This window comes from Corvus moneduloides, chromosome 2 (genome assembly GCF_009650955.1).
Source record: "Corvus moneduloides isolate bCorMon1 chromosome 2, bCorMon1.pri, whole genome shotgun sequence".
Taxonomy (NCBI): domain Eukaryota; kingdom Metazoa; phylum Chordata; class Aves; order Passeriformes; family Corvidae; genus Corvus; species Corvus moneduloides.
Genome location: NC_045477.1, coordinates 97,820,720 through 97,892,808, shown reverse-complemented (window position 1 = coordinate 97,892,808; position 72,089 = coordinate 97,820,720). Strand labels below are relative to the sequence as shown.

At 39.9% G+C, this 72,089-nt stretch overlaps 1 protein-coding gene across 3 annotated transcripts; it reads right to left on the bottom strand.

Annotated features, from left to right (window-relative positions):
- Positions 1-13,304: 13,304 nt before the first annotated feature.
- Positions 13,305-70,153, bottom strand: TUBGCP3 (tubulin gamma complex associated protein 3). 3 transcript variants are annotated; one of them, XM_032100541.1, is made up of 23 exons: positions 69,867-70,153; positions 59,222-59,329; positions 57,334-57,401; positions 54,551-54,628; positions 53,721-53,938; positions 48,803-48,975; positions 45,897-46,015; positions 42,588-42,713; positions 39,063-39,131; positions 35,279-35,411; positions 33,820-33,986; positions 32,367-32,477; positions 31,885-31,993; positions 27,865-28,054; positions 26,442-26,577; positions 25,565-25,633; positions 24,655-24,790; positions 23,662-23,750; positions 23,397-23,528; positions 22,866-23,006; positions 22,207-22,323; positions 20,692-20,729; positions 13,305-13,591 (listed from the first exon to the last, which is right to left on the bottom strand). In XM_032100541.1, the coding sequence occupies exons 1-23, from the start codon at positions 69,940-69,942 to the stop codon at positions 13,471-13,473; spliced, it is 2,724 nt and encodes a 907-aa protein (XP_031956432.1). In that variant the 5' UTR covers positions 69,943-70,153; the 3' UTR covers positions 13,305-13,470. The 3 variants fall into 3 exon arrangements, with proteins under 3 accessions (XP_031956432.1, XP_031956431.1, XP_031956433.1); XM_032100540.1 differs by lacking the exon at positions 13,305-13,591 and having other exon boundaries at positions 19,601-20,729; positions 69,867-70,152; XM_032100542.1 differs by lacking the exons at positions 13,305-13,591; positions 69,867-70,153 and adding an exon at positions 69,439-69,619 and having other exon boundaries at positions 19,601-20,729.
- Positions 70,154-72,089: the final 1,936 nt, after the last annotated feature.

The window sequence follows — 72,089 nt, the reverse complement described above, 5'->3', positions numbered from 1 at the left end:
ATTTAAGTGAGTAAACAAACTTCCCAACCCAATGGAAGAACACTGGAAAAGTTCAACGCAGTGCATTGTAGCATTTTTACTGCTGAATCTCTAAAAGGACAGGATAAACAAAAGTTCACAGGAACAGTTTGGGTGTGCTCCATTCTGTTTTAGTGCACCAGGTGAAGCTCCATCATCTGCTGCATTTGCCTGATTCCTTTAGAGCACAAAGCTCTGTGGTAAGTAAAGCCTGGGGCTGAGCCAGTATGACAGTCGTGCTTCAGAGGCTGTTCAAAGCCAGAAGGAAAATCAGCCCGGTCTTTTCAAAGCATGGCGTTTGAACAGAGGTGATACTCATTCAGAAAAGGTAGCCTAAATGGAGGTTTCTGTTAAGAAAAAAACCCAGGACAGTAGTCTACTTTTCAGATAATTACTTTCTCTTTTCTGCTTAATTTTGTATTCCAGCTGTTGAGGCATATAAAACCGTGGTTATGATTTTTTCCTCATCATAGAGGGAAGAGTGAATTTTAAGGTTTTTCCATGATCTTCTAAACCGTCAGGTACTGGCCATTCACTAAGACAGACCAAGGAAATTTTGGACCAGTCTTCACAACTGATACAGCTAATTCTATGTTTCCTACCAAGAAAGTTCAAATTGGTTAAAATTTTTCCTTTCTCTTTTTTGTTTCCTAGAAGGTTACAATTTGCCTGGTCTTTATTGTCAATCTACCCACTAATATGCCTGTGGGTTTCACAAGAAGGTATTTTTAAACTCCTCCTATAGCTGAGATATAATCAGAAACGATAGCGCTACTGTTTCTAGTGATCAGCTTTCCTAAACACCCTCTTGGGGTGGATTTTCCAATATTATTCTGAGACCACCCTACACCTCTCTTACCAAAGAGTTCTGAGTGTGATAAAAAGTGTTCTAGGAGTAAGTTCCCTTGGAGATAAAGCCAGAGCGGGGGGGGGAGGAAAGAAAAAAAAGAAAAGAGTAAATGTAAAAGTAGGCAGATACACAGGTGAATTTAGCAAATTTTGGTGGCAAGCAAAAAGGAATTGAACCTGGCTCTAGTCCATTTCTACCACCTCTACAGGAATAAGGATAACTATTAAAGGAGACAGATTAGCTAGTTTTCCCCCACTCTTATTTTGAATTCTTGTTTTCTTGTGCAGAACTATGGGTCTGTACAGATATGGTGTTAGAATTGAAAAGCAGGTAAAACAAATTGAAGACAAAAAGCCCCAAAGGAAAAAGTAGAAGGCCTGAACAGAGTTGCCTGGTGTAACCTCACACCCAGCACGCATCTCAAGAGCAACAACCATAGGTAACTGAAAGCTGACACTGCCAGAAAGCTCATCTGCCACAAACTTGTAGGTACTCCAGATCAATAGATTGGGTCTTTCATTGTTGTTATTATTAAAAGAGATGGATAAAGAAATGAGACATTTGTATCTAGCGGATCCAATGAAAACAGAAATTTTGTTCACCCTTTGCTACCTGCTCAGCTGAGAATTGTTTTAAGTTTTGCATTTCTCTCGAAGGTTCTGGATGAACTTCTCTCGATTGCAACCACCGTAGCATTTCTCAGGATAAGCACAGACCGGATACCAAGGCACGGACATCTGACTTAGTGCAGTAACTGAGGGCTGGGAAAAGGATGTTTATGGAATATCAGTGTCAGGCTGGAAGGTTCCTCAAAAAGTCTTTTAGTCCATTTCCCATGAACTGCTGTCAGATCAAGATTGGACTTTCAGGTGGAAATTGCTTAGGCATGGCCATAGCATATACCAATGATGTGACAGCAGGCAGGAATGTGAGGCCAAGTGACTTACGCCACTCTAGAGTTCAACTCAGCTGTCATCACTATCAGGCCACAGTTTGCCAGACTGGCCTCAGAAAATCAACTTGGCTAAATTATTTTAGGAATTTTGGCTTTGCAATTAGGCTACAAAGTTTTTATGGAAAATTAAGCTGCTTGACCATTTCCACAGGCCAGAACAGGATAATCATCTGTCCATCCATAGGTACTGCAAGACCACTGTCATAGCAGTCTTCCTTGCTTATCTCTTTCTTGAAGTCCAGTGTGCAAAGCCAGTCACAGGATTCCACAGCAAGCTTCACCAGCATCTTCCCATGTCTTACATTTGATGTTTCTGCTAAGATACTTCTGAAAGAGGATCATGTCACTGGTTCAGATTAGGCTACTAATCCTGGGAACATATGATGCTGACACTTGGAAATAAAAATTCCCCACATTTGTGCATCAATTTCTTCTTCTTACACACAGTGATACACACTGTGCATTCAATTTTTTTCTTTTTTTTAACATCAGGTCATCTCTTCAGTTTACCAAAATCATTCTGAGTTATGAGTCTATCCTCCAAAGTGCTTGACAGACTGCCCCAAATTTCATCTCATGAAAATTTTATATTTTCATATACTGTCTTTCAATATCAAGGCAGTTGAAGTAAAGGAGACTGAGGGGAGACCTCATCCCAGTCTACAGCTTCCTCACGAGGGGAAGCAGAAAGGCAGGCACTGATCTCTTCTCTTGGGTGACCAGTGACAGGACCCGAGGGAATGGCCTGAAGCTGTGTCAGGGGAGGTTTAGGTGGGATATCAGGAAAAGGTTCTGCATCCAGAGGGTGGTTGGGCATGGGAATGGGCTCCTCAGGGAAGTGGTCACAGCACCAAGCCTGACAGAGTTCAAGATGTGTCTGGACAATGCTCTCAGGCACATGGTGTGACCCTTGGGGTATCCTATGCAGGGTTAGGAGTTGGACTTCAGTGGTCCTTGTGGGTCCCTTACAATTCAGGATATTCTATGATACTATTATTCTACGATTGCATGAATATTGGCTGTGCATATAATAACTGGACAGTTCAAAAAAGCTGTGTATGATTTGAGCACAGGAAAGGCTACGATGTGTATCTGTCCGTTCAGCTTTATGTAGCCATATGAAGCACTTAGTTGTCCTGACCATTTTCAGCAAATCCTAGCGTCTTTTGATTTGCACTAGTTAGTAGTCAATGACATAGATAAGATGTGTGTGAACAACTTCCACAGGAAAAAAATCACCAGGAAGTTGTCAAATAATAGCAGTGGAAAGGTTAAACTGCTCGCTCAGGGCAAGTCTGTACCCTACAGGAAACCATTTCCTACACAGCTCTAGTAAAACACTGCTGTCTCAAGCACCGGTATTTAAGACCCGTTTGAAGCATATTGTTGTGGTTGTGGCTCCAGTGGTTCCTGATGTTACTGCTAAAGTTTTCTTCTACCTAAAAATTAAATTTAAGAAATACACCTTTAAGATGTACTCTTTTTTGTTCTTGCCTCTTTGCTGCACTCACTTGCACTTGTGCCAGCATAGATGGCAGCCTGGATAAGCTCCAAGGCAGATGACTGAAATGACCTGCATTGAAAATAAAAAATGAATGAAAAAACACACCACCCCAGTGATCTTTGTCAGGACTCTCTGGAGGGAATGGCAAGAACCCTTGCTTCACCACAAATATAGAAGAACCACAAATATAGAAGAACCACAAAACTACCAAAGTTTGCACTTGAAGCTGGAGCAAGCACTATCCGCACTTGGTTCTGGGGGAATAGAAATGCCAGTGAGAATAATGCTCCCAGCTGGACCCCTAATAATCTTTGAAAAACAATGACATTGAGGCATGGGATCAGAAGGACCAAATACTAACTGAATTGAAAAGTAGAAGTAATCATTCCTCTGGAAGGCATATTCTAGAGCCATACTTGGGACCCAGCCAGAACATATGCCTCTGCAGAAAAAAAAAAAGAGAAAGAGGAACGTTTTGCCTGAAACAGTTGCTCCATGGGAGTTACCCTGGGTATGTGTCAATGGGAAGACTCAGGAAGCAGATTCAGGTTGTGTCTGAGCTGAACCACTCACAGTCATTTCATTAAAACAGAAAGTCTCCTGGCATGTTGGTAACTTCAGTTTTATTCAACTCATTCTTTACCAATAAGCTTTGGTGCAATGATCTAAAAAAGGAAAGATATGTATATATACTTTACGTTTCATATACATATGTTACGCCTCCCCACTCTGGAGACAGATACCAAGGGAAGACAGCAGGGTAAGAGCAAAACCATAAGTAGTCCCTATTCAGCCACTGAGGGTTTGAGCACCACTTCAAACATCTAGAATCTCTTGAAATGAATGGGGGCGGTTGCACACTAGAAGATTGTCTTGCACAGAGAAAGGCTGTGGTCCAGCCTGCAAACTCTTCCGTGAGCCCTCCTCTCTGCAGCTGTTATACACGATGTCCTGGTGACAAAACAGTTGCACAAGCGTTCATGTCCTTTCTATTCACTTATCAATAATGTTTTTCTCTAGGCTTCATATTCTTGCCTTCTGCTTAACCTCCTGCGTCATGGTGGAGCGGCTGGCAGGGATGCATTTCAGGAGCCCTTTCTGCCGAGGCCCCTTGCCAGCCCCCCTTGCCGGCGGTCCGTGCCCAGGGATGCGCTGGGAGCAGCCAGCCGGGAGCACTTGGGTGCAGCACAGTCGATGTGGGGACGGGGTGGGTCAGGCCACACCACGCTGCTCGCTGACCCCGGGTGTCATAAAACACGGGTGTGTTACAGCAAGTGCTCGCTGCCCGCCTCACACAGCGCTTCTGCGGTAATTACGGAAAAGGCGTGGAGTGACAACAGTGTGTCTAACAAAGTGCTCGTGTGATGCAGCTGTATCCGCTCTTAATCCTTCATTAATGCCTCATCAAAAGAGTACTGTACTTTTCATTTGTTTCATTTGCCGAAGGTCAGCATACTTGGAAGCTATTGTCATACAGCATTGCAGACTTTTTACATATTTCTCTGGTATTGTTCCAAGCTATTGTATACGCAAATGAGTCAATTGGTATGCAGATTGTCTATCATTAAAACCGTTTCAAAATCAGCTTTGTTGTGAGTTTAGCGGAGAGCTTGCATAGCCTTCCTGAATGTAATGTGTGGTTCTGCACTGGTGCGGTGAGGTGGTCGTGCCAGCCTCACGTGGGACCAGCCCTGGTTTTCGTACTGGCAGAATGTGCAGTGAAATCGTGGGAAATTTTCCCTGGGAACAAGTTTGCAAGCTGAAGTCCTCTGCTTACCTCACCCTCACTTTGCAAACCACACAGGCTACGTGGTCGTATCTGTGCTTTTACCTCGCCTCCTTCTTTTGCTGGGTTGTATTTTGCCTCAGTGTGAGTCCCTAAAGTCTGCAGAATTTTTCCCTAGTCTCCTTGGGAGACGTGTCAGCCCCAGAGCTGGTCCTGCCTTTCCAGCAGGCAGCACATCTCTGCAGCTACAAGCACTGCCTGCATCAGCCTCTGCCTTGCTGCCATGGCACTGAGCCCTCCTCATCAGCCCAACATATCCGAACTTCACACACACCCAGGGCAGAGTCTTCTGCTTTGTTTTTACTACCGAATTTCAGCCTTGAGGGAGAAACAGTGCTTCAGAAAATAAAGGCCACTTGCCTCTTCTATCACCTTCACAGTTTTTTAGCGTTTCCTCTGTGGTTTTTTTAGCAGTTCTTATCCAGGTATCACAAGCTCTTGCTGCAGAACCTGGATTCACTTGTTCGCAAAAACCATTTTAATGGCTTCTATGTGAAAAAAAAAAAAGAAGTATTTTTATTTGCAGCTGTGTTGCGTCAAGTGGCATAAAAATCTTCTCTCTTTAATGAGGGAACTATAATCATAATCAGAAAAAAAAAGAAGGGTAAAATTAAAACCTACATTTTTATAAAATAATTCAGTGACAGGAAATGTTCATTTCAACAACGTGCAATACACCAGGAGGTTTAGAAGAACAGGGAATGTAGATATAAAATTCTTAACAGAAGTGGAGGAGAGTAGAGTTTGGGACCATCTGTACAAACCCAGTATTGCCAAGGCTATGGGACCTGATAAGATGCAGCTGAGGAGCTGAAAAAGTTCGTTAACCTCAATGCAAAACTGCTTTCTATCATCTTTGAAAGATCATGCAGGTCACAGTCCCAGACAAGTAGGAAAAGTCTAATTTATGATCATCTACCAAAGAAAGATCTGGGAAACTACTCACCAGTCAGGCTCACGTTTTTCCCAGGGAAAGCTGTGTGTTGAGCCCTCATGGAAGGTATTTCCAAGCAAATTAAGGTCAAGAAGGTGACTAAGACAAACCATATTGGATGATAGCCTTCTATGATGAAACAACTTACTCGATAGATGACGGGAGAACTGTGGAGAAAACACTACCTTAATTTTAGCAAGGCATTTGCCAGCATCTGCTAAAAAATCCTTGTTGACAAGCTGGAAAGTTTTAGTGAGCATGGAATTACAGCAATTCTTGACTACTGAAACTTGTTGCCAACAAGACATGTTTTTCCATCTCGGCTTCTAAAGACCAAAGTTAAAATAATAAGCACAAAGAAATTTTCCATTTGTTTCAACTATTTCTTTATTTCAAGATGTACTGATGCAAGTTGGCCATTCATATCAAGATTTGTCAGTGGTCTTTTTTTTGTCACATCTGAAGAAATCTGTTAAAATCAATTCCCAATCCAGACCTATAAAATATTGGCTCTTAGCTGCAGAGAGACCACCTCCCTCACTCGTCGGCATCTGGGGGACAGATGTCACTCTTTGACATCACTGTTTGTGGCACAAGTGGTGGCTAGAGTCCCCTTGGGGATAGTTTGTTAATGTCCATTTGAAGGCAAAGTTTAGTTCAGTCTTGAAGCATGATTTGTAACCTACTGCTACTGTATGGACTTGTGTTATTTATACCAATCTGTGCTGGATTTAAGAGCAAATTGTGTTTTCTGAGCAGTCTGAATACTATGCATTTGTTTAAAAGGGTACTTGCAGAAGCAACATCTTTCGCACAAGAGATTTTTGGTGTTTTGATTTGTGTTTTAAAGCATCATTGCATAAAGGAAAATGATGATTTACATTCTGAAAGCACTCTCTGCCCTGGTGTCAGGTAAATTTGTGCAGATAAAATATTTCCAAATTAATCTCCCCGGCCAAGAAAATGGCAGTACAATGTAAATGGGCATGTGATGGCTGATGGTGCACTGCTCTGATTTAAAAAGAAGGAGAAAAACTAGGGCAATCTACCCTTTCTGTTTCATTCCCCCCTGCCAGGCCTGAGACAGGAGATCTACCCACTGATTCTCCAGGCATTTTGAACTGGGAGAATTCCTTTCTGTTGCCCACCAGCAGTGTCTACCTATGGTTCAGGGGGAAGAAATGGGCTGCCAGGAGCTTCTACTAGCTCTGCCTAGTCCTAAATAAAGGCAATCACTTAGATCACTTAATGCAAGCAGCAGTGGCACCCAAACACATACAAAAATGTCAATTTATGATTGTCAGTTCCAGTACAGCAACCTAGCAACTCTGGAGCCCTGGCATAATTATAAGCACCTCCTTCCCATCGTCGCCTCTTGCCCACTGTGGTATCACAACTCATTTCAGGCTTTCAGAAGTCTTATCCGAGATAAGTGGTCACCAGAGCCACCATTCAGTACATGTGGAATATAGTCACCTCCAAGTGCAATTCACCCCAACTGAAATACTAAAGTTATTCATCTCACTTCTGTTTTCAAGTTCTTTCTGCTTGAAATATTCTCTGCATTTCACTGGGCAGAGTAAGTATTTCACAAGGTCAAGTCAAGACTACTTGCCTGCTAGCAAGGGGTATAATTTTGGCAATACCAAAATGGTCCTGTTATTTCTAAATTTAGTAAAATATAGCTATCCTTGTGCTGGTTTTGAACTCTTGCTTTGGGGATTAGGGTTGGGTCTTACTCACCTGAAAGACAGCAAACGTTTTTGTATTGCTGTATGACTTCAGCTGCAGAGGTACTGCTGACACTGTTGTGGTTATTGAGTCATTCAGAATACAAAGAAAAAACTCTGATAAGGCCAAACATGAGAATTCGGAGTGAGACACTGCACCAAACTGATGGTCTGTTTATTGCATTAATTTTGAAATCCAGTTGTGCAAATCTGGTTTGAGAATTCATCAAAAAACACCTTAAGAAAACACTTTAAAAATTAAAGCTCTCTAATATAAATATAAATATAAAAAATAAAGCAATATTTTTCTGCTGAAATGATTCTACAGAACAAAGAAAAATAAGTGCAGTAATGATATTATCATTGTTGTTGTTATTATTATGCCGCAGTAAAAGCAGAAGATACATAATTCCCTCATGCAGAACATCTTCAGTAGGAAGCCTACAATTTTAAGTTTGTAGGTAGAAGATTACAGAGAGATGGGCAGAAACATTATTTATTGGACAGAGGGATGAGGAGCCCAGTGGAATGCTGCTTATCCCAGAACTCTCCCTCTACTTCACTATCTTTTTTAATGCTCCATCTTTTTGTTCATAGAGATGCAGTTTGAGGTTGATTTTCAGATGCCAAAGGAGCATGTTGTGTTGAGTCTCAATGGAGGAGGCTGGCAGCAGTGGGGCTGCAGGAATGGCGTTTGTGAGGGGGCTGCCCCATGCCAGACACAGCCATTTCCATATGGCTCTAGTGGATACACCACTGGCCACAGCTGCGCCCGCCTGTGACGCTGGTGGGGCCTCGATGGTGATATTTGGAAGGAAGGAAAAAAAACACTGATTGGGCAGAAAGTAAAAAAAGATGGGAAATAGCAATGCAAACACCAGGGTCAGAGAAGGAGAGGAGGTGCTCCAGGCGCTGGAGCAGATGTACACACTGCAGCTGAAGGAGGGAGGACCCCACACCAGGCCAGCTGGATGTTGCTGAAGGAAGCTGCAGCCCCTGGCAGCCCACACTGGAGCAGAAGAAAGATGTGGAAGAAAAGGAGAGGCAGAGAGAAACCACTGCGTACTGATCACAAACACCCTCCTCGAGTCCGTCATTTTCTCACTGGAGGGACTGAATGTCTACAGTGGTAACAAGGGCAGGAGGAGAGGAGTCTGGAATGAAAGAGTGAACTTGAGCACGGGGGAAAGATAGCTGTTGGTTTAACAATTGTTTTGGTTTTTTTTTTTCCTCACTACCTGATTCAGTAAGTAAATATTTATTTTAATTGGCAATTGATTAATTTTAGTCAAGTTAAGTCTGTTTTGCTGCAGCAGTAATTGGTAAGTGATCTGGTTTATCTTATCCTGTGAGCTTTCTTCTTCCTGTTCTTCCTGTTTTCCCCACCCCCAGCCGAGTGAGGGTGTGTGTGAGTGAGCGACTGGGTGGGAGTTTCAATGTTCACTGTGGCTGTCCCACCATCTGCAGCTGTTTCTGTGGAATTAACCTAAGACACTCCCAAAATACTTTTTGTGAGACAGTGTTAGTGTTTCAACTTCCATATGCAGGGATTATTTCTGAGTATGCCTAATTCCTCAGGGAAGACCCTGCAGCAAAGTGAGTGCTTTAGGTCTGTGTTGTAGCAAACTCTTAAGGATAGTAAAACTCTAAAGGATAGTTGAGAAACACACCAACCCAAGAAAAGAAGTAGTATAAGGTCTCTCTCATTTCTTTCATTTTTAAAAGGTGTTGAAAAGGAGAGAGAAGGCAATATCAAAATAACAGAGCACATAGAAATGAACAAGGAAGCAAGAAAGCAGAGATGGAGAGAAGAATGAATTAACACAAAAGTGGAAAGGAGGGAACATGTTACTGTAGTCTCTGCAGCTGCAAAGCAAGAGCAGTGCTGTGTTGAAGGAATGGAAATTCTGCCAAACTAAGTAGAAGAAGAGAGAGACTTTCTTGTTTAAAACTGTCCAAAAATGCTTAAGGGCCAAATGCCAGCCAAGAATAACCATGGCATTGTGTGGTCCTGTGTAAAGACAAGGAGGGAAGAAAAGAAGCATATCCTTTAGGCTGATGTTGGCATTGGAACATACATGTGTAGATTGCCCATGGAAGAAGTTTTTTTAACAACTGTGATGTGTAACCATGAAAGCAATTCAATGGCAGATGGGTCTTTTAGTGAGATCAGTGGGAAGAGACAGCATTCATTGCTCTGAGGGTCAAGATCACAGAATCATAGAATATCTCAAGTTGGAAGGGACCCATAAGGATCATCAAGTCCAACTCTCTGCTCTTCACTGGACTAAAACTGTTTACTTAAAACTAAAACATATGTCTAAAGCATCCTCTGGATGCTCTTTGAATTATGAGTCAACTGAGGGAAGAAGATCCTTTAACACAACAGTATCAATAGAATGGATGCACCAACAATCTCTTTCAAGGTCTGTCCTCCAACAGCCTCCAAGTCCAGATGACAAGGTCTCCTTTGGGATCGCAGCTTTGAGCCCAGACCTGCACTCCAGAGCCCAGACTACATGTGCAGAGATTAAAAAAAACATTAAATACAACTGCAAATTTAAATCATTAGCAAAGCTTGGCGAGTATCCCTTGAATGCTGAAATTACAGCTCTCCAAATCAGTTCCTATTAAAGGCCCAGTTCCACGCTGTGTAGCAAGAAATCTCTGAGCATCTGACATGTGAAAGAGGTATGTAGGAAGACAGCAGTGATCTCCCTCTGGTTTGATCCTCTCTGTAACTGTGGGTAGGCTGTAAGGACAAGAGGGAATGCGGCTGCATCTCACTGAATCAGATAATTAAAACAATCAAAACTGCCACAGCCATAAAAGCAGTTCTAGAGAGAGTCTACAGAGATACTCCACAGCATATTAATTTGCAATGACTTGGAAGTTCCCTTTGTTGCTACTGAAATCAAAAAAATGTTGCTGTTTCAGGATTTTCACTCATTCAGAGACACTAACAAAGTGAAAAAGAAAACTTTTTGTCAATGTCAAGACAGATTACTCAAGATTACACAACAACATCAAACACTCCATAGGATTATCAGCAATGCAGGATCTTCCGCTCTAACATATGGATTGCATGATTCCCTCTGGATAGGAGGAACATGAAGGCTGCAGATATGTATGAAAACACCATATAACAGTCTCTGTGGCAGTCTCTGATTTCATATTGGTTGGGGCAGCATTGGCTTCAGTAGTTACTTCAGTGATGGAGAAAACCACTGATCCCCTCCCCTCACATATAGTTCTTTATTTGGTGGTTGATATTAGCAATTAAGTGTTTGCAGTCACAGGATTCACCACTGAACATTGGAGTACGTCATTAGCTGGTAACAATACTGAGATCTTTGAGGTAATTTTATTTTAATTGGCCTCTTAACTCATATCAGTGAGAATTGAAAAGGATGGAAAAGACCTCTCAGATCATTGGGTCCACCTGTTGTCCTTTTCTGAAACATTTTTACTATTATAGAGGAAGAATAATAACTAATACTGATAGTGCCCATATAAGAAAAGATTCAAAATCAGAAGAATACAGACAAAACTCAGGAATATAAGCAAAAAAGAGGATGCGATTGCCATACAAAATACAAATCTCAACAATAGCTGCAGTCAACTATCCATGACTTCTAGGAGAGAAGTCCTAGGGCAATCGTATGGATTCAGTGGCTTCAGAAGAGCAGCCTGATCATGAGACATCCTACACTAACTCAGCACCAAAAGCAAAGGATAAGAAGACCAGAATTTCTGTAATTCTACTGTATCCCAAAATCATAAGCAACTATCACAAATACCTGTTATCCACAGCTGCTGTTCAGAAATGAAAACTTAGAAGAACCACTGTGCCTGCCTCCCAACAGTGGAGTTGGTCATTTACTGGTCATGATACTAGTTTAGTACAGTCAAACATGCAGTACACTCAAACAAACTTTAGTACAGACCAGCAGTCTAAGTTGCAGGTTCTATAACCCAGATTCTTCTAGTGAAAAATACCGGGCACATTGTATTGGAGCTGGGAGGAGGCCAAAGATTGACTTTGCCTCAACTACAGAATTTGTGAAGTCTTGTCAGCAGATTTGTTTCAAGGGATTGGCAGCCTGCTAAGAAGTTAATCTACTCCTTTTGATTTCAATTTAAAAGGCTTCCTCTTGAGAGTGATATGTCTAATTGTCCAGAAAGAAAATGACATCACAGCTGAATCCCCACCTCCCTTGCCCTGTGTCCAACCCCTTCCTGGGGCTGTCTCACTGCCTGAACGTTACCTCTTCTCTACAGTTTCATTCCTCTTACACCGCGAAGTGCAATTGACTGGTCTGCGTCCATCCCCCCTGGGAAAGGCAGGTTACCCTGCAGGATAGCCCACTGGGAAGCACTGCTTTCACTGTCAGCACTGTCAGATGGCCAGAGGACAAACCTCTTAGCCTGGACCTGCAGGTCTGAAGCATCACCCTCATGAATCAGAGCAGCTTCACCTGCATGGCCTGGGAGGTGCCTCTGTGTCCCAGGGGTTCAAGCAAAGTAGGGGCAAAGGACAAAAAAAGTCACAGATGCGGTTCATTTGAGAGCAAATTTAATTAACGAATTCCACACAACTATAACCACAGTTAATACTAGCACCAAAGCCATGTAATGGGTTTGTTTGCTAGAGAGATTTGCAAACCACTTGCACTCAGAACTGGAGCCTTCTCCTCACTTACCCTGCTCAAAAATTAACGTCTTTCTATTGCAAAAGGCAAAACAATTGTTTGAAAGACAAGTGGTTTTTTCTAAATTTGTACTTGTAAAACGTGATACATGGATGCTTCAATCACCTGACATAATGCCTTTTTTGCAAACAAACTCAGAAACTTTCCCTCCTGCAATATCTGAATAGAAATATATAAACATATAGCAGGAAAATAAACAAGGAAAGAGAAATAAAGTAAATCTCGATTACTCGAGATATATTCTAACATCAGTTTTTGAAAAGAAACAATACTTTCCTTTGACACCATTGGGGTTTTAACTTTAGGTCTTAGGACACTTCATAAGCAGTAAGGCCACTCCTGATCTGCTTCTACAGCTCACTCCTGTACAGTAACCACAGAATTTCCCTACTAAATGACTACTATTTGTAATACTAACCTTGAAAACAAACAAAGAAAAAATTCAAAGTATATAAGTTTGTTATAAATATTATCACAGTATTGAAAGTTAGGATAATCAAATGCTTTATATAATTTCCTAACAAGAACATTCGGTCTGAATCCAAAACTCTTGGCTATAACCAAAGTGATTTAAATTAGAACAAGAATTTATTTAAAATGATTTATGTTTTCTTGTTAAAAAAGGAAATGGTGCTTTCTATAAACAAAAGAACATGTGATTCCTTTGACACAGATATAAGTTACAGTGGAAAAAGCTCAGAAAGCTTCAAATAAAATTGGCGTTTGTTTAAAAGGATGATTTAACAAGTTGATTGCATGAGGTTCAATCAGCCCATACAGTCTGGTAATTCTAGAAACATCAGTGTAAAAAACCCTGCTTTTTTTGCTTTCTGCTATCCAGTGTCACACAATCACATGACTGAAAACATGTTGCCTGCAGAACGGCAGACACCGATCCCAGCGTCTGCTTGCACTGTCCCCAGCGGCGGCCGTGTGTCCAGCGGGACGTCCCACACCTTCGGTGCCCCCTCGGCAGCTGTGTCACACGTGAGAGCTGCGCCTGCCTCGTGTGCCCAGCGACACACGCAGCCGTGGCTCCCTGGCCTTGTAGTGCTCGTTGAAGTCCAGTCTAAAGCTCAGGAACCGAAGGCTCTCATCAGAACTGGTTGTCAGCATTTGTAACTTTCAATGCCTGCCATGAACATCAGAGTCTCCAGTGGAAGCAGCTTGGTCTTTTAAAGCATGTTCTCCTTTGCCACTGCCTCGGGACAGCATTCAGGATCCAACGTGTGCCAACAGGAGGCCTCACCTTGAGCCCATGTTGCAGGTCCGACACCATCCAGGCCAGCATTAGAGCACCGCTTGCTTCACACAGACCCATCTAGTGTGGGTTGTACAGCAGCACATGGCACCCCAGAACAGCAGAGGCTCTGCCCATCTGCCCCAGCCAGCTTCTAGCCATTTCAAGTAAAACCTAACTCCAGTCTAATAATTGGTAGAAGCTGTCCTAAAATTCGACCCAAGATTTCCCAGGGACGGAGATGTGCAACATTTTGACCCAGCCAGCAAATTTCTTAGATTTAAAACCCCCATGCCAAAGGCTAGGATCACCAGAGCCTCCAGAAAGGGTCGCCATTATTTTTTATTGGGGGACACTGTTACCTTTTCCATTAGACCTCAACATGAAGCAGTGAGCTCCTTTTGACAATGCAGCTGTTCATTCAGTGAGGCCATGGCTTAGCCAGATGGAAAGTAGAATTCTTAATGATAGAAAAAACTACAATATAATTAAAAATACATGGCTGATACAAGTCACAACCTTGTCTTGAAAAAGCATAGCCTATGAACAGCACACATTATTACTTTGTCTCCACTTTGAATTGGAATTCATAATTCGTATAAAAACCGAAGTATCCCGGATTATGAGGCCACAGCTGAAAATGCATCATTTGCAATTCTCCGCTGTCCTCTAAAGGCTGCTTCAGGAATTTCAGTCTCTGAGTTTGAAAAGCAAGCTGCTTCTGCTCTGTATCCATGTACTAGAGCACAGGTCAGTGGGTCCAAGAAATGTGAGAGGTTTATGAAGAGCTTCAGCTGCAGCTCTGCAAGTCACTGCAAAAGATTGGTCTGACATAGGACGCAGAGTGATCACATCTGTGGCATGTGTGACACTGCACTGTCAGCATCACTGGCTCTGGCAAGGTATGGGATCGGCAGGATTTCTATTCTTCTGCATCCTGATACAGTTAATTCTGCTGGTGAGGTTTGGAAGTCCCTCAGCATGGCCAGGTGCCTGTTACAAGTAATAACGTGCATCCAAATCAGCTTGCCAAAACTGAACCAAAAAATCTGATCTTGTTTGGTACCTTGCTACCCCTTTAAAGTTGATTTTGAGGAGTTCTTTATAAATAAAGGAGAAAGGACAAGCCTAAAATAAGCCTGCAGTTATAAAATTGCCCATTAAGAAACTCTCTAGTTTAAGCCACAAGCAGATGTAAACTTCTTCTACACAGCTATTTCTTCTGAGTCACTTACAGTGACTCAAGGACATGGTAACATTTATTATTTTATTTTGCTTCCTGGCTAGCATCCAATTACTCATTTTATTGTAATTATTTCCTATTCTGTTATTAATGTCTGTTTTGATCTTTTCATTTGAAGGAGATTTCTTTAGATTTCCAGAACATTTTGCCTGTGAAATACTGGAACCTGTGCACATATGCTAACTCTGGGGTAAGTCTGGATCTGATTCTGGCTTTGTCTTAAACTTTAGTTGTGTTAATAAAGTTGCAATGAGTGGAAATTATTCTTTTCTCATTTATCAAATACCACTTTCACCCCACATTTATGTTCTCTTTATGCTTTCTGTTCACCACTAAATGGTGCAATTTCACTTCTCTCCATCTGATGATTCAATTGCTTGTTGTCTAGAGAATTTTAGTTTTTTCCTTTTTTACTCATCATAATATGCTCCAAATCTTATTTTTACACACTAGGTTGTTAAAGAAAAGTTCCCATTTGCCTTTTTAATTACTGTTGCAAGCCCGTCTGTAATTTCCCTGTTTCTTTATGCTCTTCAGCACAGTTCAACAAAAAAAAGAGGTAAAAGTCAGTACAAATATCCCTCTTTTAAGGAGTGAAGGTAGTGCCTTGTTAGAAAGAAAGGCAGAATACTGTGTTCTTTGCCTCCCTCTTGGTAATTTTTGGAAAAGCTTTAAAGGGTGATGAAGTGGTCTTGAGCAGCTTTGGGAATGTTCCCATTGTAGAAGTGAGAGGCATCCTAGATGCCTAACTACCTTGTTCTTCTGGCAGGTAACTCAAATGCAAATAATTAATTTTCATTTTCTGTGGCACTGGAAGAATTCATACACGGGGTAATCACCTTGTGACAGCTTTTTGCTATCATATCTTTTAATGTTCTGACTGATGGTAATAATCACTCCAATTGCATTTTCTGTACCCAAATGTTTAGCTAACTTAATTGCTGTTCTGATAACTTCTGAAGGAAAACATTTAACATAATTTGCTCCACAAAGAGCTAAAGTAAATTAACTGCGCAGTGATAGAAATTTCACCTCCTACACTCCTCAGCTTTTCTTGGTATGTTTTTCTTTCTCTACTATTTCCTGAGCATCTCTTTGGCCACCATTTGATGCCTTTCAGGATTCCTGCTCTCTTCTCTGCTTTTCTCTCCCTTTGTGAATGAATATCCATCACTGGATTCTTTAACTCTCCTGGCCTCTGTGTTCTCTCTGACCCCATACAACTCTGGTCAGCTTTGGCTTTTCACCTGCCCTTGAGTTTCTATTTCCACTCATGCAGCACTCAGGATTTAGTCCAATGATGTTATGAAAGAGTGTACAATATTGGGTAGTCAAAGTGTATTAGCAAATAAGCTAACTTTGGAACAAAAAGAAAGAAAATAAATACTGACTGAGGTACCTTTCCCGCTCTTCCGGTGAAAGAGAGTAAGCACCAAGTTAAGCCTTAGGAACCATACTCACGCCCTAAAGACCAAGCTAACAAAAATAGTTAAAATACTACATCAGGGAGCCTGTTACTTTAGGGAGTCCGAGTGGTTCATACCTTAAATTCATAGTATTCCTTGTCAACATAAAAATAACATGTTTTCATTTATTTTAAAATTGTGGTTCAGCAAGCCCTCAGAATGATATATGACTTGTTAAATCAATGGCAGTAGAAACTTTTATGTATTTTACTTGTAATTGTTTATTGTTACCCTTGGTATTGTAAATAATTTTGTTTTGTTAAATAGGGTAGAGCAGGCAATGGTTACAATGCCCTTGTAGAAACCAGACAGAATTAATTCCTCTGACTTCTGAAACAGCAGGTTCTTGTATCTGTCCCTGCTCTACTTGCCAGTATTTGCACATCTCATGCAGCTCTCCCAACTTTTTCCTCTCTCCAGTTAGCAGAATCTTATTAGAGGCTAGAGTGGCATTTTAGGTTTCAAGTAGTCAAAAGATGATTTTCAAAATTAATGAGGCACTTTGCAGAAGTCCCTGAGCACCCTTATGTGAGTGTGAAATATATTCTGTCATCTCTGAGGCTGCTCATTCAGGTGAAAGTTGAAATGAGTACAAATGTGCACACCCACAGCTTGTTTCTAAGGCCAGCTTTAGGAAACATTCATGCAAGATCACGGACAACTCCAATATTTAAGTCTAGAAGTTTTAAACAAAGCTTCAATTTTCTGTCCAAATGCCTCCCTTTTTTTAAATCACTTACTATCTTTCAACTCTTAGTGTGTTTAAAAAGTTACATATGTACTTAAAGAGTGTCCTGAATACTGAACAGAGTGGTTAGATTAGCATACTGGAAGTTATAGCTTCACGTTGACCAAAGGTAACTGGCCATTCTTGATAGAAATGCTATTTTAAAAGGTTGAAAAAATTCTTGTCCAAAACATTAACATCTTACATATGTGACAGGAGGAAGATAAAATCCTTCCACAACTAATTTTAACAAAATAAATATTGTAGCTTCAGACTTTTTAAAAAAAATAGTTTGCTCCCGTGTAAGGCTGAGAGACCTTGGCATTTATTCACTGCATCTGATATAAGAGGAGAAAACACACAGGGCCTTGAGCAAAAAGAATCACTTAAATAAAACTGGATTATGATTATATTCTGTCCTTGATCTCCTACCCTAAGCTTATAACTAATTCACTGGAAAATACATTATATCATGAGCTTCTGCATGTCCTAGGGGATGCTTCTAAAATACTAAGCTGCCTCATACTGTACCTTGGTGCAGTCGAGCTATTGTAACAGAGGGAGATCAAATTTTCAGGGGTTTTTAACTTTTTCTTCTTGAGAGTTCATACTGGTTAAGATATTATTTTCCTTCAGTTACCAGAACAATATCCCTTGTAGTTTAAAAGAATAAATATTTTCCAGCTCTTTTCCTTTTAAAGTATTTGTGATAGTGGTAGCACCCCATTGACAGCCCTTCACCCAGAAGAGTGTCCCATATTGTATGGCATCCTAAGTTGGGTGACAGTTTTATTCCCAGTTTCTGCATTTCTACTTTTACTACAGTTTCTCCAAAATTTCTTCAGGCCTTGGAAAACCTGAAAAGGAAGGGGCCGAGCGTGCAGGCTGAGTTAGCAAAGGCCCTGGGACAGGATACAGTGACAAGGAGCTGGGTTTTTTCCAGCCTGGAAACATGGCTGGAGACACAGACCCACAGCACTATTCGTATTTTCAGACACTGTAACTCTAAGAGAAAAACACTGAAATTACCAGCCAGAAGTGTGCATTAAAAGTAAAGAACAGCCTTGTATAGTTAATGTGTTGCTAAGAATTATTCTTTAACAGTGACTGTAGTATATAACTTCAGTATTGAAAAATAGAGGTGAAAATCTCATGTTTCTCCTCAGAAATATACCTTAATGGTGTTGCTGCCACCCACTACAAGGAAAGCCACTTGTGCAGTCACAGCAGCAGGAGCCTGTCACTATATCTGTTTATGTAGAATTCAATATTGGTCTTTGGGCACAAATGAAATATAAGATGATTTCTCTCCCACTTTTTTTCGGAATTGCTGGATCCATTAGTCCAACAGAGGTGAGGTTGTCACAAGAAAACCCACATAGATTGAAATAAACATAACAGCTACCAGGTTAGAGGATAAGAGACTGGTGTCTCCCCGCAAAAGAGCATGAGGACAATGGGGTCCCCACTGGTCCCCTCAGCCTGGCAGTCAGAGCAACTCCTGCAGCAGTGAAGACTTTTCCCAGATCAACAGCTTGCTGTAGAATCACCTCAAAATGATCATCCACAGCATGGCCACTACTGTAGGTTTCCTGGGTACTGCTGGATTCATTTGAGGAGCAAAGAGAATTTAACTTTCCTCTGGAACTTGTCCTCTAATTCCAACATTGGTGCTGCCTCTCTGGCCTCTGACTTGTCTAATGATGTGATCATGCAACACCCATCTCTCAACCCAACAGCCGAAAGAGTGCCCATGCAGCTAACTTTCTTCTGAGTTTTGGTCAAAACACAAATAATCTTTGCTGTTCTTCCAGACTTTCCAACAATATGTTCCCACCACACTGGCAAACATGGAGTTATTTCTGGCTGTCAAATGATCCATGACCTTATGATGCCAAGCTGAGCACCCTTCAACTTTCCCTTGGCTCACCAAGTAGCACCGGCTTCAGAGTCCATCCTTGCTCACGGCTGAAATGCTGCCTGCACACGACACCCCGTGACAGTACCTGCACCAGCAGGGCACAGGATTAAAAGCCTTACATGTTTTAACAAAAGCAAGGATTCCAAGGCCTGCACAACAGCAATCCTGGTGTCCAGAGAGCAAACCAGCTAGTCTAGGGCTGCAAGTCAGCACACGGTCCCCATCAGAGCTCACTGCCATGATCACTCACAGGAGCCTTACCTGAATGGCCTGACAGGTGCCTCTGTCTCCCAAGGGTTCAAGCAGAGCAAGGGCAAAAGGCAAAAAAGGCCTCGGACCTGGTTGATCTGAGGGCAATTGTTAATTAATGAACTGCACACAACTCTCAGTTAAGACTAGTACCACAATCCTGCAATGGGAAGCAATCTGTAAATCAATATGCTTCTGACTGGAAGATTCTCCTTTCCTAACCTGTGAAAAAACCATAAACTTTCAATTACAAAAAGCAACACACTTGTTTGAAAGATATTTGTGTTTTTATTTTTCTAAGCTCGCACTTGTGGAACATAATAAATGACCTGATATAATGACAACTTTGCAAAAGAAGAATCCCCCTCCTCTCCCCAACATCTGAACAGCAATATATAAATATTTACAATGAAAAAAATAGGAAAGAGAAGAGAATGAAGTCAACATTAGCCAAGTCAGTTTGTTTCTACATATCTGATTTTGAACACTAAGTATTCAAGCTTAACCAACACTTCCCTTCAGTACCGAGGCTCTAACCTCATTTTTAGATCTTATGTGCAACAGGTACACTCCTGACTCTGCTTCTATAGTTTGCTCCTGTACAGTAACCATAGAATTTCCCCACTAAATTTTTATTTCAGGTTTTTAACTTTGAAAACAACAAAAAAATTAAATATAAGTTTATGTCTCCTGATACAAAGTTTCTCACACAGTCAAACACATCACAACACTGAAAATCAGCATAACGAAATGCTGTATAGCTTCTTAACAAGGACAATAGGTCTGGGTCCTGGATCTGTTGGCTTTAACAAAAGCTCTCTTCAAATAGAACAAGTACATATAGAAAAAATAACCTTCTTATTTTCTTGTTAAAAAAGGAAATGGTGCTTTCTATAAACAAAAGAACATGTGATTCCTTTGACACAGATATAAGTTACAGTGGAAAAAGCTCAGAAAGCTTCAAATAAAATTGGCGTTTGTTTAAAAGGATGATTTAACAAGTTGATTGCATGAGGTTCAATCAGCCCATACAGTCTGGTAATTCTAGAAACATCAGTGTAAAAAACCCTGCTTTTTTTGCTTTCTGCTATCCAGTGTCACACAATCACATGACTGAAAACATGTTGCCTGCAGAACGGCAGACACCGATCCCAGCGTCTGCTTGCACTGTCCCCAGCGGCGGCCGTGTGTCCAGCGGGAGGTCCCACACCTTCGGTGCCCCCTCGGCAGCTGTGTCACACGTGAGAGCTGCGCCTGCCTCGTGTGCCCAGCGACACACGCAGCCGTGGCTCCCTGGCCTTGTAGTGCTCGTTGAAGTCCAGTCTAAAGCTCAGGAACCGAAGGCTCTCATCAGAACTGGTTGTCAGCAGGACCAAGAACTGCTGGACGATTCCCTGAGGGGGAAAGAAAAACCCAGAGACAGCTAAGAAAACAGCCCTGGTGCATTTTGCACAGGAACATCAGGTGGTGCACAGACCTGGTAAAGAGGCAGAGAGAATCTGGGGAAAGGCAAGCACAAGGGTCCATATCCAACAGTTAACAAATCAGATATGCTGGATTCATACTTTCTGCAAAAACCCAGACCTTCATTTTTATTTTTCAAGTATCTGCTGTGCATGCCAGAGTCTCCAGTGCAAACAGCTTAGTCTTTTAAAGCTTGCTCCCCAACCCCTGTGCCCTGCTGGCACACTCCAAATGTCAGAAGACTCCCAGGCTGCAGAGCAGCTGCCCCTGCGTGCCACTGCCTCGGGACAGCATTCAGGATCCAATCTGTGCCAACAGGAGACCTCACCTTGAGTCCATGTTGCGGGTCCAATGCCATCCAGGCCAGCCTTAGAGTACTGCTTGCTTCAAACATACCCATTTGATATGGGTAGTACAGCAGGACTTACACCCCAAAACAGCAAAGCATGTGCCCAGTAGGGCAGTCAGTGCTGCAGACCCAACTAGACTGTGCATTTGGAGTGATTTGATGGGGGATTTGCACTTGGCATGTGGGAGGCACACCTCTGCATCCCATCTTCCCATTCAGCCCTAGCCATGCCACTGCAAGAGTCCTGCAGGACACAGGAAAGCAGAGGACTTAGGGAGGATGAGAAGACTCACTTGAAGAGCTCATTCCTAATCTCCACTAAATATTAACATGAACACACCCACAACTAGAGCACTCCATTATCTCCAAAGATGACCAAGGCTGGCCAGGGGAAATCCTGTATGTAAAATCCATAGTAGGGCTCAGCATGAATACAGTCCAAGCAGGCAACACCTACATTGCCAACTTGTAGCAATCTTGTAGAGCACATAAACCACAATTTATTTACAACCTACACTTAAAGACTTAGGCTCATTTTTCTGGGGAATGGTAGCTTTCGCATCAGATATAACAAATTAAGACAAAGCCAGAATAAACTACTTATAGAAGATAGCCTGCACATGTTCTCCCAAACATCTTATCCACTGCCCACCTCAGTGAGCTTAAAATTAAGTGTTAGGCCCTTAATAAGAAACTTTCTGCAGTATTTACTAAAAATAACTTGCAAAGACAGTGAGGAAAACATGGAATGCAGAAGGAATTCTATCTTTTTCCCCCCCTCAGACTACACCAGAAGATAGCTATTACTTTCACTACTGGAGGAAGAAGACAACTTATATGAAATGACTCTTGTCCTTTGTCAGGGAACATAAATGATCATAAAACCTTTGACTACTAAGGAACAGTGAACACAGGCTTACAAGTAGAGAGGGAAAAAACAAAGATCTAGATCCACAAACTGCACACACGAGAATATAGAAGTTACACCTACTCAATATTTGAAATTCATTTCTACACAAAACTCAGCGTATTTTAGAAAAATATAATTTGAGAGGCACCTGGTAAAAGTGAGTGAGTATTCGCAGCTGTGAACACATTTTAGGTATTGAGTCTTGAAATTCTTTCATCCTCTTGTTCTCTTCTTCCTCTTCTGATGCAGTTACACCCCACTTGCCCTACATAGAAACCAAACAAGAGGTGAAACATCATATGATTCAAGTTGCTAACTGGGCCACCCTCTGCCCAGCTACATCAGGTTTCTAAAAACCAACCATTGCCACAGAAAGACAAACATAGAGCCTCCAATATGGAAACTATCAGACCCCCCCTTGGGGGTTGTACAGCACATGAAAGAAAGAAGAGGTCAGCAAAGCAGGCAAGTCTCACACCAACACTGCATGTCACAGTCATGCAGCAGGGAGGCAGACATGGAGCTATGGCAGTTTTTGCAAAAGGGTTCCATTTACTTCATCTAAAAGAGCCCTAAATTTCTCATCCTCCAAAGGCCACTAGAGAAATCAGCTTAGATTTTGGGCAAGACAGAAATCAAAAACACCACTCATCAATTTTGCTTGAAGTCACTAGCAACTGCTGCTGACTTTTACATCTGTCCCAACTACATTTTTCATTTTTGCTGTACCTCTACATGGTATCTACAATCCTCCACATATAAAAGGCCTCAATTCATTTTCACATTCTAGTAATATCCTTATTGCACCTCAAGCTCACGCTGCTTTTTTCTCTCTTCAAATTGCAACCTCAGCTGCAGCTCCTCCAGAGCAGCTCTGTACATTGCATCTTGGGCATTCTGGAGCTCAATGATCTGGTCAAAAACTGCTCGAAGCTGGTTGAGAAGTACCTGTGAGACAGTCAACAAAATAATTGATTTTAATTAAACAGCTGCACAGCACAAGAGTTTTAGGTTACCACCTTTCTCCACAATAGGAGTAAATAAAAAAACAATCTTTTTTACACAGCCAGAGAGGCTGTTTTGCAAAGCCCTAAGGCAGCTGTTGCATGATCACACAGCTTCTTAGGACGAAAAACAACTGGCCCACACTGCAGCAAGTTTTTTATCAACATGTGTCACTATGTCTGGACAGTAGGTACAGAACCTATCATTATAAAATCATGTATCAGAGGAATAAAAATGATCTTTCCCTTTGCTCCTACCATGTTAAAGAAGGTGGTTCCTAACACATATGCCAAGATCATAAAGTTACAATTTCATGCAAAGGAGAAGACTTACCCTGGAATCACTATCCAGCAAGCACCGAGCTATGATTGTGTCCAGAAAAACTTCATGAGCTGCAATGATGTGATCCAAGTCCTGTGCTTGTTGGACCTTGTTCCAGAGTTCATCCCATGAACATTCAAGCACCTGGAGCAATGATACAGGATTGGGCCGTTTTGATTTGCTAGATGACAAGCTCTTTGAAATTTAAGACACAACACATACAGAATATTAAAAGTGCTTCATTTTCCAAGTAACTAATCGCATGGGTAGAGTATACCTCAAATGTAATGTAATACTGCATTTGATGAATGAAATGGACCATTTCTGATGCCAGAACGTGACACTGATGCAGCACCCCAGAAAGCTCTGTAAAAAAATCCAGAGATGGCATGTTAAGGACTGCAAGGACAAGCACAGCCAACAAATCAGCTTGGTAAATTTTTTGTCACCAAATTGAATACTTCGTAACACAGCCACTAATAAATCTTATTGGTAGCAGGAGTGACCTTCTGAGGCCAGGTGTCCTCTCCCACCCACCAAAAGTTCTTAATTATAAAACAATAAACTTGAAAGTATTACTGTGACATAAAGAAGTGTAACTCTCAATAGGTATTTTTTACTGAAAGAAATGTAGATTGATTAAAAAAAATTCAAGAGTGAACCAGTACGGATGCTCACAAATATGACTATATTCTCTAACTGAGAAATAGGATCAAAAAGTCCCAGTCCATGAAATATACACCAGAGCCGCTACATTTCAGAGCTTTCTTATTTCTTCTAAAATATCTTTCTCTTCTCAGCCTCTTCTGTTCTTAGCTAAACAAAAGCAAAGGGAATAAGTGAAGGTAAAACTAGTCAATTCAGAACTGTGCATGTATGAGACTAAATAGTTAACAGACAGCACAAGAAAGAGGGAGACATGGGGTACAAATAGGAAGGCCTAAAGGAATATGACTACAAAGGGATGGAAGAGTTACAGTCTCACAACTGGGCCAGCATAAAGATACTTGTATTAGTGTGACTTTTCAAGAAAGGGACCAAGGATTAAGTAAAACAACAAATAGGAAACTTCCATTTACAATAATGCTGTTTAACCTTCATCATCACCATTACCTACATTAAACAGCCAGCCAAGAGGAGCAACAAAATACAAAATTAATCTGTACATCATTCATCAGACCTTTCCCCCCCGCCCCTTAACACACATAAAATAAAACGCAGTCATGTAAATCCATTTTACAAGCATGTCATCCATCTGGACACCTCTCACCTGGCATACTTTTCAGAAGTTTTGCATTGCACATATGTCCTTTCCATATATCAGTAAGAATATATTCCATTCTCTTCGCTCTCCAAAGGAAATTAAATACTCTTAAGTAGTGGCTCATGCACTCACGTGTAAATACCTACAGAATAAAGAAAATATCAGTACAAATTAATAGACATACCATATGTCCTGAAGTACCAAGAACCTCTTCACAGTCCATCTTACCTGATCCATGCAGTTTATTGGTAAATATAGCAAAAAAAAAAGTTTCCTGGAACTCCCAGAGCTTTTGGAAAGATCCTCCCTTGAAGGCTGTACTGTTACCTAGCATTTAAGTAGGCAGAGGGCACTGCTGGAAGCATAAGAAGGGGTGAACATAAAGCCTAAGCCTCCTTTAAAGTTGCACATGAAAATGCCTTCTGCTGGTCAGACTCACAGTTCGTCCTGCTTAAAAAAAAAGTTCTTTACAAGTTCTTTATCGAGGCTAAATACATTCTGATAAACAGTGCAACTATCGATCAAATGCCATTTAGACAGCATAAGTAAGTTCTCCACAAATACATTCTTCAGTTCCTTGCAAATTTTCCCAAATTAACATCTACAGACTAATAATTATCAAAGAATAGGAGCACTCAATTTATTAAGTACTTGCTAAAAACTGCTGGAACAAATGAATTACTGATTTTCAGTAATGACTGTTTTAAACGCAGCTTTTCAGCACTCACAGTTAACTGCTAAGAATTGAGATTTTTGTTTAACTGTTAATACAGTAGGTACATCCTAGATGCCAAAAATACCATCTCTGATCTCACACTGCAAAACAAAAAAAGGTTACCTCAATTAAAAAAAAAACCACTTAGCAATTTAATTCAGCACCCAAGACACATTCAGAACCAGCAGTGTATGACATTACCGTTGCTATTGGCCCATCGACATGATAGTCCAGGCTGAAGACATCCCATCCAGTGTCCCCAGGAGACACCTGGGTTAAAAAGATATGCTACTGTCAGTGTATAATCAGAGCATACTAATGCTGAAGACCAACTCTTGCTTACTCTTTCATGAGCAAACAAGCCTATGAAAGGCCTATGAGCAAACAAGCATCCACATCAACAAGAGATACAGGAGTTTTTTGCTGAAAGTAGCAGATTTAGCAAAAATTAATCAAACCCTGTGATACAAGGGTGAGACTCATCTCACACAAATATTGATGTTTCTAATGTCAGTGTTTCTCCACTGAACACAATAAAGGGAAATAAAGGTAAGGAAAAAATTCTTTGGCATCTGAAATACTTATTTCAGATGCTATAGCTCATCAGTAAAGTCTCACCTCTGGGAATGAAGCTTTCACATTAATTAAAGTTTCTTACCACAGGTCTCTTCCATGAAATGTGCTTTCAATGCTTTTCTTTTTTTAACTAAGGGCAAGAAGAAGACACACACCCCAACCTGCCCCTTCCTGCTCCAATTCTTGTAAGAGCAACAGCAGTAAGAGCTGTTTGGAGAACCTCAAATCAGGGCCATCAGCATAAATTTCTGTTAGGCCCCAAATAGTCAACCTTGTACTGTCAATGGCTGCAAACCCACATCTTGAAATACAAATAGACAACAGACAAGGAAAGGGAAAATAAGAAGACTTACTAAATGACCTTTATATTATTCAAAGTACACTTCAGTGGTAAGGAAGGGGAGAAATGTACTCATATACACACACAAAATAGATGTCTGCATGTATACACACACACACACAAAGGTATGTTTCAGGTCAGAGTCACCACGATGCAACAGACCTCCAGAAGTCGAACATCCAATCGCTTGAGAATCTCAGGATTATCGAACTGGGCATTTGTTGCCCTCACTGCTGTTTCCAGGATTCCAGTTAGATTATGCTGATATAAGGTGGTAGCTGGTCGTGCAAGCTCTGGCCTGGTGGTTATGAAACAGTCATAGCACATTACTGAAATACTCTGCAGCAGGAATTCAGTAGTTACTGCAGCACACAGCAAAACTCTTTTCTAAGAGACATTAAAAACTTCTCGTATTACTCTTTCAGTCTTAATCATGAAGAAGCAGTGAGCAAAATATTTGCACAGAGTATGAGCAGAGTATGTGTATTCATATGCAGCTATACTCCTGAACATTAGCATGAGGAGTAACTTAATCCTCATTTAATGCCAGTAATTTGAAGTTACCAGGATTGCTAGTTTAGCTAGTCTGTAATCTGAGTTGCATTCATATCTAAAATGAGGCAGATTACATCATTAGCACATCAAACCAATAATTTCACTTCAGTTTTCAGAAACCTTCTGATCGCCATCTTGTAGGCTCAGAAGTGCTGGCAGAAACACAGAAACCCACTCCCCCTCTACGTAACTCCAACTTTCCAAAGAGTTGCAACATGCAGGTCTTGTACTACCTCTCTCTTTCCCTCAGGATCAGTACTGGAAAGCCTCTCACTCCTTCTGCCTCAAATGTAATACTGACTCCACAAACCAACCTTATTCTGCTTCACATTAAAAAGCATAGTCATGTACAAACTGCCAGCAGACAATCTTGATTTTGATTTACAAACAAGTTAATGAAAGCTCTATTACAAAGCCTGACCTCTAGATCAAAGAAAAGCTTTGCAAACAACCCTTCTGACTGACTAAATTTCATCAGTAGCACCACCATGTAAAAGTGAGTTCTCAATACACTTTAAGAACTGGAATCGGTAGTTGTGGGTGCACCTGGGTGCTTAAAACAGAAGCCAGTGAGGAATCAATTAGATTTTTTAAATTGCATTGAGGGGTTTTGAAACAATGTTTTGGACCAAACACCCCCAAAATACAGAGAGGCCTAACAGTCCCAGCAGCGCTAACCAGCAGCATCAAGAGCAGCAGAACTTTTCTGCTTAAATTTGCTGACAGGAGCAAGAGAAGTGCCAACATCCTCGAGGCTGTCACAGGGCTGGCATAAAGATATCTACATTAGTGCAACTTTTCAAGACTTTGTGAAATGGTACTGTATGTATGCCTAATCAAAAAGGAAGAACAAATTTTAAGCCTCAGGGTCAAAGAAATTAAATCCAAAATAGAATTTAAAAGTTATTACTCAATGGTTTAATTGAACAAGGTACTTAGAGGGTCCTCTTCAAAAAGCGAAAAAGTTTCTGTGCTGATCATGCACAGAAGCATCAGAAATTCAACACAATTACCCTTCCTATTGTCTTACTTGAGCAAGTCCATTAAATGCCTGATAAAGTCTCCTTGACCAAGTAACAAGTAGCGCCTCATGGCCTGCATGTGTTCCAGCAAATTGTACTTCTTATTGAGAACATCCAGCAGGTATTTGCTGGTTTCAAAATAAGCTGCATCAATTTTCTCTTGAAATGCGTTTTCCAGATCTGTGAACAAATCAGCAGCTAAAAGAAAATAAAAATTAAAATTAAATTAGTAGTTTTCCAAAACTGAGGCAAACAAGCTTTGGAGTTGAAACACACAAACAGAAAAACTGCCATTTCTTCTGATCCACTCAGCTATACATTTGCCATAGCCAAAGCAAAAGCAAGTCTAAAGCAGCCTATACTTCAACAATATTACTTTTAATCTGTGCCCAGTTTGTACTTTCCAGTAGAAGCTCGTATTATGTCACTTTTACAGAAAAAGGTGGGGATTTTTAAGCTTGCTGAAATATCACAGTTTACAAATGAAATAATTTATGGAGATCTAAAAGCTCAGAGTTAGGAAAAACCTTTGTTGGGGAGAATCTAAATCAGAAGGCACTTCTAAGGGTCTGGGGAAAAATAAATCAAAGAATCAGGATGTTAAAAAACTCAGAAGAGAGTTTCTATATATAAAAGAACGAGAGATTCTCGTTTTACCTGGGGGACAGCCAGCAACCTGATATTTTCTCTCCATCTTTAATGCAAGGCAATTTGGGGACAGAAAGCAGGAAGCAGTAGAAAGTAGTAGGAAGCTTATTTCACTGTTTTCTATAACTATAAGCTTATCGAGAAAGGGACTCAGGTAAAGCTGTTACAAGATAGCAAGAACTGCAGCCTCTTCAGGCAACATGGAACAATACTCCAAATACTGGATTGCCAACGATCACAAAAATCAGACCTTCTTCAGCATTAAAGGATATACTCTCACTTTAACTACTCAATTAATAAAATGCTTACAAACTGAAGAAATAAGCAGTGGCTCTAATAAAGAAGTCACTCTTTAAAAAGGGAAAATTCAATGTCTGGTTCACTGACATTCCCAGAGGTTTCCAAACTATGATTCAGTAACCAGTGAAACTCTCCATAAGACACAAAAAGTGCAAGAGATGTCAACAAGATGACACTTTTATAATACATTGCTGTGTTTAAAATCCTTACACAAGAGAAATACTACTTAGTCAAGTAACACACATCAACCTTACAGATGTGAGAATTAATACAACCTGCAGTAAGTGCAAGTGTCCTTCCTCAAGATGCTGTGAGCCTTACAGGCAAAACAAGAGGGAACAAGCCAATCCAGAGAGAGTTACCAGCCAGTATCTTCAGCCACTGGACACAGAGGTTGGGCCTAGCACCAGCTCAAGGCACAGGCAAAGCCAGAAGGCAACTCCCTGGCTTGTCTGTAGCCAGCCCACCATGTCAGGCATGCTGGTCCTCACACAGGGGTGAGCGTGTCTAAGGCAGTACCTCTGAGACACACAGACCAGTCTCGACTTCTTACTGTCTCAAGCAGGAAAAGCAGCCTTTCCCCTCTCCTTAGTACTGATCCTCTTGCCTTGAAGGAAGTGACCTGGCCACAGTCCTTCAACTCAGACTGGAAAGTTCAGTTTTACCTATGTAGTTGTAATGCACCACCTCTGCATAGACACACACACCCCAGCACAGGCAAAACGCAGCATTCCCGTTTGCCATGCAAAACTGCTAAAAAGGTTGTTTACATCAACAAACAAGAGGCCTAGGCACAAGTTTTGAAAACTGTGCAAAATGATCTCAGAACACTGAAAAGCCAGAAATGGATAAAGAAAGGGTCAGACTAAAAGCACTGACAGGCAGGTCCATGAGCTGCTACTGAATGTAGTGTCATTCCTGGTCCAGAAGACCCCAAACTATGGACTACAACTACATGTTGGGGCTGAGGTCACTTTATCTGCCTTTCTTACTGTTCCTCTCTCCCAGAAGCTGTAAAATTCCCTGCCAGGCAAGATGACCAACTTGTATACAGTTATGTCAGACCTCTTGTTTTAATACATGTTCAGACAGTTTTCTACACCCTGCTTACTTCAGCATCAAAAGGAAGCTGGAGAAACATGATCATTAAGATCCCAAAGCAAATGAAAGCAATAACACAGCCAAACCCATGAAATATTGAGATTTAAAATGAGAAAAAGCATCCAGAACTCAGGCTGACATCCTAGCTTTCCATGATCTTAATAATAAGTAATTATCTAAAAGGACTTTCAGAATATTGTCAGATGGCACAAACAAGCATGAAAGGAAGCATTTCCAACGTCTCTGACAGAGGATGTTCTTTCAGGATTAAATGGGTAAAATGCCCTAAACGCAAATGCAGTTTCATGCAAAATTAAAGCAATGCAATACCACGAGGTATTTAGGCTGCCAACCACAAGGTCAGCATGCCTTCAGCACACTGCAGATAGAGTAACATATTTCTAAAACTATGCTTCTGTCTCAAACAGTTATTCTCAGCACTTAAGATAATGTAGGTGCTTTGAAGCACTCATCCCCTACATAATAGGAAACCTGCATTTGCACAGATCTTCCATTCAGTCAAGGAGAGAGAGAAACAAGTGCAAATTTAAAGTAATATTGGAAAAGCACGGCCATAAATGCTGTATAAAGTGGTGAAAATAGTGCAGCCAAAGAATGTTTTTTCCTTTTTTCCAGGAGTAGCTGGCATGATGATTGTTTAAATGCATTTATAGCCCTTATTCACTTAACCCTGACCCCTCTCTGCACTTTAGGCTTATCTTTGACTAAGCAAGCACTGAACATGGTACAAGAATCACATTATTAGATGACTTATTCTTCCAGATGTGGGTGGGATTTTATTACTAGAACATTTTTCATGGAGGTACTCATGCCAGAAATCCATACTGTGAAGAGTTACTATTAAAACTAATCCAAGGTTATTTGGGGGGAAAAAAAACCCCAAACCCAACAACCCCACATACACAAGCTTTAAAGTTATTATGTAAGTAATATTATGTTCTAAAGTGTAAAGAAGGATATTCTTTGAAAACAAGAATTTGACAGAAAAATATGTAGATGATTAGCATCAGAAAACTTACAGCTCACTGGGATATCTTAACAGTTAGACTATCTTTGGTATATTAAACAAGTTATCAAAAGAAGTTACAGAGGCAAAATACCACTTTCACCAGAAGGCAGCAATCATTCCTTTCTCTGAGATGTAGCGGTATCCTACACAATTTTTGCTTAGTATTCAGACATAAAGCCTCTTTGGTTTAGATGCTTACTATTTGCTATCTTTGGTCATAACGATGTTAATTTCATTGCAACAAACATGCCACCAAAAAATAACTCCAAATGATATACAAGTTCTCATTCATTAAAATCGAGATCTGTTTTAAATAAAATAAAATAAACTGAAGGAATTCTGATAGTTAAGTTTTGGTTCCATGTTCAACAGCCAGCAACCCCAATTTTAAGTAATCTTCAAAAAGAATTTTACTAACCTTCCACATACTTAATTTTTTTTGACATATTGGCATGGTGCATTAACAGAAAGGTTAAAAAGGCTTCTGTCCTGTTTTTATTGCTCATTCTCTTATTTACAACCAATTGAGTATTTTTATTTTTCAACCACAAAGTTAACTCAGTATTATTACAGAATTGTATGATGAAGTATATTTGATGAGAAGTCAAACATACTATATTCTTGTTGCAGCACTCAAGAATATCCCTGCTCCCACCCCAGCTGAGGCAGCTGAAGGCGAACTGTTTTTTAAAATGGTTTCATTCAGAAATTCAGTACATTAACAAACATCCAGCAAACCTATCAAATTAAGAAAATTATGCACATGCATCAACATACATCTTCTGTAAAAAAGAAGTATCCATTATATTATCTATATTTTAAGGCAGATGGGACTTTTGTGCTCCTTTCCACCCCACCATCCATAAAGTCAGTTTACAGTCTAAAACACGTATTGTACGGGAGGTCAGTTCAAAGGGGAGACACTGAATAAATAATATGAATACTGTACCATCTTTTGAAGACTCTGCAGATTTTGCAACAGCAATCATCTTTGTGGATGGAGTTTGATCATGACAAACTTGATGCAAGAAGTTTATGGATTTTCCTATTAGAAGAACCTGAACAAAACAGGATTTTTAAACAAGCGATTTGCACATAAAAAAACACCAAATGAAGAAGCCGCCCACAACCACCAGGACAACAAGATATGCTGTCATCTTTCTGTGCCCTTAGTTTCACAATCCCAACCTCAGCAATCCAGAACAGCAATGCTAACATGAAAAGGTTTTAAACACAAAAGTTCTTTTCCCCCAGTTTAAGAGTTAGAGAATGGAAAGGAAAAACAGTCCTACAGTCTCTTCCTCAGGAAACAATTCTAAAATTCCTGAGAGGATTATTCTTTGTTAAATTTGTCCTCTATTTTCTCAATAGAAATCTAAGCAGCAGCATAGGGCAAACAAATCACCAGAAGATGAACTTTTAGATTCATACCTTTTTTGATTGCTCCATTGTAATAAAAGAAGGGATCATTGATTTCCTCAAAGTATATTTGTCATGCCACAACCGATCAGTTTTAACTGTAGGATCTGAAGCTACAAAAAACTGAAGATTGAAATAAATATTAAAAGCAAAAGACTAATGTAAACTCTAACCTATAGTTTCACCTATTATTCCTACTATTTTAACAGATGGAGAGGAAAAAAAACCCACAAAAAATCCCACAATCCCCAAAAAATTTTGCAGTTGATACGGTGATCAAATGCTATAGTCTCTCAACTCCACACAAGAGAATCCTCTCATTTGTAAAAAACTAAAACGACTTTATTCGTTTTGTTGAAGTGAATTTTGGATGGATTCTGTCCTTATCCTGAGGACATACACCCATTTTCTGGACACAAACTTTTTTCACTGCCTCCAAACACCATTTTCTCCAAGAATGCTCAATTGTCTTAGTTCAAAACTGTCTATAATACCAAAATTGTAGCTTTCAGTACAACACATCCAACAATAATTTTTAAGATTAAGAACACTCTTACAGTGCACATGCAGAGGTTAGAGCTAACAAAGACAAAACCTCATATCTGGGGAGTAGCTGGGAAAAAAAGAATCTATTTTACACTTCTAAAAGAAGATTAATAGACATTTTACATAATGCTGACCTTAAAGATCAGCTGTTACTGTCACTCACCTAAATTTTAACCAAAATAAGGACATTCCAAAGAAACAGCATATTTCACTCTCAAGTAAAATTACTCAGATTTTCTCAGAAGTGCTCAAATAATTTTAAAAAATGATTCTTTGCCTTCTTGGAAAAAAAAAATTTTAAAAATCTAATCACTTTAAAAAGACTGTAGTGATTGGAGACAGGAATGTGTTGAGAGAATTTAAAAAAGCATAAAAATATTTCCAAGAAGAAAAAGGACAATTACTGGAACTTGATGTTACAGAACTCACAACAAATAACTCTGCAGAGTTTCTATTCTGGAATCATAAAGCTCTTCTACCTAGTTTGAACTTACTTATCAAGGATAATAGCATGCAGTCAGAGAAAGATGAGCTTCATTTCAAATACAAGGCTTACATTCTAAACTGTTACAAAGAACTCTGCATACATTACTGTTGTTACAGTAAGCAAGAAAAGATATAGAGAAATTATTTTGCCTTCAGAAACAAGAAGCTACTGTCAGTGCACCATTCTGACTCTACTAACCAGACCGAGGATATGATTTGTTGAAGACAACATACTGCAACCCTGCAACCTGCAGATACCAAATTCACGAAGAATTCATGAAGAGAGTGATATTTCAGTTTGTTATTGTATGTATTGCTTACTCATGTCATACATTTTCATCACACCCTACTTTTCAAACTCTCCTCTAAATTCCCACAGATTATTATACCCCAAGGCAAAGAGATGAAGTATTTACTGTAGCACATACATTACCTCATGGTATGTATCCTCCAGCTCTCCATCATAAATCCAGCGATAAAGGAAGTTCAGTACAGGATGGGATACTAGGCCAAGAATGTGCTGAACCAGAGATCTCATGTAGGGATCTCCTGTTTTAGTGTAGGCATGAACTGCTGAGGCTAGTTCACCACCTTTTCTCCCTGTAAGATCATAGGGGAGAGGAACAGAAACATTTGAAGGAAAACCATACACACCCCATTTCAATTTAGCAGCCATTGATTTTAGCTATCCTTGTGTCACAATGAGTTTGCTAAACAGCAATTCTAAAATGTAGCAAAAGTAGATTTTTTTTACTGCTAACAGGGAATTCCTAGGTTTTAAGGCATGAATTATTAATCTTACTAAAGCATTAAAAGCAGAGTTCTCTGTCTACTTTATGGTAGCTTAGAGGAATGCAAATTTCAAGATCATCACACATCAGATCACACGCAGAGGTTGATGTTATGCTTCCAGAGAAGCATTAAAGGAGCCTTAGAATGTTTTCTTTCTCTCCTGTTCTTGACACTTATATTCTGTGCGCACATATGCACACAAACACAGCTTTCCTGTTTCTTGATTATAGTTGCCCCCATAGCTCCATTAGGTAACATCTCCTGTCTTCTTGTAATTGAAAAGTAAGAGGCTGTCGAAAAAAAAAGTTAAAAACCAGATAGAATATTTGATTTTGCTGCTATACTCCACAGCTTACAGCTTCCTTGCAGCAGAGGCCATAAAACTCAAAATTTTCACTAATATCTTAAAAGTAAAGCCCACTTTTTAAAGAATTTGCTACCAATTCCAATAATCAAGGTAAAACAGGTTTTTTTGGCTAAGATGCTCTTTCTAAAGGGCTATAATCTCAAATCTGAAGCACCCTCAGGGAAAAGCATCAGTTACTGGTCAGTTTAGCCAGTTACTAGCCAAAGTTCTGGTAAACTCTAACATTACTCTCCCCACCATCTTCTTGTGGATTGCCAACAAAATCACATGATATTTGCAAATTTGCAAAGTTTTGTTGTTTAACATGAATCCACAGACAAATGGCAAATTATTCTTCTATGCCATCATATACAGAGAAATTGCATAATACTCACACAGTGAAGAAACTAAGCCAGTCACTTCATAATATATTACTAGGGTTTTTCAGTGTACCATTCTCTGCAAGATGATTGAGTAATTGAAAATAGCATGAAAAGTGCATACTTAAAATTGAATTTTTTGAGCACATTCTAGTTTTAAAAAAGTAGGAAGTCTGAATGTATCAACATGGCACTATAATTTGTCACGCTTTGTTTAAACCAGAAGAGGGAGAATCCTCTGAATTACCGACTTAATTTTTTCTAAAAAAAAAAGTCCAAACAAGCACTAATATTATTGATACCAATATCTAGCATGCACAACTACTCAAAGGTATGTAACTTCCCCAGAAATATTAAATTAATGTTAAACAGACCTTGACAGTGATCAACAAGAGCTGCAAGGGTCTTTAACCTTATTTTGGGATCGTATGTCCAGACTAGAAGACGGCGAAGTGTTAAACTGCTCTCAAGTCCCAAATTCACGCCCTGATCATCTTCCAGTTGCAACTGATCAAGTTAGAAACAGAAAGACATGTCAAAGAATACAACTGAGCAGGACTGAATCAGAACTCAGGTTTCATAGTTTGTTCTAAAGTCAGATTTTTACTAATACACTTGAAATACCCTGTGTTATGTATTCTCTCATTAAATCACTGGGCCAAAACCTGAGAGTCAATTTTTAGTGGAAACAGAGAATTAAGCACAGGTGAAAGAACAGAGACAAGCAGAAGTGCAATAAGGTAGACAAAGCACAAAGACCAAGAAAGTTTGAGACAGCAAGATAATAGTCATGAAAAGAGAAGAGCAAAGGAAAGGAGAAGAGATTCTGAAAGACAGCAAGAGATACTCAAAAAAGCGTAAAGAAAAACATCTAAAGTAAAGGCAGGCTATAGGAGGTAAATTTTTTATTACTGCACATGCAGCTTATTTTAGTTCTACATGGGACGAATCCCATTCAATGTCTTCCTCCAGATGCCATCAGAACTTAAATTTGCCTTACAGTGAGATTAAGGAATTGCTACATTGAAAGAAAAACACCAAACTTTAAAAGCTACAATAAGAAAACTCTATCATAATGTGACCACCATGAATCTTCCAACACCATGGAAAATAACAACCAAATATTTGCATCCAAGGTGCAAATGCAAATCTCTTACAAGTACAGATGGAATAACCAGGACAAGAACACAACTTAAGAATATAGAAGCAAGTTCCTAGAGCAGTACAAGCAGACAAACTCTTACGGAAGATGCTGTTTCTCGTACGTGACAACCAACCCACTCGGTGCTTTCCCATCTAGCACATTTTTTTAGCCAAGTGCAACACACTAGTTAAATTTAAGACTAGTGTCATCCACATTAAGTTCACAAGTTAACTTAAAGCCAGTTAAATTCATTTGCTTCCAAATGCTCCTGGGTCCATGTTTGGGATTTTTCTTTGGTGTTTTTGGAAATCAGCAATGGTAAAAGAGACATGAGCAAAAGCCACCCTTTGGCTTTAGGGAAGACATGGTACATCTTCATCATGGAACTGCATTTTTAAATGGGCTGCAAAGTGAAAACAACCTGCAAGAAAAAGACCAGAGACACTTATGGAATAGTACACACTATGTTTAGGATTACTGTTTCAAGGGCAGAAACATGCTCGGGGGAAGCTCTGAAGACATCATAAGTTATAAAGAGAGTATAGAACCCTTTACCAAGATTCTTGTTGTTCTATGCCTGTACTGCTCTCTGGAACTGCAGTTAACAACTCCTAAGCTGGCAGCCTGTACAATCTCCTGAATCTAAGAATGCTGCATACATTTAATTTCAAGTCAATTTTGTACATGTTTTCAGGAAGCTGAAAGGTACAGTTTTTCTCTCCATTCTGCAGTGAGACTTTCAATCCTTTCCACCCTGCAAGCCACAAAAGAATTTCTCCTTCACTGCTAGATCTCCTTCATTTCACACCTTTGGGAAGGAATGTTGCCAGGAGCTTCTGAAAATCCAAACATAACATGATTCAGGGACCCCCTTCAGTTAGGTGCTGAGGGACCTAGATTCCCCAGAAACTCCAGTCTGCTGCTGCTGCAAAGCATTACAGACACTGTATTGACTGTTCTCTATGAAAATGCAATTAATCAACATGCTCAATGCACGCATGAACTCTAACACTGAAGATGAACCTGGCAAGGAACATGAAGAGCAACAAGAACAGCAGTAAAAGTAAGACTGGGAAAAATGTGTATCTAACTACTGAATGATGCTAGGAAAGGGCTGACAGGAAAAATGGAAAATGCTAAGGTACTTAATGCCCTTTTTGCCTTGGTATTTTGCTAAAATTTGCTGTTGGGTAGACCAGATGTCAAGATAAGAAGAGGAGTCTGGAACATGGAAGACTGAGTAGAAAAGGATCAGGCTAGGGTCACCAAACAAACAGGATATGCTTAAGTCTGTGGGACCTAATGGAATGCACCAATAAGTGTCGAGGGAGGGAGCTGGCCAATGTCACTGCAAGGCCACTCTCCATTATTTTTGCAACACCACAATTAGAGGCAGTTTCTGACGACCCTGAGAAAGCAAATATCACTCCTCTCTTCAAGAAGGAGGAGCCATAGAGCTACACATCCATGAGACTCACTTCATTCCTTGGGATAGCAACTAATCCTGGAAAACCACTTCCAAGCTTATGGAGGACAAAGAGCTTTCTCAGGAAAAAAAAAAAGCTCAGGGAAAGGAGAAGCAAGTAGGAACATTTGTGGTGATGGAGTTTTTCTTCCCAAGCAAGTGTTAAGCATCCTGAGACCCTGCTTGCCAGAAGCAGCTGGACATCTGCCTGCTGATGGAAAGTAGTGAATGAACTCCCTACTTTGCTTTGCTTGCACGCACAGATTTTGCTTTCCCTTCTAAACCATCACTAACTTGATTGACTTGCCTTTTTGTCTTCCTTCTATTTTCTCCCCATTCCTCAAGAGACAGGGGGGAGTAAGAAGCTGGGTGGGTGCTTGACTGCTGCCCAGGGTCAACCCACCACAAAGGCAAATGCAGTTTGAAAATAAGTAACCCCAGAACTTTCTTTTCGTTTTCTCCTTACAGGCTTTCCCTCCCACCGTACTCATCTCTTCTTTTGAAAAGTTTGGTGGAGCAGGAAAGGTAGACAAAACTGCATTTCAAAGTAGTCAAATATTTTCATGGTCAAGAAGTTTTAGAAGTTAGAATAAATTAAAGCTTCAGCAAACCAAGAGCGAAAACATATTTTGGACAGAGCAAGAAGTAACTACAAAAGGAACAACTGGATAATAGCCAGGAAAAACAAGCAAAAAGTACATATAACAAGCATTCCAAAAGTCAAGAATATTCAAGAACTGCGAGTTAAAAAGAACAAATGCTTTGAAAACATTTACAAAAGCCTATGACAAACTATAAAGATCTTATTGAAGTTAGAATTTTTAAAAGGCAGTTTAATTTAGCTGTAAGTCAATTCTCAGAATAAATTTTTCACCATTACAAGTAATGAACCCCTTAAAAACCCTTTAAAAAAGGCAAGCAGAAGAAAAATGTTTATTTTACTTTAATTTTAGATACAGTATCTAGATGCACTTATCTACAAACATTTGTGGACAAACTGCAAGATTATCAGCACTGAGTTGGTCTATACGTTACAGAAAAATAGTAAAACACTGAAACATGTGCAGAACAGATGTCTTTACTCTCAGAAAACAAAGGGACAAAAAAAGATGAACAAACTGCCCCACATAGAAAAGAAAGCTGCAACTGTTATTACTAGCTGCTGAATCATGCACTGCTTGAAATAAAGATTGGTTTTTTCTCCCCTCAAGGATGTGTCACATTGTTTGGGATTTGAATGATAAAGATATTATGCAAGATGAAACTGACAGGATGCAAAACAGGGACAGAGACTTAGAAATACACATTGTATTCCTTGCTTATGTAACATATCAAATACCAGTGAATTCCTAAGAGAAAAAGATTCAAGGGCACATACATTCAAAGAGTAAGAAGTATGCAAGTTACAGAGAATTGTCTTCACTGTCAACAGAAACTGCTGTAGATCCTTCACATTCTAACAGAATAGGTAGGTAGGTATACCTTTATAGGAGGTATTTAGATAATGTAGAACAAAACAGTAAAGTTGAATACGTACCACTTAACTCACCTGAGAATGTAAAACAGACAGAAGTCGGTAGTATTCTTTAAGTTCCTGATGTAAGGCAGCACAAAAACTCTGTAAGAGAAGGGGAAAGAAAAAAAAAAAAGGAAAAGTAATGAGGAGAAATCTTTCCGATTTGATTCTATCACCACACTTCCAACATAGTCAGAAAATTCCTGAAGGCAATCATTCTACAAGTTTCAGCATAAAAGCCAGTTCTTAGAGAAATGGCCAAACATGTAAGTGCTTCCCTAAGAGCTGCATACACCTTTTCCAAGAATATATATACATTATCAAGTGACCTTGTTTCTCGCTGTCTTAACTATATCAACAGATTAAACTATGACAAGTGTAACTCTTCAAGTAGATGCATCATCTCAGCAATGGCATTAATAATTAGCACAGGGATGTACAAATTATAACATGACCCAGTTGAAGATTTTTTTTTAATAACCATGTAAGATACACTATGCAGTGAAGTAATAGAGTTTACCTTTCAGGAAGGCCTCTAACAACAGAACACAGAAGTTAGGCAATTATTTTTATATTTACAGTATAGACTATATGACATGAACAAAAAACCACAATGCTCAAAAAAAAAATACTCCCAGTAAGTGCTGCGGGATCAAGTACTCTAAATTTTTGCCCTTTTATCAAGTCAGAGTTATATATGATTCTTCACTTGACATGGAAGAAATGAACATTACGAAGTATATCTTAAGAAATCTGTAAAATGGGCAGAAGTTAATTCAGGCCTGAACTAAAGCAAAAACCCTTCTTTGTAAAACAATTCTAGGCACAGCTATTTTAGGTTGTTTAAAACTCAAGATAAATTTTAAAAACAATTCCTGAAATAATATTTGTTTAGTGATAAATATTTTCTACAGTTTAAGGTCGGGGGGGGGGGGGTCTTGCTTTGGTTTCGTAATGATCTTAACCTAACACACAGACTAAAAAATTGCCTGCAACACATTTTTCAAAACAGAACTAAAAACATGGCTCATTAATTTGGGACTAAGTTAAAAAGACTTTTAAACTCCCCAGAAAGTGCCTAAAGTTTTTTGTTTGGTTACTTGGAACAATACTCCCATGCACACACACAAATTCTTCAAAATTTTCTAACCAATTCTGAGCTAATGAATTTGATATCTATTTTAATGGATTTTTTTTTTTAATGGGAAATTTCCCAGCACTTTCCCCTCAAGATCTTTCAGAATTACAGTCAAAAGAATTTGGAAAAAATAAGGAAAACTTCACAGAAAGAACCCAAGAACTTGAAGTAAAATATTTATGCATTAGAATATGTAAAAGGCAGAAATCATTTCTAGAAGCACAAGGAGAAAATAAATCTTCTTTCCTGCTAAGCAGCTAAGAAGCCTAGGAAAAAAAAAGTCATTAATCTTGCCATTGTATCTTTTTTAGGGAAAGGAGGTTCCTTTCTTCAACTTGACATTATAAATAAATTTGACATTCATTTTATTCCAGAGGATACTGAAGGGCAAAAAGAAATCTCTTTATGTGTAACTCCACTTTTCATTTCTTCTCACTTGCTTCTTCAGTAGATTTTTGAACCTATTAAAGTGGCACTTGCCAAGACAGAGGGTAGAGCAGAGCCTCCAAGAAAACAATCAAAGGCACTGTTTTGCTCAAAAAGGAGAACAGCAATCATTGACTTTAATGATTTAGTAGCCAGGATCCAACTGGTCACCAATTTTTCAGAGAAGCTTTACAAATTAAAGTTTACATCCAGTACCAATTCCTGCATCACAAACCAGAGACTTTTGCTTCCCAAACTGATACAGAAAAACTGGACATTATCCTAGAATTCTGATTTGGTCTGCAGCAAAAGAGAATTGAGGAAGTAAACAGAAAAAAGTTAAAATGCCCACTGGCTCAACTGGATCTAAATGGGCAAAATGCCAAAGAACAAGGCCAATTATAATTAACTGCCGATTATTCTTTTTATTTTCTGAGGACAAATTAGAACTTAGATATTAATCAGCAAAGTCAGAAAAAATGTGTAATATATTGTTATATCTCTACTTCTAATGTTAATACCTGACATTTTGTGTGGTAAAAACAGTCACCAGAATCATAACAAAAGAGGTGACAGACATCTTATTCTACACCTGATTTAAACAGGGGTTTACACAATCAATCTTTTAGAACATTAGGCAAAAGATGCTTTATAACACAACATATATTCTTGTGCTAAATTCCTTAATGCACAGTGTGCAGCACCTGAAATTCTCAGCTATAAAAGCTATGAAGAGCATGAAGGCATACTCTGTGCCCAGATACTGACAGCAAGAGTGGAATATAAGTTTTTATTTGAACGTTTATGTCCTAGAAATATACACAAGTGCTTGCCTCAAGCAAGATTAGCAGCACTAGAGCTATGCAGATTCAGGTAACTTAACTGCACAGCCTTCTGCACAGGATCTGAAACCTGCATACAGAAACCAAGATACTGCACATTTAAATTCACTGAAGAATTAAAGTTCTCCCCTTATTGTAAACTTGAAGATTAAAGCCAGAGACAGTAAAAATAAGCACAAGCAGGAAGCTGCTAGATAAAGAACCAAATTTCACCCAGATATAAAGGGGAGAGTCCAAAGAAAATGCATACACAGTAGCACTACCATACAAAACATGGAAATCAGCATTGGATCAGTAGAAAAATAATTACTTATATGTAACTGGAAAGGTTACTTAGAATAAGAGACAGAATGGAACAGAATAAAACATTAGAAAAGTAGGAAGCACTACAGTGTCTCTACTGACCTCTTAAGAAAAATTAGATTGAAGGGAGAAGCACTTCAATTTCTTGGCAGATTAGGTAGGATGTTATGGCTAGAGGCAAGGATAACATTTCTGTCGACTCAGAAGGGATAATATCCAGTTTTACAGAGGGAGCAAGTGAGAGGAAACGGGAATGTCTTAGCAGTAAATGTGGTTTTGGGTATTACAGCAGCAGTGAAGTTATTGTAGACTATAAATCATGATGATGAAACCTATAAAAACAAAAATTAATATTCTTTTGATGCTGTATTCAAAAGAGGGCAGAAGATAATGGACTATTTGCATTTTATGTAAGCTAGTGCAGTACTAACACATGAACATCAACAATAGCTGACAAGAATGTCTCCTGCACACGTCACTAACAACTGAATTGGTCATTAATTACCTCAGGGATGGCACCATCCCATTTAAGAAATGTTTTTGTTTATGAACATGCATGAATAATTTTAAAATATTATTAAGAAAAAAAAAATTAGGAAAAGGAATTTATGAGAGTTTCCAGCTACTAACTACAGGGGCAAATCCTTAAGACCAGCAAGAGCCAATGCCTCTTCCTTGCCTTCTGACTATGACCCATATCAAATGCAGCATCCACAAAAGGAGTAAATCAGATGATGAATGATCCAAGCTCCAAAGTTTATGCACCACTCTAGCACTGCATTTACTAAGTAGTTTCTTAGCAAAACAAGACCAAATATTGTAGTTAGAACTTTTTTTTAGCTGACTCACCTGTCCGACAAGTCCAAATGCACGATCCAAACTCCTCTGGTCTGTATATTTTCTTATTTTATTATGTAGCCACCCCAACTCTGCAAGTCTACTTGTAGTATCTCGGAGAGATTTGGACAAGCTCACCTATAAAGTAAACAGAAACAACAGTTTGCAATTAAGTCAAATCTGTCATGCCAATACTGGTTTCTTCACAAAGGTCCCTCTGCCTCATAAAAAAAAAGCCAGATAAAGAAACAATCATTTTACATTCTACAGCACAGATAGTGCAAAAAAAGCAGACAACCATGTAATTAGCATTGAATTTGTACACACGTATTGAAAAGGCAGCAGCACCAAACTACTGGCAATTCTGAGACCTTCACTTTCAGAAATCTTATTGTAGTAGTATTCATACACTTTTTACATTAGGCAACTATGGCAGCAACAAAATGGTCTTCAGAAGAAAGGAAGAGATCTGCAGTTTCGTGTTGTAGAATCAGACTTTATCTTATCCTGACAACCAGCAAGACTGAAAATATGAGAGTTCTAGCAGAGGTGTTAATGAATGAAACTAATGAAAAAGCTTTGACAAAATAATCAGTTATTGTTACATGTGAAAGAAACCTTTAATAGAAAATAAATGACCCAATGCCTGACTAGGCATCAGGAACAAACTTGCAGAACCCAACTTCCAAGTTTAAGTCCAGCTTTTATAAGTTATTTAATCATATATCCTTCTGAACTCTTCTAGTGTGTTTCTGGTTTTCTTCTAGTATCTCACTCACCTTGCAAGCCCACCTTAGTCTCAATACTCTATTTAGCTACCACTATTTTCATCTGAATGAAATGCGCATCTCTTCCTCTAAATTACCAACAGGTAAGACACTGCTCCTACTTGAGATATTCTTCTACCACATTTCACCATATTACTCAAGAACACTATAATCAAGTATTCAAAATTTCATTGAATAAAAAACCCCAAACAATCTGACTGATAAAATAGACCAAGAGGCAGACACTAACTCTTACCCACAGCAACTGGACCTATCCCACCCCTACAGACAATTTTACCATTGACAGCCAGCTTGGAACAGTCGAAACTAAAGCAAGGAAGTATTGTAAGAAGTTAAGCTGCCAAAGAACTAGAAATCAATCTCATTCATTAAACCTTTTAGTTAACAGTACAGGCATTCTCCAAGATAACAATTAGTGTCAGAGTGTGTTAGCCACACCAGTGTGGGCTTGAACCAGGCTGCAGCATTTGCTTGTAAGACCAGAGTTCAGTCCCTAGCCCTCTTGTTTACCCACAGAGGTACAGCTTTAACTTCTTGATCAACTTCTGCAGGGTAAATTCCAGCCCAAACAAGCATAATTGGACACAGAAACCCTGCCCGCAGCTAAAACCCAAAGAGATGACATAAGAACTATTTAGAATTCTGCAAGTGCAGAGTACTTGGCAAACACTGAGCACAACACACATCCACTGGAATTAAATGAGGAACAAGCAAAATTGGCTTGGTGTTATTACATTTGTATGTCTTAGATCAAATCAGAGGCTGCTATCTTTTACAGCGCTGAATGTCACCACCAGACCTAATATTAACACTAAGATTAGGAAACATTTCAGCAAGAATAGCACCTTACAAAGTGTGTTTCTTTCTGGAAAAAAAACGCAACAGCCCAGACTGTGTATAATGAGATTTTCTTTGTAAGCTGAGGAAGAACTACATGCTTTGACTACTATTTTGCCTAATGTGCAGTCAATACAGCTAAAGGAGGTATGATCTTGGTCCTCCTTGTTTGTCAGAAGTGGTTCCAGCTGCAGCTCTGGTGAGTCAATCTCATCTTCACTGGGTCCGGTAGCTCAGTCCAAGTGCCAATAAGGAAGAATGGAAGACAACTGACGTCACTAAAATAACTGAAGACAAAGTTCTCAGGCAAAGATTATTCAGCTGGCTTGTGGTCAGTAATTAAACTCCTTGAATTACAAGTTCCAAGTAAAACAGCTTCTGACCTCAAACCAGCCTATTGGATATGAAAGCTACACAGAAAAACAATGAAATCCATTGCCAATTTTGTAATCGCTAACTAAGTTTTCTTCACATTCCTCTAGAAAAATATATTATGCTACCCTTCTTTTGCCAGATATAAATTTACATATGAAATATAATTAACTCAGTGAAGGTGTTGAGGAATTATAAACTTTGCATCATCTACAGGTAGATGCTTATTAAGAATCTGTTAATTAATAAGATTTAACTTATTTAACAAGAGTTGAGTTTTTCATTTTTCCCTCCATGAAGCAGCTGTAAATGTCATTATAAAGTAATGGTGAACAACTATACATCTCACTTTTTGCAACTATTATGAAGGAAAAAAGGAAATTAACTCAGGTACCAACATTAAGACCTGTCTACCATGCTCTTGGCACATGAAACGGACCAAAAGTAATTTCCCCACCATTTAAGGACTATGTAATACTGTCATAGAAAGTTTTTAATAGAAGTAAAAATTGAAAGCATCGTCTTTCCATCTGAGCAAGAATATGAAAACCAATTAGCAGAAACTGAACACTGAAGCTGTACTGTCTAAATACGGAATATGAAGATGCTAAAGCAACTAGAGCCACTTTTTTTTCTTCATTCAGCTGACCCAATCTCACTCTAGGGTTTTTTTGAATTGCAAATAGGTTTAACATCTCACCACCTTAAAGCAAAGTCTCTCAGGCATCTCTCCTATTCTTTTGTCCCCTATTTGATGTCTTCATTCAAATTCACATGAGGCCTTTCTTCAGTTCTACCACCAGTCTTTCCTTTCTCAGGTAATCTGCATCTGATCACTTATAATTGTAATCAGGCCCATAACATCAAGTGGCTAGCATTCATTCCACATCTCAAGCTATTAAACTTAATTCAATAATAACGTAGTCAAATGTCTGCATCTGCTTTATATTAATTCTTATACACTGGAGAGGGGAAATGTTGACAGAAGTCCTCAAAGCTGTAACTTATGAATCCTTCTACTGGATTAGGAGTTGGGAGGCTATTCATATCTTGTGAAATGCTACAGTTTCTTTCTGGCATCTAATTTACCCAATTGATTTTCAACTACTACTGTTGAAACTACTCTGTTGTATTAACAAAAGAGCTCACAAAAACAAAACAAATAAAACCAACCAACCAACACCAGCACAAAGGAAAAAAAAAGGCTGGTAGAGGGAATAAAGACGTGTAATAATATTTTAACTTTTTTACATGTTTCTCATGGCTATTTTTCCCCCTATATACTTCTCTGCACACATATGAAATACAAGTCACCATACAGTACCTTTCCTTCCACTTTGTAGCAATTTTCAGAATTGCACATTTTGATGGTTTTGCCATCTATTCCCTGGAAGACATATAAAACATCTCTTACAAGATTTGCTTCTGTTATTTCAACAGAACCTGGAAAAGAAAAAAATCAAAACCAAAACAAGTATTTAGATTTGTTGAGAAAATTAGTTTTGATTACAACTTTGAAGAACTATTTAGAATAGCCAAAAAAACCCCAAACTATAACAACTATAAAGCCTGTGCTTGTAACCCACAAAGAAGTGTTTTAGGTCCTCTTAATCTGACAGGAAAGCCCAAGATTGCCTTTACCTGCCTCTAATGCTACCTGTGGTTCTCTCAGAGCAATCAGCTTGTATGGCACAAGGCATGCCCTATTTTAACCAACACATCAGCCAGTTCTTAAACTTGTTATCTCTCCTGATCCAACACCAGTGCAAGTTCTGAGGCAAGCACCACAGCAACTTTATCTTTCTTTGAACAAAGAGATGAAGTTGTTAAATTAGGCTGTAGACTTACAGAATAACCTCTTCTACATTCACCTAGGAAAAGGACAGTTAATCCAGAAGGAAGAGCTGTTTGTTTCATAATGGCTTTCAATTACATATGCCACTGCTCAGTGAGAAGACTGATCAAATTAGACTGCATATTAGTCACGGAGCTGGAAAACATTTAAGCGTAAACACTGTCTGAAGATAAGTACATCTTTGATTTAGTAAAGCCTTTGCTATTGTAGAATACAGTTTGCTTCTGTTTTCTATCTCTAGTTAGAGGTTAGACTGTGTTAGAGATGTAAGATATTTATGGATTTAAAGGAAACATAAGATCAAAAAAGGCACTGTGCAGGCCATTGAAACTATCCCCACTTTTTCTGGGCAAACCATCACCATGCGCTTTTGTAACTTCATTTAAGATTTCAAGAGTTAAACAATTTTAACAACAACTATCCAGAAATTGAGATGCTACAGCATGCTTCTCCCAATTTAGACAGCACTCTTACTCTTGTCAGTTTGCCTCCCCAACAATCCACTTTTCCAGAAAAAAAAAAAACAAGAAAAATTAAATTCTACTCCTATTTCAGCAAAAGTAGTCTTCACAATACCATTTAAATCTCAGTCTGCCCTCATAACATTAAGATGTGCATGAGTAAGTTGTCCCTCTTAGGAACTTGTAGTGAAATGGTAAAAGATGTAAGTGCGTATTTCTTTAATTGATATAGTACAAAAGTATTAACATCAGCCATACAATGTGCCTTTTTGTACTCTGTGTGTAGATGTAACAGTAAGAAAACTTCAAATAAAAGCAAGTAACTTTAGGAGAAAAAAATTAGTTACAAGAATCCATTATTCATAGAAATGTATCTTCTTGATAATAGACTTCTATATTCTGAATGCAGTCCTACTTCTATTTCTACACCAGCAAGTGACTACATTTAAGACAACTGTCAGTCTTTATACCCATCCCACACAGGAACCAAAGTCACAGCTGCTGGCTGACTCAATGGAAGAAGAATTGTTTTTTATAGCAATCTGTATCATAAATTAAGAGGCAGTGATAGATTTTACATGTCTTTCTATTTCTTTTTCCTATGCTTTTTTCTACTCCTTTTTCTATTTTTTCTTTTCTCCTATTTTGGTATATATTAAATCTACCACATATATAAAACACGTATTTACATTATATACACACGCACACACATCTTGCACATCAATGGTTTTGTTAATTAGGTTCTAAATGCCAAATGTTGCCCTCAGATGCACCAGTACAACTCTGATCTATAAGCCACTGACTGCTTTGTACACTGCTACTCCAAAATGCAGAGGCTAGCAGACAGGCTACATTTTAGTTCCTTAATATCCACACTTATTTGTATAGAAGGTAAAAAAAGCCAAAACAAAAAACCACAGACAAAAGCCTGCATCTCTTATCTTTCTTTGCCAGAGAATAATGGGATGAGTACATCTGCCATCAGCTCACTTATTCAGAAAAGTCTGCCACTTTTACAGTAAAGGAGTTGTCACAGAGATCACCTGTTAAACAATTCCTCCTTAGTTACACTTGTGTAAATTCAGAATAGATCCTCTAGGCATCAGTTTCAAGTTTACCGCCACTTAATCATGGAAGTAAATTAGCAATATTGGGAATTTAGGAAGAAATTCTTTACTGTGAAGGCTGATGAGGCACTGGAACAGGGTGCCCAGAGAAGTCGTGGATGTCCCACCCCTGGAAGTGTTCAAGGATAGACTGGATGGCTCCCTGAGCAACCTGGTCTAGTGGAAGGTGTCCCTCTCCATGACAGGGGAGTTGAAACAAGATGATCTTTAAGGTACCTTCCAACTCAAACCATTCTATTATTCTACTAGTCTATATTCATATTTATTTTATTGACAACATTTTATATGTTATTTGCTCTAATTACAACCACTGTAAACAGTATGCTAATTTAAAGAAGAAATAGGTTTAAGAGCTCTATATTCCAGTTCACATTTCCAAGTTCTGAAAGACACAGAACCACAAACAGATGAGTATTTCAACAAGTTCTATTTACTGAGCTCTCTTTCTAACTCTAAAAACAGTAGCATCTTCTGATCATCAAAAGAATGATCATTGCTCACATGTCACAATCACTTAACTCTGACAAACACTGGAATGAAGTCAGTCTTTTAAGAGGACCAGATCACAATCAAACTAACCAGTGCAAAAGAGAAATTAACAACCAGCCAAAGACTGTGGCTAAATATACTAGTCTTGCATATTTGCTTCTATCCTTCTACTAAGCACATTCTAGAAAAACACTCTTCAAAAAATTAACATGCTATGATTCCAAAATAATTGAAAAGATAATGGAGGATATAGGTAACTGTGAAAAAAATTATCTTTAACAACTATATCTTTGCTCACCACTTGTATCCCCTTCTCGCCTAGACCTTGGCACACCACGAGAGACAGCATTTGAAAAGCCTTTTGAGGTAGTGCTTTGTAAAGAAGGCTGGCTCGCAGTTAAAGTCCATGCAAGACGTGATCCTAGCTGCTGACGGAGGCAATCTCCAACGCCCGGAGCTTGATAGGATTGTCTACAAGGATAAAAGGAATAAATGTCTTTAAAAACTCTGATTCTATACCCACTACATGGTGTGAAGTGATGCAGATTTTGAGAAATGCCCCAAGTTTTCTGTGGATGGTTCATTCGGGGTGGGGGGAAGGGGTGGTTTAACAAAGGAACGTTAAAAAAGGGTACAGAATATACAAGCAATTTATTTCTTCCTACAAGTCTACACTTTCAAAAAACCCCCCAACCTGTAGAAAAGTTTGACATACATGATTTCATATCAAAGATAAACTTTGATGAAACACAATTATGCTGAAATAGGTTAAAAGTAAAGGTACTATAACAATAATAAACACAGTCATAGTAGAAAAAACTAAACATTTAACTTTTGTTATTACCTGAAGCTGCAGTTACATGTCAAAGAACTAAAGGAAAATAGAGAAAGAGGAAAAAGTTCACTTTCCAGCCAGTCTACTCTTTCAGATAACTTGTATCAAGTGCCTGAAAATGTAATCAAGAAGGGAATATCCAGACAAGTTCCAATTTCCCTCCCAACTTGTCAGTTCTCCTCACAAAGGAAGTCTTAAATATGAAAAAATGTCACATTGGCCAAGTGCCAATCATCCAGAACCTCCCTGGTTGGCCAGGACTGATAAAATGACGGAGAGTGTCTTGGTGAGCTCTTCCACCAACTCCCTCATCACTCTAGGATAAATCCCATCAAGTCCCTCACACTTGTGAGCATCTAGGTTGGTCAGCAGGCCAGTAACTTCTGCCCCCCAGATTAGAGTGGGTCCATTCTGCTCCCTATCCACATCTACCATCTCAGGAAGCCACCCGTCCTGGGAATAACCAGTCTCAGTGTTGAAAACTGAGCTCTGTTGTGTTTAACATTAGTAACACCTCAGAGTACAACACTGAATTTTGGCTGTTCAGAAGAATGTACTCCAGAAAAAAAGAAAAATAGGTATAAAGAGAAGTTCCGGAGGAACAAAGCTCCCAAAGGTTTTATTTGGGTTGTTCAGCTCAGACTACAGGACTAAAGAGCACAGTGAAACTGCTATAAAATGGAACAGCATGAACAGGTCAGACCAAGAATATGCCAGTGTATTGGGTTGACCCTGAGTTGATGGACAGTCTTTAAGACCAATTACGCTTCTCACAATTTACATATTTAAACCACACAGAAAGGCGGGACTTCCCCCTTTTGTCAGAGCTCGCCTGTTGGAAGGTGGGGGGGCTCCGAGCCTCCCGGCCCCGCCGGGCCGGGCCGGGGCCACTGCCCCTTCCCCCCTTTCCCAACGCTGCGGCACGGACCCTGGATCACTGCGGGGGGACTGTCCCAGAGCCGCAGGCAGCTAAAACCAGCCATGGACTGCTCACAGCTAAACCCATCCAGCGCGGCGGCTTCTGGGGACAGGCGGGTCCCTTTCCTCTCCATGCGGAGCCGGCGGAGCCAGCGGGAGCCGGCAGAGCCTCCTGTCTGCAGCCAGCACACTCCGTGCTGAACTGAAGAAGACACCATGCAGCCAGCAGCACAGAGGGAGAGAGGCTTTCCCCACCATAAAGCCTGAACAAGAACACTCTTCAACATGGCGGCTTCAGAGTCAGAGAGAAAGGGAAGTGAGTCACGTGGGACGGAGCTGAGCATGGCGGCGGGAGAAAAGAGGGCGGTGCCGCGATTCTGGCGCGTAGCTTAAAAACCTTCTGGCATGCCGTGGTAAGAAACTGTAATACCACAAACTGTTTGTCTCTTTAATCCATTTGAAGAACATGGGGGGATGGAGTATCCTCGTGAGCCTATGAAGTTTGTGAAGAGTGCCTATGCCAGGCTATAGAGAAGTAGTAAGAGGCTGTTAGAGACTTGTGGCGAAGAAAAGCCTTTGTGTGCAGGCCAAAATAACTTATCCTTAAAAAGATGAATAACCCCATGTGATGGCCCATGTTTTGCAGTGTGAAGGAACTGTGAGATTTTTCATGGGAGAGATGTTCTACACACAGCAGATTGTTTGTTTCCGGGGGGATCTGCTGTTAGTGGCAGTTTGGGAACCACGTGCAACTGAAGGAAAACCCTTTTTTCCTTAAGCATAAGAGAGAGACTTTTCAAGAACTGGAACACTGACTAACATCCCATGTTCTGTTATCCCTTGTGTGAGCTGGGTAAAAGGAGAGAAGTGCTGGAGGGAGGGGGGGATTTGCTTTAATTTTGTTTTGTTATTTTCTCTTTACTTTTAACTCTATTAGTAATAAAACTCTTTCATTGTACTGCAACTGTTTAAGGTTTGTGCCTGCTTTGCTTTTCTCCTAATTCTTATCTCACAGAAGGAAAATAAGTAAGTAATGAATATTTTGAACCAAAACCACTACAGCCAGAAGGAGGGTATTCTGCTGATATTTTTAAACAAGCAGATATATGAAATAACCTTATTGACAGATCTTTCTATATTGTATCAGGATTATATAATGGTTGAGGCTAGAAGGGACCTCTGGAGATCACCTCCTACAACCCTTCTCATCAAAGCAGGATCAGCTAGGGAAGGTTACCTGGTGCATTGTTCAAGTCATGCTTTTAATATTTTCAAGCATAGAGACTACACAACCTCTCTGGGCAACCCATTTCAGTGTTTCACAGTATGTCCCCGCCCTCAAACATGCAGCCCATCTTAATGCAAGAAGGTTTTTTTCCTTTTGATTAACTGCGATTCACAAACTCACAAATTTTGCCAGTTACCTCCTTTTCTTTCTCTGACCCAAACCAGTCTGGTTCAGTCTTCTCTATGTCCCTCATCATACTATTACAGAGGTAAGATCCCAAGATTTTTCTTCTCCAGGATGAGCAACTCCAGGTCTCACTCAGCTTCCCCTCGTACATCAGATGCTCCAACCCCTTAAATGGTTTTGGGCTTCCTTCTCCAGACTCCTTCCAGCCCGCCTGTATCTTTTCTTTGTACTATAACTGGACCCAGCATTTCAGATATGTCCTCACCAGTACTGAGCAGTGAGAAGTTTTATTTGCCTCACCCGCCTGGTGATGTCCTTCATAAAACAACCCAGGAGGTTCTTAGCCTCCTTCACCACACATTGCACACTCATGTTCAACTTGGTGTCTACCAGGAATCCCAGGACATTTTCTGCAAAGCTGCTTTGCAATCAGTCAGCACCAGTACGTACTGGTGCATGGAGCTACTCCTCCCCAGGAACAGGACTTTGAACTTCAGCAGGCTCCTGTGAGCCTGTTTCTGGAGCCCACTGAGCTCCCTCTGAGAAACAAGTTAATGACCTCCTTTAACAACCACTCCTCCCAGCATTGTATCATCTGCAAAGCTGCCAAAGATTCACTCTGTGCCATCAGGTGGGAAGAAGGATACAGCTTCTGGTTACACCATTAGGGATTGGGCTCCAACTGGACTTTGTGCAACTGATCATAATCCTTTTGAGTCTAACAGGTTCAGTTCACCTCACTGTCAAGTTATCTAGTCCACATTTTACCAGGTCTGTCAATAAGGCTGTCACAGGTAGACAGCATCAAAAGTCTTAATAAGGTTGAAATAAACAACAATTATTGCTTTCCTCTTGTTCACCAAGTCAGTAATCTCATCACAGAGGGCCATAAGATTGGTCAAGAATGTCTTTTTTTTTGTTTTCTTAAGTCTGGGCTGACTACTCCTACTCCTCCTCCTTCTTGTCCATCACATGTCTGGACATGCTTTCCAGAGCAACAAAGACCTTCCCAAGGGTCTTTACCAGCACAAAGGCAAAGCAAGCACCAAGTACCTCAGCTTTTTCCACATCTGTCACCACATTCCATGCCCCTTGAACAGGGGCCCATGTTTTCTCTAGCTTTCCCTTACTGCTTATGTAGCTGCAGAACTATCTGCTGTTTCCCTTCATGTCCCTTGACAGATTAAGCTCTAGGTCAGTTTAGAATTTCATTGCAGTCACTCTGACCCTGGATGCTCCTTGGCACCTGGCCCTGCTTCCATCTTTTGTAAACCTTTCTATATCTGAGTTTTGTCAGAAAAAACTTGTTCATCCATGCAGGCCTCCTGCCACTCTTAATTCCTCCTTGCCCATTTCTTTCTTAAGCTTGCAGGAGGTGATCCTTGAATATCAACCAGCTCTCTACTCCAACAGTTGAACCAGATGATCATTGTAGGTCCCTTCAAACAGAACTATCCTATTCTGTTCTCTCCTTAATCCCTCTTTCCTCCAAGGCAGCTTCTCAGGGGATCTTTCCAAGAAGATCCCAGAAGAGCCCCAAGTCTCCTACCCTGAAGTCCAGGGATGGAATACTGCTTTTTACTGTGCTTCCACTTCCACAATCCTGAACTACATCATCTTATCACTGCTGTAGTATTTGTATTATAAAATCCAGTTCTGTCAGCACTAATTACTTCTATAATATGAATTTAGTAACTCATGCCAAATACATTTTCAGAAAGGACCAAAGCTTTTTTTTGAGTTGAAGATATACTTTTTTAGTAGAGTGTATCTTGTGATTTTGTGTTTGTTTCACAACTCTTGGGGGTGGGAAGGAAAATGAAAAGACAAGAAGATAGTGATTAAAAATGAACACATTTGGGCAGCCATTTATGGCTTCATATGGTCATATGCCAGCAGCTGATACTCTGAACTGTTCAGCTCAGGAACTCTGTTTCTCTGCACCTAAAGCAGAATTTCCAGTGGCATGCAAAAGCAGAGTGGAGGAGGAAAAAAAAAAAAAGAAAAAAGGCAAGTCTTCTCCAAACCTATCAGTAAGGTAAAGTTTACCCTGGAATGAGTGATTGTGGAGTTGGTGTTGGCCCATTTAGGGCATACAGGCTGATGCTGCTGATCCCACTGCTCCCCATGCTGCAGGAACTCTGGGCAGACTGAGCACTGCGGTCTTGGTAATTCAGTGGAAGGGTCTGAGGCCTGGCATAGTAATAAGGGGTTGAGTGAGCATCCCGTGGCAATGCTTGAGCAAAAAGCGTGGCATAACTTGACACCTGAAAAGATAAGGATTTGAAGAGAGGAATAATTTAAAAAAAAGATGTGGGAATTGCTTTAAGTCACATCTTCAGTTAACAGGCGTGTAATATCAAGAACACAAGAAATACCTGAACATCACGTATATGCAAAGAAAACTTTGCTGATGCAATTATGATGGAAAAAAGTGCCTTACAGTGAGCAACAGTACTTTTAGCAATACAACTTCTTTTTGCCTGCAAATTGTCATTAGCAATAGCTGCAAAAAGCACTTTGGTGCTAGCTGAGCTGCAACTGCATTGTGCTTTCCCTAACTCCATTTAAAACTCATTATCACATGAGCAGACATCACACCCTCAAGCAGAAGGCAAACATAAAAAACACCCATCTAATACAGTCACAACTTCAGCTACACGTGTTGGACAGCTCATATTTTTACATTTACGTAGTGTAAGAAAACTACACCAAATATTACAGATTCTTAAGTGTTTTCTTCCTTTCAGTCTCACACACAGATACCATGAAAACAACCTGAGATATTGGTTAAGTCTGGATAATGATTCTTGAAGACATCTAAAATAAGTGACACACATTTACTATCTCTCAGAAGCAACAAAAGTCTCCTCACCTACCTTGTTAGACTGTTTACGTGGATCTTCACTAAGGCTAAGCAGGAGGTAGAGTATTGACCATTTGTTTTTCAAAATGCCCTTCAAAAAAAGATGAAGACAAACATAAATAAGCTTAACTCTTGATAATAACAGAATTCTTTTTAATTATCCAACTTCCTAATATATATGCATATAAATAAACTTTCCAAATAAATGAGACTAACTCAGAACCACATTCTTGAATAAACTGGGAATGTGCAGTGCAGCCACTGTATTGTTAATTTTATGAATTTTTTCCACTGTGTTCAAATCATGAATTCTCACCTCCTCTGAGATCAGCAAGCAGGCTCAATTTAAAATTCATAGCTACTAAGAATGAGGTTTATACAGAGCTGAACTGTTACCAGCATTCCCACACACTCACCACTTAAAACATCTCATTTGCAGCCATTAATTTAACCCAAACATGAAGAAGGAAAACTCTTGGTGAAGTTTTTAGCAAGGAATTGTCTTTTCTCCTTTTTCCCCTCCACTCTCCTTTGCAGAGGCCTCAAAAGTGAGGGTTTAAATTTCTATTACTTTAAATGTCATTTAACAGAGCTACCAAAATTTTCACAGCGTAAGATAGAGACACTGTCAATATGAAACTTGAGAAATACACAATACAGTCTTTAGCAGACACATACAGACTGTTAGAATAAGACTGTCAGCAGTTTTAGATCTCAGCAGAAAGCTTCAGCTAAAGCCCAAGCTACAAACAGAATACTTTAAAGTGAAGGCAAGTACTAAAACTATTTATTTTAAATATGCGTGTTCCTAGATATGTTACTCCATAGTTCTGTGACACTAACACTTGTACCTGAATTTACCAGGGGCATAGAACCATATGATGGACATTAAGTTGAGTCAAAGAAACTCATACAAATTCTCTCACAATATTGATCAGGCTATGACCTGCAATACTAAGCAATGTTGAATATAAAGCAAACTTGAGTCATATCAAGATTCAACACAGACTCCATCCTGTATGAAGCAACATAATTCAATGCTATCAGTCTTGCAAAAAGCACTTTCAAGGTCACTTTGAAATTTTTTTTTAAACATTTTCATTTTCTCAATTTTCTGATTTTCCTACCTCCTGCAAATTAGGCATTTAGTGCCTATGTACTACATGGTCTAAGAATTTTGAACATGAAGCATTCCTTTCTTCATGACAGAGCCCACTAATCAAACCTACTTTGTTATAGAAGAGTAAAAGGGGACATTCTATATTATTATGTAGGCACAAGTTGATTATCTTCGGCTTTGATCTCAAAAACAAGCAAAAAGTAGTGGTATTGCATCTGTTGCAGGTAACTAATACAGCAACTAATTAACAAGCGGTAAAGAAGGAGCAGCAACATTACTGGTTCTTCTACTGGCCAGGATAGAATAAATCCAAGTGCTCCAAGAAGTGCAGTTTACTCAACTGGCAGGCTGCCATAAAAATAAGCACTGACCTCCTTTTCTGTTTGGAGTAATAGATGAAACAAAGTTAAAACAGATTCACACATGCTTTTTTTTCTCCTAACTGCTTTCAAGAGAATTGTTGGAAGCAGAAAATCTCGTTGATTCAGAAAACGTGTATCCCTTTATGCCCTTCCCTATGCTTGCAGGAAAAAAAGAATGATTGCACAGCTTTAGTAATAAACCTAACAGCAAATTGAACAATAATTGTAGTGTGAATTTTAAAGAAGTCATGATACCATTTCACATACACAAGACGCTAGCAGAGGGGGAAAAAAAGGGTTAAAGGAACCTTCAATGTTTGAGGAGGCAGTAAAATACCAGGAGATAGCCTGCATTACATTCAGAAGAATAACCAAACATGTAACACAGGCAAAGCATTTTGTTCCAAAGATTAGTCATCATGCTCTGCAGCACTTTGCTTGCCAAATGGCAGTGCAGTACATAAGCTACAGAAACATGTTACAGAAAGTCTGCATTAAGAATCATCTGCAAATCAGTGCTCTGCTGTACAAACCAGTGCAAATAATACACAAACACACAGGACACCGAAACCAGGAAGACTTACTCAGTAACTTGATCTCCAAACACTAACAAAGTAACGGGTAAGTCAAGTATGGAAGAGGGCAGCAGGAGAACCAATTTCTGAATAGCGATACTCTCCACAGAGTACCTTTTTTGTAATCTTAATCTTAGCATTATTGTGTTAAACTCAGGTTTTCTACATGCTAACATCTTTTTTCAGAATATTGGCATGCCGTATTCTTTGATTAACACTGGTGTTAGAGCCACCCAAGTCAGCAAACCCTTAACCTTCAACATTAAAGACTTGGAGCACTTAAAAATTCAGATGCATGAGAATACTAGACTAGTAAAATCAATATCCTGCAAGACATTTCTGTAAAATAAATGATGAGAAAATTCATCAGTTTTATATATTAAATGAACACTTGACTTTCACAGAATTCCTTTCTTCATATGAAGTACCCCTTCATATAACTGGAATCAAATACTAAAAATATAGGGTTGAAAGGCATCTCTAAACACTGTCTGGTCCAATCCCCATTTAAAGCATGGTCATCTACAGCAGGTTGCCCATGACTGTGTCCAGTCAGGTTTTGACTGTCTCCAAGGATGGAGACTCCACAACTTTCCTAGGCAAGCTGTTCCAGTACTTGACCATCTTCCCAGAAAAAATATTGTTTATGACCTAAGCACTCTCCAAAACAACTCTAACATCAGAAGGATGCTTATGACTGCTTTCAGTTTCTTTACTCTTTACACACTTATTAAACTACCTGTGAACCGAGTTTTCTGTAGAGTTCTGAAAACAAAGCAGCATCTGCTTCCCTTCTTTGTCGTACAACTATTAAAAAAACAAAGAAACGTAGATTAAAAGTTTGAAAGAAGAGTAACAGTCACATCTTAAAAGATACTTGTGGTAAATTATAAAAGGCAGCCAAGAAAGCATAATGATGCTGGACTGTTCCATTGTATTTACTTAAACACTTTGCCTGTTCTTATCTTATCTGCATTCCAGCCCTGAGAACTCTTGCAATGGAAGTGATTCAATGTAAGTACTGGCTTGTCTTAGCTCAATCAAAATATGCATTTTCTAATTAAGTGTCCTTTTAAATTCTAGGCTGCCATTCAGTAGGTTTAGGGACCTAAGGGACTGAAGACACAACTGAAATCAGATATGCATTAAAAAAAGTTAAAAAAACTACATGTAATTGCTCCAAAACTAGAGTGCAATTGTTTCTATTTTAGGCAATAAAATGAAGGAAAAAAAGTAGTAATGCCATTTGCTGCAAGTCAGGCAGAACTCCAGGGTCACACAACTTTTATGTATTACAAAAAATAATAGTCTCAAATCAATGCCAGTTACAGAAGTTTCTTCTCAGAGGAGACACCTCTTCCAAGTATGATTTCTTTAAAAAGCTGTATTACATCAGAAAGAGCCATGTTAAAAGAAAACCAAGGTGGTAAAAACATCTGAAGAAGCTTCAGTGATAAGAAAAATAGCTATTAAATGTTAGAAATGTTAATTAACATCAAATGTCACTGGTAAGTACACTTTGACAACTAAGTCACTTCCTGCGTGGTATCTCCAAAATAAATGTAAAGTTAGAAGGATATATATCCAGTCACTTGTTACATGACCACTAGCATAAGCCTAAAAGCTGAAGCTGGGGAGAAGGAGGATGAGGGAGACAGTGCTCTTCAGAAAACTGACAACAGGTCCAAAGAATACATGCTGTGCTGGCTACAAGTAGCCAAAGCATGGCAAAAAGTATATATTGTAGATTCCAGTGTTTTGGAGCTGTAGATAGAGGAATTTTAATGGGCTTATGTGTCTATCAGCAAGTCATGGAAGCTCTGCATTAGCAGAAAAATACACATGAACCTTAAAACAGTTACAGCCACTGACGTCAATTATCCTAATTCAATCTCTCAATATTCAAAGCTCAAATATGAAGCTTTAATTTCATTTGCACAATTCCAGTAATTGTTTCTGGACATGCTACTGTGCAGCAGAACCTGCTGAAAGCAGTATTTGGCTTTTCAAGAATTCATCACATCCCCTCTGGATACACACAGTGCCACACTTGACTCAGAGCAGCACAGAGCACAATGGAATGGAACTGCAACATCCCTTACAAAGTCATGGTCTATGATTTTAGTTTTAAGAAGGTGGTTGCAGAAAACTCAGAGAACTGAAGGCAAGTAGTATCAGGTAAGTCACAAACTATTCCATCAGTTCCCAGGACACTCATTCAGCAAGTTTCACACAGGTGCTCATGAAGTTAATTGTGCCAAGGTGTAATATTCCTGAAGTGCACATCTCAAAAATATCAGTCTTTTAATCTTCTAAAAAAAACTATGAATTCATAAATTCCCAGTACTAAGGTGAAAGGAGTGCAGTTTTAATTTTAATTTGTCTTCATAGTGGCTAAGATACAAAGCAGCAAGGAAAGTCTAAGCTGAATATTCAGAAAAATCTGAGCTGTGAATACAAACACTCAGGAATATTCACTAGGAAATTAATGGAATTTACACCATGAGATATTCAGGAAGTAAACATTAATAATATCTGTGAGGCAGAGTTATCCCCTTTTCAGAGAAATAATCAGGTTAACTTCGTAAGAACTTTGTATTTCTAAGAAAGGAAAAGGATACACTTACGTTCTTTCTTGATTTTCTCCGCTACAAGAAATTCATCACGCTCAACAGTGGGAGCAAAATTGCTTCCAATAACTCTCACTGCATACTGAAACTGTTGGGCTGCATCAGCTGAAAGAAAAAGAAAACTCAGTTAAGGAGAATGCTAAAGTTCTATTAAAACTAATTTAAAAAAAGTGAGACATGAGATTACAACTGCTATGTCTGAAAGCAGCATAAACATACCTGGCTTAGATTTGATAATGCTGTGCTGTAATTCTTAAACACACTTCTAACCAGAGGGCAGTAAAGTCCAGTTTACCCAGTTTAGCACAGTATTAATGCGATATTTCAAACATACTCACCTGTACACACTCCACAAATAACTGCACCAAAATTTGTGAATAAGCCTTTCCTATTCTGTGCTGAAAGAGACACTTAGGTCTACCCAGTTATTAGAGAGCATTTGCACGCTTAGCTGGCTCTGCCCATCCTCATAGACAGAAATGCTGTGGGACTTGGCACACAGTCACACGGTTCAGTTCACACACCACACCAATAGTCACCTTCACCACCGACCTGTGGATCTTCACTCAGATATCCACAATAGTGGTTTTACCAGTTTGCATCTTGCTGTTAGGTTTGGTTTTGTTTCAAACAGTTTGCATGGTTTCATCCTTTGGTTCAAAGCCAGCTCAGAGATATCAGCATTACATCCCAATGCATAATGTGGACACTAACACAGAGGTCACAAGTCAGTGACCTCTTTCCACTGCATCTTCCTCATGCAATAATTCTATCTTTAATCTTGTTGTTGAAAAGCACTGTTTTAGTGCAAGTATCTTGCTTTCTGGGAAAACTAACAGTCTGGTAACACTAAGATAGGGCCAGGTCACTATCAATGCCTCTACAGCATAGTCATATTCCCATGTATTGACCTGAAAAATCAAACAATAAGCCTACAGACACATCAAGTGCCCTTTTAAAGGGTCAGACACATTTTTATTCCTTATATAGAAACAACTGTAGTAACACAAGGAAAAAGGTACAGAAGAAATCCAAGTGTGTTTGTCCTGTATTTGAATCTTTTTACTTCAGGAAAAAAAACCATCTAAGCAATTCTGCACATTGTCTGTTCTGTATATAACATTATGTGTGCAAATGCACCAGGTCCTCATGTGTTTTATTTAGCCAGTTGAGCAGTCAGCCTTCAGGGAAAATTGCCGAGTAATGCAGCAAAGGTTGGGCCAAGGAAAAACCATGGATGCTGGTCAAGACAAATACATACAAAAGGAACAGAAAAATGAAATAAGGTGAAGGACCACTAGAAGGAGAAATATTTTATGCATTTATAATGTCTTAAATTAACTAGTATTTACAATTGAAAAAAAAAAAAAAATCACCAGGGAGATACTAAGAGTCAATTATTAAATGCATTAAGATCATCAAAAAATTACGGAAAGAAGTTTGAAATTTGAAAATCACAACGCGCTAGATTGTCTTTGAATGCCCTACATTCTTTTTGAATGTGCATTTTATACTGTCTTGTACTATAAATATCACCCATTGGTCCTACTCTACCAGAATACAACTGTAGAACAGCAAGCATTAACCAATTCACACAAAGAAATACCTCACACAATCAGGAAAACAGTCTGCTCAGACAAAAATCACTAACATTTAACAGTATTTGACAATACTGGCCTACAGAAGGAGCAAGAGTATTGTTCTATTGTCAGAGAAGAAAATGCCAATATCCAGACTACTGTAAGGTCACAAATCTCTATGACTTAAATGCCTCCTCTACTGTTAGACTAAGCAACCTTTCAATTGCAATATGTCTTGCAAATACAAATATAAAAATTTAACAGTGCAGCTACTTAGGAACCAGGTGTGAAGAGTTAAATATGAGGAAGTATTTCTGTGTAATTCTTAAGTTTAATGCACATCATAACAGAACTCAAGATTTCAAAAAATATTCTGCATGGTCAATTAAAGTCAAATACTGGCACTAAGTTATCCCAAACAACATATGTTCTGTTAATTCCTCAACTGTGTACTTGGCAGCAGATAGGAAAGGGGCAAGTTTTTCCTGTAATGGGGCAGTTTTAATGAAAATCTATTACCTTCTGTAATGACCTTCTATTTCAACAGCACCCATAGCAACACTAGTTAAAGCACTGAAACTTAGCATAGTCTTTTCCATACTGCCCTAACAAAGAATCTGAGAAAGATCTCTAGTTGGAAGACTACAATTCCATCCAACAAGTCCTGCTTTTTAAACTTGTTACACTACTGACAACATGGAAAAAGTGATCTGCTCTTTATACATTGCTGATTTGCACCAGCAATTCAACAGTTCTGTAGCAAGACAGGTTTTCTATTTTATTTAATTCCGATTTTAATGTTTTATTCATATCAAGTCCAGCTTCTCTTTTACAAAAAAAATTCCCTGCTGTGGGTGTTTCTTCAGCAGATTATTTCTCACGAATTCGTAAAATAACTTCAGTACCTAAAGTGATTAAACGTAACTTAATACAGGTATGTGTCAATACAATAAAAATTCACATCACTTATAACTAATAGGCACATTTAATTGCTTCCCTCCTCAAAGAATCATCATTACGACAGCAGACGTACTTTAAATATACAGCCATCTATCTATTTGAACATCCTTCATCAGAAAATGATTACAGCATGGCTCTGTTACATAACGGGAAGCTCAATATATCTGATGCAGCTGTCTGAGAGCTGAAGGGGGGCAAACAACATTGATCATGGCTTGATTTCCAGAGGTCCGATCACAGCAGAGAATGCAGACAGCCAGCCACATCTCCTCAGACTATATCCCTTAAGTAATACACACGCAATTAACGATACTGATAAGCAGCCACACAGCTGAATAGAGAACTGGCACTTGCGAATCACAAGAAAAAAAATGAAAACTTAAAGACTGTCTCCTTTGAACAAAGCAACCCACCAATTCTTCAAAGATCTATACTCCACACAGCCATTCAAACTTTCCTACACACAATGCAGTATTAGAATTTGACTACTTCAAAAGGCAGATAACAGCACTTTAAAGCACATGAAAAAAAAAATATAGGAGCAATGCACAGAAAGATTCTGGTTATAAAGACAGCAAGGAGAAATAGGACCAAAGATAATATTTAAAGTAAAAGATCGGGAGACAAAGCGATAATTAGCCAATACAACTGCAAGAGGACAGTACTTCAGAGGACATATTGAAATTCAGAAAGACTTTTGCCATAAAGAAGCTTCTAACATTGCCTATAATTTTAAGGAAGAGAACTGAAATTCAGTTTATATTCTTACACATTTCTTTAAACAAGGTTGGTTATAGATCAAGTTTCCAAAAGGGGGCAGGGGAAGTCCTGAAAAACCTAAGTAGTAGGTTTTCCAAATATTAATGTATCATTGTGAGAAACCTTGTTTCCTGGAAAGAAGACATTTGGTTATTTAAATATGTCTATAAACAATTTCTAAACTACAGGACTATGCTAAAGAAAGTGTAGCTAAACCAAACAGTAATCACTTTCTTGAAAGACTTCAAAGATTAGCAAACTCTCCAGTCAGCTGTCCATCATCCCAGACAACTATTTTCCTTAAACACAATACAAAATTATCGTAAAACAATTACGCTCTAAACTGCATTCAGTGCTGTAGGAGTGCCACTGACCAGGTAAAATTATTGCTGCAAACTACTCAGATACAGATGCTGCCAAAAACACCTGCTGAAGAAAAAAACCCCAAGCAACTAACTTCTTTCCTGTAAGAAAGTGTTTACAAAATGCCTAATGTGCTATTGTTGCAAAACTAAGCTGGGAAGAAAAGCTGTAAAACTTTCCACCTTCTCACATATACCATGAGTACATATTATGTTTGTCAAGACAGTAATGCTGCTGTACATCCTCTGTTTTACCCATATCAATGTTCTACATTACTATGAAGCATTACCTGGGGGAAAAGCAATTGCATTAACATGGCATACAGTGATAAACTGGAAGACTAGCCTCAAATGCCATTAGCATTACTATTTTGCTCTTGATGAGAATCTATGCGCACTGTGAGCTTGTTCCTGTAGAAAACGCTGGGTTTGAATTGTGCAATTTTAGGACCAGCCTGGTTATGACATGCAAGGTGCTGCACTGGGTTGAGGCAATCCCAGACAACTGCAGACCAGCAGAACCCACTGAGAGCAGCCTGCAGAGAAGGACTTGGGAGTTCTCATGGATGAAGAGCAGGACATGATGCAGCAATGTGTACTCACAGACCAGAAGGCCCAAATACATCTTGGGCTGCATCAAAAGAGGAGTGGCCAGGAGGTCAAGGGAGGTGGTTCTCTCCTTTACTGTGACCTTGTGAGACCCCACCTGCACTGCTGCATCCAGCCCTGGGGTCCCCAGCACCAGAAAGATGTGGACCTGCTAAGAGCAGGTCCACAGGAGGCCACAAAGATGGTCAAAGGGCTGGAGCACCTCTCCTGAGAAGCCAGGCTGAAAGAGCTGGGGTTGTCCAACCTGGAGAAGAGAAGGCTCTGTGCAGAGACCTTATTGTGGCCTTTCAGTACTTAAATGTTATAAAAAACGGTTATAAAAAAAGAGGGAGAGCAACTTTTTACATAGGCAGATAGTAATAGGACAAGGGGGAATGATTTTAAAATAAAAGACATTTAGACAACATGCTGGGAAGAAATTCTTTACGGTGAGGATGGTGAGATACTACAACACATTGCCAAGAGAAGTTGTGGATGTCCTATCCTGGAAGTGTTCAAGGCCAGGCTGGATGGGTTTTGAGCAACCTGGTATAGTGGAAGGGGTCCCATCCCATGGCAGCAGGGTTGGAACTAGATGATCTTTAGGGTACCTTCCAAGCGAAGCCTTTCTATGATTCTATGAAGTATACCTGAAAAAAAATTAATTTTACATCAGTCTTATGATTTAGTCAACTACCTTAAACTTCTCTTCTGCTGATGCAACTTTTTAGTTGAAGCATTTTAAAATTATTGTTAATTGTTTTTCTAGTCTCCAGACTCCTTTCCTACAAGGAAATTAAACCAACATAAGCACAAAATAAAGCCCAAGCCACACACACACTCCCATACCTTTCCTTACTTGGAAGTTGTCCACAAACTTTGAAGCACAGCACAGGAAACATAAGTATTCTTTAATTCTGTTAGTATGGCTGGCTCTTGTTGCACTGTTAGTAAACAGATTTATTCGAGGACTGTCCCACTGGACTACCAGCAACTCTGTGTCACTATCTTTTCAGAACTTTCCCTCACTGTGAATTTTTGCCTCTTTTGTCAACTCACATCTGCTCTATTATTAGCAGAGGTAAAACTCCCTCCATATCACCTTTTGAATGAACTCTATGCTTTTCCCGCGACATGAATCTTTAACATCTACTCCAATAATTCAGAGTTTAAAAAAGCAAAATCAAACAGCAATAACAAAACTGCCACTGACTCTGGAGATTAAATTGAGGCCATAGTGTGGACTTCAGGTAGCAAACTACTCCCCAAAGACTGAAATACTAACTTTACTTTCTAGAGTATGCATACCTCCAATAGTACTTTGGCACACGAAAACCTTTTTAGGATTCAAACTCAAATAGATTTAGCTTGAATATTTACAGCAATACCATTTGTTTCCATTGGAGACACTAAGAGTTCTTAGAGTTTTATGATTACCAGGAGGTTTGTGAAAGACAGCTAAGAACAAGAAATTCTTAGTCAGAAGGACTAAAATCACTGTCCAAAGAGAGGCATGCAACCCTGTATAAGTGCTGGAGTCCACAAACATAGGGGGGGAAAAAATAAAAATTATAGAAATTACTGCAAGCTCCCTGCATGATCAAGCGCAAGTATAAAAGTGAGGTGGATAGCCTGGAAAAACACAGAAGACTGGTAATACAAAGCCAGCACAGTAATTCTTAGACAGTATAAGAACATGTGGAAGAGAGAGGTCAGCAACAGCTCCAACTGCAGAGGCAGAGACCCCAAACTAACCACAGTGGCTGAATGCAGACATACAGCACCATGGAAAGCTTTAAGCCCCTCCTTGACGACTGGCTAGAGCACAGTAAAACAGAGAGCTTTCAAACCTTAGTTCTAGAAAAAAAAGAAGTTTAGGCAGATAATTTAAAAACAAACAAACAAACAACTAAACAGAATTCTTCCACATAACTCAGTGGATTTCTCAGAGCTGTTTGCAAGAAAGTAAAAAATCCCAGTAACTGGGCCTATGCAGCTGACTGGTTCTGGAAACAAAGCAAGCCATCTACTCAGGGGATGATCCCAAAAGGGGGAAGAGAGAGAAGATGGCTCCACCACTGAGAGCCCTGAAGTCATGTTCCATCAAACCACAAATTAACTTCAACATAAATCTTTAACAAGTAGAGAAGGTGGAAGCCTTCTAAGGCCATCGTGGACAGAAGCAAAAAAATCCTTGATGAGGGCTTATGGAAGACTTCAGGCAGGGGATTGTACAATGCAGACTTGGAAGGACAGTAATCCCACCTTAGCCTTAAGTGCACAATTATCATACAGACATTATATAAAAAGAACCCTTCAGCTCCTCCTGAAGCCATAGCTTCCTCACAAACATAACACATAAGTGCTGAGAAGGAACAAAGGGAGAACAAAAATTCTCAAGCAGAAACTCAGGGAATGCACAGGCAGGAACAACCAGTAAATCATCGAACCTCAATTCCTTTACTATTTACCCATTAAATTTCACCCAATTACAGCAGCACTTTGTACTTTGCATTCACAGCAGGTTTAAGATGGATGTTTTCAGCTTCTTGTTTTGAATTGTTAGTAGAAACTTCTCTACTAAATTTAAAGATCTCTTAAGTGTCTAAGGTTTTTGCCCCTCAACTCTGTAAAAGTAATTGAACATCATCAATTACTTTCCAAAGACTACACTGATAATACTTGTAAAGTTTGCTTCAAAAAAGAGAATGCATATATACAAAGAGCCTAACTTCACAGTACACAAGTAGCAGAGGAGCTGCACGCAGACCACTAACCACACACTAATACCTTATGTCAGACTTACCCTGTGCTGAAAGGAACAAGAATTACAAGCCTGAAAAACAGCAAGATGCTAAATAACTTGTCCAGTGGGTTCCTTACCACCTATGGATACATGCATCTTCCTCTACACAGAGGACGCTAGTGCTAACAAAATTCCTTTATTGTCTTTATGTATTCCTTGGACATAGATATTAGGAGGTGGGGGGAAAAAAACAGCACACATTTCATGGCTGGGACTTTCACAGAATTTTTGATTTATCAGTCTGTATGGATCGGAAATCTATAGTTGAGCTGAAACATGTACTACAGTTGACTGCTTCAAGGGAAATCCTGTCTCAGAAGGGTGAGGTTTCAGTGCTAGCATCCCTCATAACACAGGAATAAAGAGCAGGGTAAGAATGGGCTTCCCATCTGCCACATGCATAAAAACATGGATGATAAAGGTGGCAGACAACCTACGTTTTTTTTTAATCTGTCACTTCAAAGAAGTCCTCAGATAACCCTCAAGTGCGCAGACAAGCAGGCTACAGGTTGCATGCAGAAAATTACTGTGATTTTGGCCAAAATTTCCACTTTCATTAGTCAAACACAGAAGGTATTTTAGTTACATTATCAGAATCCCAACACACAGGAACAGGTTCAACATTTATTTAAAAAATAACAAAAACCAGTTCTCTTGCATGTTTTTGCACATACTGCTTATAAATAAAATTATTATTCCAGTCAGAAGATACAGAGATGTATCGAAACTGTGACTTCAAAAATAGCTGGATCCTAAGTTGCTAGAAGTGAGCCACCTCACATCAATACTCATACTTCAGTTGATAAACAAAGGTTTCCATTTCTGTTCTCATGCTCTGTTTAACTTTTGTAAGTATCACAGACCTAGATAACACCAAGAAACAAGCTTAGATTGAGTTTAGGTTGCACTCCAAATCTAAGAAAAAAAGAGTCATGAAGAAAACACGACTAGGCAATACAGAAATGATGTCCTCAAAAAGGCATCCACTATTCCAATAAAATAAGACAATCTATTTTCCAATTTTTAAATTTATTTTTGGAAATAGAACTAGCAACTAGCACAATAATTTGAGAGTTCTGGTAGCAAATGTTTGAAGTACTCTTAAACAAGAACACATACCAATTGTATCAGAAAAAAGTTTCCAAAGAATGTTAAAGGCAAGAAACAGCTTTAAAAACAGAGCTATAAGAGCACCTTAGAACTATAGGCTGATGTGAAGCGCCCTTTAAAATACAGTTAAAACACTTGCTAAAAGAAATATAGTTACCGAAGAACACAAGAGGCATTAAACAGTTTAGAAGCTACTGCTGATTTGGTGGAGACAGGGGAAGAGTAGAAATTTGCTGCATCCTGATACAATCTTACAAAAGGAATTCCTGTCACAGAAATAATACAGATTCTGGAAAAAAGTAAATTTATTGCCTTGCAGAAGACTTAAAAATGCAATAGAGAAGGAAAAGATTTTGAGAAACAAAACAAAGCAATCAACAGCTGTTGATCATAGAATTATTTAGGTTGAAAAAGACCCTTAAGATCTTCGAGTTATATAGAATGTTTTTTATGAAGGAGTCCCTACTCAACAGTTCAGTGAAGACAAAGATTCCAACTTCCTACCAATTTTACCAAGGTTCTCGGATGAATCACAATCACAGAATGGTTTGGGCTGGACAGGACCTTCAAAGACCATCTAATCCACTTCCCCTGACATGGGCAGGGACATCTTCCACTAGATCTTGTTGCTCAAAGACCCATTCAGTCTGGTCTTGAACACTTCCAGGGATGGGGCCTTCACAACTCCTCTGGGCAACCTGCTCCAGAGCCTCGCAACACTGACTGTAAAAACTTTCTTCCTTGTGTCCAATCTAAACATACCCTATAACTGTTTAAAGCCATCACCCCTTGCTCTGTCGCTTTAGGCCTTGGTAAAAAGTGTCTTTCTTATAAGCCCTCTCTAAGCACCGAAAGGCTGTAATGAGATCTCTGAGCAGAGCCTTGTCCAGGCTCAACAACCCCAACTCTCTCACACTTGCTTTGTAGGAGAGGTGCCCCATGCTGTTTTCATGGCCCTGCTCTGGACCTGCTCTCACACACCCACATCTTTTTAGTACTGGGTGCCCCAGAGCTGAACACGGTACTGCAGATGGGGTCTCACAAAAGCAGAGCAGTGAAGGGAGAATCACCTCTCTCTACTTGCTGTCCATGCTTCTTTTTAAGGAGCTCAGGATATGGTTGACTTTTTCGGATGCACACTTGTTGCCTCATGTCAAATTTTTCATCCACTCCCCAAGTCCTTCTCTGCAGGGCTGTCCTCAATCCACGCATCCCCCACTCTCTACAGCTGCTGGGGATTGCCCAGACCCAGGTGCAGAACCCTGAGGTTCACATGGGCCTGCTCCTCAAGCCTGTCAAGGTCCCTCTGCATGGCACTCCCTTACCTCCAACACATCAGCTGCACTGCTCAGCTTGGTGTCATCTGCAAGTCTTCCAAAGGCACACTCAAGCCCACTGTCTGTGTTACTAATAAAGATACTGACCATCATCAATCCCAATACAGGCCTCTGAGGAACACCACTTGCTAGTGATCTTCATTTTGACATTGAGACAGTGACTACAACTCCTTGGATGTGGCCATGCTGCCAGTTTCAGCGCCTTATTCGCCAAACAGTTAATCCATTAAACCCATATCTCTCCAACTGAGAGACAAAGATGGGTTATGAGACCACAACATGCTGTCTGCAACAGATGAACACAAAGCTTGAGAGACAGAAAACATGTATATCTGTATCTTGTTACTCACTTTCTAGATTTCTAAGATAGCAACAATTCACATGTAGGCCACATTTTAGTAATTTTTTTACAACAGGTGAATGCTCAAAAGTTTTAGTTACTGTCCTGGAAATATCTAAAGGGACTTGTCAGAAGAGAAGGGCACGGAGAGAGAAAAGAATACAAAAAAAAGACTTGACAGCCATTACTAATAAGGGAGAAAGTAATTTCTCATACAAGAAAACAGATGCAATAAGAGCTTTTGGATGAATTTCTCTAGTGCTTACAAAGAGAGCACTTAAAAAGGAGACTCAGCAGATGCATGCCTTCCTTTCCACCCCTCCGACTGATTACTAAAAACAGTCTTTGCTTGACTGCAAGGGAGAAACTTACGCAAACAGACGAGATTCATTCCCCTGCTGGAGACTCACAGCAGCATCAAGACACCGAGGACCTGTAGCGGACCTGGCGCACGTCAATGGCTCCACTCGAGCAGGCACCGGCGGGAGGCGGTACACGAGCCCCCCTTCGCCCAAACACCCCGGCACCGGTGCCCGGCTCCCCGAAGAGGAAAGAGCCTTCACGAGCCGGCCAAACGCTCCGGGGGAGCCGGAGGAGGAGGGCACGAAGCCGCCTCCCGCCGCCTCCCGCCGCAGGGCTCGGGCTCACGGGGCCGCTGCCATACCCGGCCGGCACCTCAGCACCGCCCGGGCTGCCACCCCCCGGGCCGGGAGACCGCCGACACCTCTCCAGCCCTGCGGGGGCAGCCCCCGCGGGCTCCAAGCGCTGCTGCCGGGGGAATGGCGGGGGGACACCGTTACCTTCGCTCTTGCCCAGGATGCGGCAGCAGAGGCTCTGCAGCAGAACGTTGGGCGATTTTTGGTCCGGAGTCGCCATCGCCGCGCGGGAGGCAGGAGGTGACGCGGGGGCCGGGAGCGGGCGGCAGAGCCGGAGCACAGCAGAATGGCGGAGGGAAGCGAGGACGCGCCACCCGGTCGGCAGCACAGGGACCCGGCAGCACCTCCCGCTCCCGCCACCGCCTACGGCGCCATTTTAACGGGACCCGCCGAAAGCCGCAGCGGCGGCCGCACACCCACAATGCCCCGCGCGGCGGGAGCGCCCCGCGCGGCGGTTCCGGGGCAGGCGCCGCCCCGCGCGCGTGGGCAGGAGCCGGCGCGGGAACGCGCAGTTGGAGCGGGACGTGCCCCGTCCGAGGCACCGTTCCGGGGTTGGAAAACGCCTCTCACCTACCCCTCAAAGCCTCTGAAGCCACGCTCCATCAAAGCACAGATTCACTTCAACACAGATCTTCTAACGAGTGCAGGAGATGGAGGCCTTCTCAGGCCATCACGGGCAGGAGCGAAAAAGTCCTTGATGGAGGGTTTGCGAGGACTTCAGGCGTGGGATTGCAGAATGGACGCACGGATGCAGAGTAATCCTGTTGCCAAAATAGGTTCTTTCACCCTGTGTGCAAGAGGCCAATCCACACACAGTCGAGGTATTTGGTTTATTTGCAGTTCTGCACTGAAAGGGGTGCTGGGTGGCAGATCCACAATAGCACCCCAGCTACCAAAACTTTTTACTATTTTTACATTTTAGCAAACGAGTGAATTAGTGTTTATTGGCTACAAGTTATGTAGTTCTTAATTAGTATTCTATCTTCTATTAATGATTCCCTTGCTTCTCATTCTAATTAGTCCACATTCTCAGTCTTTCTCTTCTTTTGAGTCGGTGGGTTTCTTGCATTGGTGGCCGTGAGTCGGTGGTCACAATCTCGTCCTGCTGGAATTACCTTTTATCCAGTCAGAGATGATTTCAGCACAGTTGCTGAGTTGGCTTTATTAGTCTTCTTTTCCTTGGAAGTTCTGCCAGATGTCCTTGTGGCCCAAAATTCTGCATTCATTGTGTCCACCATCAGTGGTATGTCCTTCTTCCCAAGCTTTGTTAACCTCCCTCAGGTCGGAGATCACTGAAACATATCAAGCCCTAAACCTTAACAAGGCAATTCTTCCAACAACTAATTTGTCTTTCTAACACCTGGACATCACTTACTGCTTCTTAGCTGCTCTGTTTCACAGATTAAATCTTTTGTTGTTGTTGTTTAGGCTTGAAAGTATACAAAGATCAAACATCAGAGAACACACTTTCTTCAGAAAATCTTACATATTCCACATTTTGAAACAATCCCACATTAGCCCTGATACATAAAGAAATTATGTAGCTTTCTCACAAACATAACAACAGACAAGAGCTCAGAAGGAACACAGGGAGAACAAAAATTCTGAAGTACAAAATGAGGGAATGTACAGGCAGGAACAACCATTAGATTGTTGAAACTCAACTCTTTTCTATTATTTACCCATTAAATTTCTCCCAGTTGCATCACTACCTTGCACTTTACATTTACAGAAGGCCAACTACACAAATGGTTTAAGATGGATATGTATTTGCACCTTGTTAGGAATATTTACTGGAAATTTCCCTACTAAATTTAAAGATGTCTTAGGTATCTCAGGATTTTGCCCCCAAACTCTGTTGAAGTAATTGAACACTGTGGATTACTTATGGGGAGATCAGGTTCACTTATTCCCCCTCAGAGAAGAACAAGCCGTGAGGTGGCTGCACTTCCTGTGATTTGGTGCCTTGGGGATCAAGGCACATTAGTGGCTTTTCCACACAAAGTAATTACCAATCAGGTTGGGTCTGGAGAAATGTGTGAGGATCCTGGATAGACGTCTCCATGCCCTGCTTGCCATGCAGCTGGGTGTCCCCAGTCCCTGCGGAGCTGCTGGGCAGCGTGGGGACCAGGGACAGCACGCTCATGGTTGGTCTGCGCTGCTCCCTGGGACCTGCTCTTCAGGCTTCTCACCCCTAGCTAGCACAGACACTGACATCACAAGATGTCTGAACTTCCATCTCTTCAGTAAATTCATGCTGTGTCCGGCCCAAAATACATACTTAGGAATAATTATTGCTCTTGTGCTGCAGGAGTCCTGCGTAACCCAAAAGAGGTGATTGGAAATGCTGCAGCAGCAGCCAGGTGA

Bases quoted from the DNA above. Each gene is read 5' to 3' on its own strand.
- TUBGCP3 (XM_032100541.1), bottom strand. From the start codon at position 69,942: ATGGCGACTCCGGACCAAAAATCGCCCAACGTTCTGCTGCAGAGCCTC. The intron at 39,132-42,587 runs GTGAGTCAGCTA...CTTCTCTTACAG, and splicing joins CATTTGGACTTGTCGGACAG to AGTTTTTGTGCTGCCTTACA. The intron at 23,007-23,396 runs GTAAGTCTTCTC...ACTGTCTCACAG, and splicing joins TGCTGGATAGTGATTCCAGG to GTACTTCTCAACCAGCTTCG.